Below are 72,089 nucleotides of genomic sequence, written 5' to 3'. Positions count from 1 at the left end.
CATCTGGAATTAAAATGGATTTTTGGGAGGTTAGCACTATCCAACATACCTACCACTTTGAAGGTGAAAAATATTTTTTATTGTGACACAAACAATAATTAAGACAAAAAAAAAAAAACAGAAATCATGAGTGGGCATTGTTTTTCAGCCCCTCAAAATCAGTACTTTGTAGAGCCATGTTCTGCTGCAATTACAGCTGCAAGTCTCTTGGCGAATGTCTCCGTTAGCTTAGCACATCTCACCACTGGGACTTTCGCCCATTCCTCAAGGCAAAATTGCTTTAATTTCTAAGTTCGATGGTGTACAGCAATCTTCAAGTCATGTCGCATATTCATAATTGGATTGAGGTCTGGGCTTTGAGTAGGCCATTCCAAGACATTTAAATGTCTGCTTTTAAATCACTCCAGTGTAGTTTTAGCAGTATGTTTAGGGTCATTGTCCTGCTGAAACCTTCATCCCAGTTTCAAATCTCTGACACACTGAAACAAGTTTTCCTCAAGGATTGACTTGCATTTAGTGCAGTCCATCTTTCCTTGAACTGTGACCAATTTTCCTGTCCCTGACGATGAAAAACATCCCCACAGCATGATGCTGCCACCACCATGCTTCACTTTGGGAATGGTGTTCTAGGGGTGATTGGAAGTGTTGGGTTTGCACCACACATGGCATTTCCCATGATGGCCAAAACCTTCAATTTTAGTCTCATTGGACCTTCTTCCATATGTTTGGGGGAGTCCACCATATTCTGTTGGGCAAACTCCAAATGTATTTTCTTCTTTTTTTCCTTCAAGCAATGTCTGTTTTCTGGCCACACTTCAATAAAGTCCAGCTCTGTGGAATGCACAGCTTAAGGTGGTCCTATGGACTCCCATCTCTGCTGTGGATCTTTGCAGCTCCCTCAGTGTTATCCTTGGTGTCTTTGTAGCATCTCTGATTAATGCATTGCCTGCCTAATTGGTGAGTTTTGCTGCATGGTCTTTTCTTGTCAAGTTTGTAGGGGTGCCATATTCTTTCAATTTTTTATAATGGATTTCATGGTCTTCTGTGGGATTTTCAATGTTTAGGATATTTTTTATAGCCCATCCTGATCTATACTTCTCCACAATGTTGCCTCTGTGTTGTTTGGAGTGCCCTTCATTCTTCATGTTGCTTGCTTAATGGTGTGGCAGAATCACGGGCCTTTCAGAACAGGTCTATTGATACATCTATTTAGACATTATGTGACACTGATTGCACAAAGTTGGACCCTAATCAACTAATTAAGTTAATTGGCTGGACCAGATCTTCTTTAGGGGTTTCTGTTCCGGTCATATATATTACCATATGCCTCAGAATGGATAACAATTTTTTGAAAGACCTCAGTCATCCTGCACAGTTATTTCTCTGCTCTGTACTCACGGCATAAGATTCAGAGACAAGTTTTTTTCCACACACTATGGGGTCACTCAGCTTGGCATGTGCATGACTATTTTTTATGTTCTAGCACATACATTAGTTATATAAATATATACTACTAGCTGTGTGTGGTCTACAGGACAAAAAACATCTCGAAGACGCCCTAGCAGTTTTACTCTAGTTGTGAACATGAAGAGGCGTCAGCTAACTCTTAAGAATTACCCAGTGCAGAGCACTTATGCTTGCTGCCCTACTGGCTTATCTTATGTCTTATGAGTCATATTAATCTAATACCTCTAGATAGACAATGTTTTAGTGAAAACTTCAAGCCTTGCCCTGCGTTGCTGTGGTGTTTCACTTGCTTGCTGTTCATTGTTGCACAGCAGCGTTTGCTGCACACAGGTCTTTAGTAGTGAGAAGTGAGGTGCGTGCCAGTGCCGAAAAAATTTAAAAGTGCATGCATGGGCCGTCTAGTGGAGTGTGAGCAGACTGGACTGCTCCATACACACACAGGTCTTTCGCTTATATAGGTCTAATTTGTCAGACAAATTTGTTGGTACCGTTCCACAAAAAAATTGTCTCTGTAATAGTGGAAACTGACAAAACTAATAGACACCCATCTTTGTTTCTTCCATAGTTAACAAAAATCAGACTTTGCTTTAGAGTTTTGATTCAGCAAAATATGTTAAATTATAACTAAAGTGAAAACAGCATGGACCTTTAGCCTGATATTTTGTTGCACAACCTTTAGAGGCAATCACTGCAAACAAGCAAGTCCTGGAGCTCTCTTCTTCTTCTCTCTTTTCTGTACCGGTCAACAAGCAGTTTCTTCCTGAGTGAACTGCTCCAGCTGTGTCAGGTTTGAAGGGTGCCTTCTCCAAACTGTGTATTGGACTATTCTGAAGAAGCCTTCGATGAGCACTGGAGACAAAGCTTTTTGACACTCTTCAGCACATTTCACTCCAGAATGATTTGATAGTCTTGAGATTTCATTGTTCCTTACACGGACTCCAGGCAGACCCATGCCAGAAGCAGCAAAGAAAGTTTCACATTAGGAAAGGTGTTTTTGCTTTCAAAGCTTCACTTTTTCACATGTGGACAAAGATCTGATGTGAATTGCCAAAAAGCTCTAGTTTTGTCTCATTTGTCTAAAGCACATTCTAGCAGAAGTATTTTTGCTTATCAAAATGGATTTTAGCAAACTCCAGTCTAGCTTGTTTATGTGGAGTCCTCCTTGATCTTTCTCCATTGAGCCCACTGTCACTTTAAATAAGAGAAGGATGGTGTGATCGGGCACTGATGGACCCTGACCATGGAGTTCAGGCTGTATTTCTTTGGAAGTTGTTATTTTAGCTTTTTGTCTACCATTCTCACTATCCTTTTGCCCATTCTGGAGTCGATTTTCTTCTTGCTGCCGCATCCTGGGAGGTTGACTACAGTCCCATGGACCTTAAACGTCTTAACAATATTTGCAACTGTTGTCACAGGAACATCAAGCTGTTTGGAGATGGTCTTACAGCCTTTGCTTTTAACATGTTTGACTTTAATTTTCTTTCTGATCTTCTCAGACAGCTCTCTCTTTTGCTTCCTTTGGTCCATGTACAGTGTGTGACACGCGATGATATCAAACAGCAGAGTGACTGCTTTTCTCCAATTTATCAGGTTGAATGACTGATTGCATGATTATAGACATGTTTGTCAACATTTATTTCCTTTAAAGCATAAAATTACTTAGTTCTGCAAAGAAATGTGGAACAATATTCATTGGTTAAGGTAGGTTACAAGATCAATTTTACCAGCAAGGTGAAAAACCTGGGGACAGAATGGATCAGGTTGTCTTCTTTAGAGTTCTGCCCGTGCCACATGCCAGTCCAGCACAGCCTGAGGAGCTCACAAGACTTAACACGTAACTCAAATCTGGGTGCATGATAGACAGATCCAACTTCTGAGATAAATTTGGAGGCAGATGAAAAGTTTACCATCATGACAGACTACATTTGAAGGTGTAGACTACCTGAAGACTGTATAAACTAGGAGTGAAGTAATACAGGGAATTTAGGATAGTCGGGATGTGCCAGCAATGCCAATGAGTATACGAAGGAGCATAACTCTACAGAAATGCAATTCAGGAATTGCTAGCTCACCTGGGAATAAGCAAGCACAGAAGTAAGAAAAAATTAAAAACTGAATGTCTTAATAGCAGTAAAAATAAATCAAACGAAATTAAATTATATATAATTGTACCTAGATTATAGAAATTACAGAAAGCTGGATATAAATGAAGGCTTTTTGCTACAAAAAAGCATGAAAGATTAAAAAGTGGAGTTTTAACATAGGGTCAGTGAAATGGTGCATGAGCCACATCTTAGCAAGTATATTTGGGTTAGAATAAAAAGTAGCAAGGTCACGTGTATGATGTTTGGAGTGTATGTTTATTTGCTCAATGCCCTTTATCCAGCTATTAATTAAAAAAGGAAAATGCATATTACAATTCTTTACATCTTTTGCAATTTTAGCACAGACAGGTTAAAAGATTTGTTCAGAGATACAGTAAATCAAAAGCAGGCACACACACCACACAACAAAATAGCTTGGGATCCTGGTTGGCAACCCCTCAGTCAGTGCAGTCCCACCCTCCAGAAATGACCATCTATCTGCTGGAGATGTGGGCATCCCCTTGGCCTGGTCCAGCCGCTTGTGTCCTCAACAATAAGGATCCTCTGAGCCTAATCGGCCTTGGGGAATCGCGCCACATGACCGTAGTGCTGTAACTGAAGCTCCCTAACAATGCAGGTAGTGTGACTCATTCAGGACTTCATGAGAAACCACTCATTCGACACAAACTCAAACCAGCAGTACCCAAGGATTGTCCAAAAAGACACAGTACTGATGAAGTCCAGACTTTATCTCAGGTCACTGGATAACATCCATGTCTCAAAACCATATAGCAAAGCAGGAAACACCAGGGGCCTCATGTATAAACGGTGCGTACGCACAGAAATGTTGCATAAGAACTTTTCCACATTCAGATCGCGATGTATAAAACTTACACTTGCCGTAAAACCACACACTTTTCCACGGTACCTCATACCTTGTTGTACGCAAGTTCTCCGCTCGGTTTTGCAGACTGGCAGCACCCAGCGTCAAAGCAATGCTACTGTTCTTGTGTGGTTACACCTTATTTTCCTGACGCGGCTTTATAAATACACTGAAACTAACCGCATATTGTTTATTAGTGTAATGCATCTGATTGTAATTAACTTGTAACAATATAATGGTCCAGGGAATAACCATAGTATTCCAAATACCATAACTGCTTTCGCGTTGTTACTCTCACTGCACCTTCTTTTTCTTCTTCTTCTTTCAGCTCCTCCCATTAGGAGTTGCCACAGCAGATCATCTTTTTCCATATTACTCTCACTGCACCACTCAGAGTATTTATATCACTGTATCTGAGTGTGAATCACAGCTGCAGCTGATCGGAAAGAGAATTATCGGTATACAGCTTCAAGTACACGCTGCCTCAGCCACTGCAAAACGTTTTAAAGCCTTTCCTGTACAGACCTCGCGGTTCAGGAACAGTTTCATCCCAAGAACTTTAAATGCACTCAATCAATTGCTCCTTGTAGAACGGTTTGTACTTATAAGTACAATCACCCCACTGTAAACTTACACTACAGTTATAATATCGCACAACCTGAGCCACTTTATAAAGCGCGTATTTACATATGATGACTATATCATTTTTTAGGTGAAATGCAGCAAAATATGTTTATTATATTATACAGATAAAACTTTAACTTCATTTAAATAATCTATATTCTTCACTGGGAGTGTCATGAAGGATGACAACGTAAACATGTACTACGAAGATATTTCAACGTTCCTTAAATGTTTTGAAGAATAGGCGCTAAGCTTATAGATGGCTTAACTTCTATTACAGAGCTGATTGTGTGGTGATTGGGTATTTGGGGAAGGAAAAGCAAGGACTGCAGTGGCGGCTACGCCAATATATATTGAATATAAAACAGAAAGAGAAAATAACAACACAGCTAAAAACGCAGCGACAAATTTCAGCAAAAGTTAAATGCTTGTGTCATGAGCAGGAGGCGGCTATGCAGTGTCTGCAATGGACGAGGCCATCCACCGTGCATAAGCTACCTTACTGACATTGGCGGGCGAAGGAGCCACCGATTCTTTCTCTGCCCAGTGCCACCACAAGCATAGAACCACCCCTGAGTACTGCTGCAATAAATTATTTCATCGAAGGTCGCACACAATCACTGCGCCGTGAAAGTCATGTTTAATAACGTGCTTTAACTCCTATCATCATGAAAATGACATCACATATACATCTCAGTATTTTAGTTATTCAGAGAGCTGTAATATCATGAATGTAATGGAAGAGAAGAGAGCCGGTTTAAGAAGCAAGTAGTGATTCACACACATAGAAGATCAAATACAAACCAAAGCATTTAATGTGCTACTTTAATTACGATGTGATTTGAGAAACTGGTTAATTAAATGATTTTAAGATGTTTATGATGTTTTACTTTAATGACAAAATAAACTACGTGATTAAAGTGGAAATGTTGAGATTGAAGTTGACATTTTGTGCTTTTTCCCCACTGCGTGCCTTTTTTTCTCTGTACTCTAATAAGCTTTCATATGACACTCAGACAGTGGGCTACAACTTGCCTTTTCACGGCGACTTTGATATGTGACTTATTTTTTATTTCCGGCACTGTGCGGTTTTGTGAACGTGAGCTTTCAAGTTTCTCCAACATGCTATGTCACTTGATCAACTTCATTTTGTTAATTATACCACGGTTTATTTGAACAAACAGTATGTTTTTCCTTTGCCTCCACTTGGTATTCGCTGAAATTCTTATATTTTCCCCCGTGCTTTTCCCATTGTCTTTTCACGGAAGGCTGAGCTTAACGGCGATTTATATTCATTTGCATATTCAAAGGGGCGTAATTCTGGGAGGGGTTGGGGTGTTACATAAAGCGCGTGCACGAGCGTTACTTTTCACGCTGATCGGGATTTATGTAGCGGAAGAACATGAAAGTTGGAGTACGCACAGATTCCTGCATCTGGATTTTTCTGTGCGTAAGCACATTTCGGCTTTTGTGCTTAGGCCATGTTATAGTGTGAGTTCTATGCACAGCGTTATACATGAGGCCCCAGGACTCTAAAGACTTGGACCTTCATCCTTTTGCAAAGATCTTGAGAGCACCACACACCCCTTTCCAGAATCCTCATGATGCCCCCATGTTCTCCCAATCTGTCTACTGACTTCACAGGAAGAGTTACCAGAGACATGAATGTCAAAACACCAAGGAGGAAAACATATTTAGACGTAAGATGATGACATGATTTTTTGTGATCAGTTATTTATTATATTATGTAAATAGCCATAGTACCTGATGAAGACAGATAATGTAATAAATTTAAAAATATTTAACACCTCTTTTCCTATGTGTGCCTTCAGCACTATATCTCTGTATCCTTTTGTATCTGAACCCCTCTTAAATAGCACTCCCTCTGTCATGTGCGTTCCCGTAAGGTCTGCTTCTCAGGCTCTGTCCTTATTGTCTATGTCTGCTTGTATACTTCTACACATCTTTGAAGGCAACTCTCCGTATGCTTCCCACACCTTCATTCTTCTTCGTGTGTCTAACTCACTCACACTTCCTCTTTCGATCACACTAAACTGACCACAAACTGAGAAAAAGGAATATGCATAGCCAAAATTGAGGAACAGGAGATTAGTATAATGAGATCGAAGGACACCTCCATAACATGTGGAGAAACTTACCAAAGGAATCTGAGGGACAGAAAATGGGCAATCATGATAGAAGTGGTTAAAATTATGAAGAAAGTAAGCAGGGTAGATGCTGGGTGTGTACTTCATCAAGATCATGGATAGGCAAGTGGGAGCTGATTAAGGCTGAATTGCTCACAAAGGTTAGGATATACTTCCCCATGCACATAACTGCAGACACAGATTAATTCACAATGCATATTGTTGTGGTGTTGAGGAAAACTGGAGAACACGGAAAAAAGTACATTAGTGATGTAAGGACTTTCAAACTAGGAATGTAACAGTGCACATGTGGGGTTTGTTCTTGGGTTCTCATAGTAATGCTTAGTTTTGCTTTGGTATTATAGCTGACAGGCCCTAAGGAGGCCTTACAATCTAATTCCACTATCATTGTGTCTGCTCGGCACTTTCTCATTTTACTATCACATTTTTGGACAATTACCTGGATAGTCTTTCTTATGCAGTTTTGTTGAGAAATGAGCTGACCCAAAGAAATGTGAACATGTACAAGTTCTTCTCAAAATTTGTGTTGTATCCTTTTTCTTTCCAGTAGGATTTTGGCATATCTACTTATCAGTAACATTTCAGACATGCACCCTACTGCTTATTTGTAAAACGGTAATGGAAATAATCTCTCAAAAAGATGGTATCAAAAATGATTTAATGTAATCAAAAAAATAAAAGTATCATAAAGTCTAAGTGTCATCCTTTAATCTGATTTCTGGACTTTGATTTATTTAGCATCAGTTCCAAAGATTACCCCGCTACACAGACAAATACTTCCATTTGCTTTCTGTAAAGATTACAGTGCCAGTTAACCAGTTTATTTGAGTAACCTTAAGATGCTCATTAAAAATTAGTATAAGACACATTTATGTAGGAAGGGAAAACTAAGAAACAATTTGTGAACACATCAAATGAACTTTTTCCTTTATAAGCGTAATATTGTCTGTTTTATAGAGAGCAAGCTTGCTGAATGCCAGATTATCCAGATGGCTGATGAAAATCATGATGATGATAAGAGTGAGATATACAGATATCAATGTGTTGGTTTTCAGCATTCTGAGACAGAAGACGTCATACATCAAGAAGATCATCGGCAAGTTCTCCTTGTACTTAAATCTGTGCTAACCACTAAGAGCAAATTAACAACCATAAAATCCTGTCCATATGTCCTTTAAAGCATTGAGAATTATCCAAATAACCAAGATAAAGTTGAAAAATTAGAGGAACAAAAGCAATGAATCTTACTGTGATTTCCAGGTTGCCCATAGCTGGCATACTCCTCTTGACCCCAGGACATTGACAGATGTAGACCAACCATGGACTTGGCAATGAGGACACATAACACAGCAAGCGTGGTGTAAAAGTGCTCAGTGCTTTTATTCAACAATTCAAACAGTGTCCAAAAACAAAGTACAGTGCAGTTTCCTTCATAAATAAATTAATAAATAATGCCAATAAAACAGTTAAAAATCCAGGATAAAACAGTCAATATCAGTCTCTTTAAAAACTGTCTCTGTCTCTGTGTTTCCATCTAAAACTGATATCTCCTCTGCCACCTATTTTCGGTCTCCTTAGGAAGATGAAATGTCCAACAGACGCAGTGAATACTTTTATCTGACCTGTGTCTGTGCTGCTATTCCTTGGCATCTGAGGGCACCTTGCGAGCCCTGTCCCCTTCTCCCACTGCCTACCTTTGGACTCTGCGGGAATCCCTCAGAGCAGTCAGTCACTCCTGCTACTCTGAATGGTCAACAGAAGTGACCCTACCCTGGAGCATCACTGCACTGATTGGGGCAACATTCCAGACAGCCTGCCTCCTCTCAATAGCAGCACTGACTCCGCCATAATCCTGTCTCTTTGTCTTTTCTTTTCCTTTCGTTTCCATTTTACTTCCATAGGTGCCTTGATTATGATGTCCAGAGCACTAATGAGGAAACTGGCTGGGCTGACTGCATGAGCATGTGAATGTGTGATCAGACAATTTTTCTGTCAACACTCTGAAGATGCTTGGCCACGCTACTGTGAGCACTTACACTCCCCCCAACAGAAAAACACCTGCACACTGCCACAGACCCCTAAATGTGCTTTACCACACTGACAATCAGCAATAGATAAACCATCCTCACGCAGACAGATCTCCACTGCACACTATTTTAAGATTTGGTTGTGGTTTTGCATAATGAAACTACAGATAAAAATGGGCAATGCCAACCTTTACGATTACAATGAGCAATTGCGAAAATGCAAGAACCAATCCTGAAAGTGGCACATGCTATTTATTTGTTTATAGTTGACTTTATTGACTGTAATAGTATGATATCTCTTTATGAAGGTCACTGTGTCATATACATAATAAAACATTGTCTGCTGCATTTGCTACAGTCCCTAGGAACATCAGATATTTCCAAGGAGATGTTTGATCCTTTAACTGAAAACAATTAAATGGTCTCAGGCCTCTCTCTGCAGAGTAGCTACATGACATCACAGTAGCAGTATAAAGGTGACAGACATATTTGAATCATGCACCAAATAGGAACAGCATTTTATAATCTGGTTTTTGAGCAGTGAAGGGGTTAAATCTATCAAAATAGGTGTCTTGTTACAACAAGACAATGCTCGGCCCAACATGCAATTGTTACAGCCATTGAGAACCTACATTTGGAGTGTCTTTCTCATCTGGTATACTTGTGAAACCTTGCCCCCAGTGATTACCATGTATTTGGACCTCTCAGAGAGGCGATGGGCAGAAAGGATTTCAAGTCAGATAAAGAGGTGCAGCAGATAGTGCATTAGTGACTGCGACCATTAGTGAGTGCAACCAAAAGACTTTTTATACTCTTTGTAAGTGCTGGAGGTCTAGTATCGAACATCTTTGAATTTATGTAGAAAAATGATACATTTATATGACACCTTTGCCTTATATAGACCAAAAAAGGGAACAAGGTCGCACCTGGACTAGGCGGCCCTAATGGGTGGATGGACATTGAAACCAGAGCAGATGGTTTCTTACCCGGATCTGGGTCAGTCAGGTCTGACTATGGATTTATTACCTTCCCTGGCCTTGATAAAAAAAATGAGGACAGGGAAGGACTGTCTCTGGGGGATGTTTAATTCCCTCAGGCATTAAATGGCAGCAGCCCTCCATATGTTCTTACAGGAACCAGCAGGGAATGCCAGGATTTGTAGTCTGGAAGCACAGCCCTGCTGGGATCCATGGGTGCTGCAAGGGGGCACTCCAGGGAGGTGTGCTCCCCAATTTATGGGACTTCCATATGACCTGGAAGTGCTTCTATCGGGCAGTAGCCCTGGCACCGGAAGTATTCCCAGGTCCTCAATAAAAGAGACTGCACTCCGTTATCCAGGTGAGTCGAAGCTGGCAGGGAAGAAGGAAGACAACACCTGACTGGAGGAGAGCAGGTGAGAAGAAGAGGAATTGTGTGGAAATTGTAAGGAAGATTACTTTAGTCAACTTTTGATGGTAATTGTGGTTAATAAACTATCCATTATTTGAACACGGGACTGTGTTCGTGTGATTGTGTTGGGGTTTGGGGCTTATTGACCCCATATATTTGATATAAAATAACAGAAATGAGTTTAACGTGTTATTGATATGTCTTTCTAGACATTTAGACTGTCACAAGATGGCGGTGGAAACCCTAAAGAAGAAGCCAAAGTTGTGCTTATATGTTTACGCACACTGGCAGAATATGTAAGATGTGTATCATCCTTTAAAGAAAAGATGACTGATAAGGGAAAAGACATTTCATTTACTTTTAATGAAATCCAAATTAAACTACAAAGCCTAATAGAATAGCACAACCATTAAACAAAACATAGTAATAAGGAAAATAATGAGATGGTCCCTGTTCAAAAGTTTGCATACTTAGTTCATACTACTGTTTATTATCCCCTTTGGTATCAACAATGACATGCAGTCTTTTGTGATATATGTACAGTAGATGAGGCTCTTTATTTTCTCAGGTGGTAGAGCTGCCCATCCTTCATGGCGTAAAGCTTCCAGGTCTTGTAAATCCTTGGATTTTCCTTGCATGAACTGCACGTATGAGATCTCCTCAAAGTGGCTCAATGAAATTGAGGTCAGGAGATTCTGATGGCCACTCCAGCACCTTCACTTTTCTCTGCTGTAGCAACTGGAGGGTCAACTTGGCCTTTTATTTTGGAGTCATTGTCTTGTCGGAAGATCCAAGTGTGTCCTATGCGCAGCTTCCAGACTGATGAATGCAAGTTATCCTTCAGTATTTTCTTGTATCATGCTGCATTCATCTTGGCAGTAATTTTCACTAAGTTACCTGTGACACTGTAGCTCACACACCCCTAGAACATCAGAGATCCACCTCCATGCTTCACAGCAGGGATGGAGTACTTTTCGCCATAATATTAATAATACAATTTATTCATATAGCGTCATTTGTGAATTTCCCCTTGGGATTAATGAAGTATATATCTATCTATCTATCTATGGGCTTTGTTGCAGCCTCCCTAAATACAACGTTTATGGTTGTGACCATAAAGTTCAATTTTGGTCTCATCATGCTAAAGGACTTTGATCCAGAAGTTTTGAGGCTTATCTACAGTACTGTAAGTGGTCTGTTTATGACATTACCACAGTAATGGCTTTTGTCTTGCAACTCGACCATGCAGCTCATTTTTGTTCAAGTACCTCCTTATTGTGCACATGAAACTTTAACACCACTTGTTTGCAGAGAAGCCTGTATCTCAGCTGAAGTGGCTTGAGGATTTTTCTTGGCATCTCGACAAATGATTCTGGCAGTTGTTGCTGATATCTCAGTTGGTCTACCTGACCGTGACCTCAAAGCAACAAAACTTCTAACATTCCATTTTTATCACAGTCTGAACACCACTGACAGGCATTTTCAGATCTCCGGATATCTTTTTATATCCTTTTCCTGATTTAAACAATTCAACAACCTTTTCTCTCAGGTTCTTTGACAGTTCTTTTGCTTTCCCCATGGCTTAGCATCCAGCAAAGTCAGTGCAGCTCATGAATTCAAAATGACACAGATTACAATCACAGAGGTTACAGGTGTGGACATCTCCCTTAATTATGCTTAATTTTCAACCTTTCTGTGCCAACTTGTGTCTATGTTATGAGCCCAAACATTCAAGGGTATGTAAACGTTGGATTTGGGTGATTTCAGCTGTCATTATGATTTAAAAAGGGAACCACACAATGGTGTGATAATAAATTGCCTTGCCTGAGCGCACTCCCTCAATAAAAGGAAATCTTTCTGCATAATTACTTATATTTTCTAGACAATGGCCATTATTTCAAAGATTCTGCCATGGGATGTAAACTTGTGAGCATGACTATATATGTATTTGCAAGTGTGTGTGATTTAATTCACATATTCACATAACCCAGCATTCCACAACTCTTGTTTCCACTCTTCTGCTCCAAAACTGTAATGTTAAGTGGCGGATAATTTGAGCTTGAGGCTGCTGTGAAAGAGAAGTAGGCTTACCATAGTTTGTTTATACTTCTGGCAGAACAAGTGCCTTCTTCTATGTGGCTCTTAGACAGTATTTTGTGGTCAGTGGTAGTAACTTTTTTATTTCACTGTGCTGCACATTTGCCATTAATGGTCTTGGATCCAACAGTCAACCAATTTAAGCCATTATTTAAATACAAGTGGTCTTTTTTAATAATTAAAAAAAAGTTATTTTTCCGCTCCTATAACTGTTTTTTACCTTTTGACAATAAAACTAGATTTTTCTTCTAAAAAGCAGTACATTTATATTATAGAAATTATTATATAGTGAAACAGAACAGCATTTGCGTGCTTAAGTAGTTTTTGTTTATAGGTGAGGACATTTTTTTGAATATCATTATGTCCGTGGGAATTGTATAACTGCCTGTGCTGCTCTTCTGTCTAAAAGAAATTGTACTTTACATGGGTGTACAGTTTAGGTGTCAATCGTCAATTTATGATTTTTGATTTCTTAGTTAATTGCGTCAAGAATGTATTGCCCTAAAGTATAAACAAAGTTAATGAAAATAATCTGTTAAATGTTCACCAGTAAGTGTATATCTTTCCTACTCCTGTTTTGATCAGTTAGTATATTTTCCCGATTGAGGTTAAAACATTGTTATGCTATGGTGTACTGACGTTGACCCTTCGAAGCCATAAATAACAAAGAAAACTAATAAATAATTTTTTATCATGCAATTAAACATTCAGTAAAAGATAGTAAACGCAAACTCAATTTCTAACCTATTTCCAGTTGAAAAGCAAAAATAATATATCAAAATGATTTCTGCAGCTGTTAGGACAGATATGTCTGTGGCATTTTTTATATGATTTCTCTAGAATGTCAGATATTAAATGCACAAATGAATGAGTGCATAGCAGTTTTTATTTAAGCAACCACAAAATGGCACATGAATAAAGTAAAATGAAAAAAAGTTCAAATTAAAGCATCAGTCTTTAATATTTGTAAAGAAAGCCGCAGAGAGGGTGTTCCCCACTGAACAGAGGCCAGTGGTGGTGGCTGGACTCTATACGTTGTTTGATCCTTGATCTGGATTCCCTGGAAAACCCAAACTCACTTTAGCGCTCAGATGCTCTGAGCTCTTGGAATGATTTCAGTCAACTCAGCATTGAAGCAAATCTGATTCATATCAGCTGTGTGTCAGAATACCACCAGGCCCACTGGAGAAGCTTTACATTTGTTTCAGCCACAGTTTAGTAATAGATGTTGTGTAACAGAAATATGATATGATGGTATTTATATAGATTTTTATTTGTTTAAAAAAAAACCTCCTGGAAATAGTAGCTTAAATGACATGAAAAAATAGTCAACATAGTATAATGTTATGCCAAAAGGGCTAGTAAAATCCATGCAAAGTATTTACAGATTGAAAACTGGATCATTTAAAAGACAAATATCTGAGTAAAACAAGTCATTTATCAACTAAGTGCTTTGAGCAGGTAGAATAATGAAGAATTATGTCCCAAACGCCATATTAGCGAGGCTTCTCCCCTAAAACCCAGTCCTTATGGAGTGTGCGTCACCCCATTGGTTGTACTGAACGTGGACAGGTAGCTTTACTCACCAAGAAAGTCATGGCTTAGAATCCATATACTTGTAGATTTCTGGCAAGAAGTCAAACAAAGTATTAGGACATGAAAACCATTGACAACTTAAAGGTAAAAGGAAAATAATTTCCTTAACCTAAAATACAATATGGCGGAAGGTAAAGGTATGACTAAAGCAGTGGCAGTAGCAAAAAGGGAGTTAGGGACATACCACTATGTATTAAATTAAAAAATAATGTACCAAACAGCCTAATAACAATATTAACACAGGCTGCTGTAGCAGCACACACACCATCCCCACCATGAACCATGGTGGTGGCAGCAAATAATTGCAGGAAAATGCAGGAAAACCCAGTGCTGCCTGCAAGAAACCTGTGCCATGGAATATGTGTTTCTAGCAAAGCAATGACCCCAAGCGTACAGCCAAAGCTAAAGGGGACTGTTAATGTTAATGTCCTGTAATGACCAAATCAGACTCCAGATCTCAATTCAACTGAGAATTTGTGCCCGGACTTGAAAAAGGCTGTTTACTCGTAATCCCCATGCAACCTGACACAGCTTAATCAGTTTTGAAAAGGAAAGTGAAGAAAAATGGCAGCTACAACAACAACATTTATTTATATTGCACATTTTCATGCAAATAATGTAGCTCAAGGGGCTTTACACGATGAAGAAGGAGAAAAATGGCAAAGTAAGAATTAAAACCAGAAAACACTAATTAACATAGATCAAAAGTAAGGTCCGATGGCCAGGGACGACAGAAGAAACAAAAAAAAAACTCCAGATGGTTGGAGAAAAAATAAAATCTGCAGGGGTTCCAGGCCATGAGACCGCCCAGCCCCCTCTAGGCATCCTGTGCAAAGCTGGTAGAGAACTGATCACACAGACTCAAAGGCTATACAATTTATTTTATTTTGTACTTTATATTTGTAAGTAGTTTAGATCTGTCTTCACTTTGATATTAAAGAGTCTGCTTTTTTGTTTATTAGTGTCAAAAAGCCAAATTTAACCCAATTTAATTTCGTAGAACTTCCAAGGCAGTGAATATCATTTATATTTGCTCTTTCGATCTATCTGTCAGGGTTCACATTCATGGTCCTTAATGTACTCTTGATCCGGATGCAGCCTGAGAGAGCTTGAACAGTTTTGCAAAGAAAAATGGGGAAAACGGCAGTACCCAGATGTAAAAAGCTGACACAGAGAGACCTGTGCACAGAGATTCAAGGCTGTCATGGTTGACAAAGGTGCATCAACTAAATACTGAAGGTAATGAACACTTTTAAGATCAGTTAATCGGGGTTTTAGATTGGTAATTAATCTAGACCATGTTGCACAGATCTGTTTTCATTTCGGCATTAAAGAGTCTATTGATCAGTGTCAAAAAAGCCAAATTAAATCCACTGTGATTTAATTAGAACTTGCGAACAATGTAGATGAGAACAGGCCATTCAACAAAACACAGCTTACCAGTCCTATTCACTTAATTCTTACAAAATAACATCAAGCCTATTTTTGAAGGTCCCTAAAGTCCTACGATTTATGTACCACACTATTTGGTAACTTATTCCATGTGTCTATAGTTCTGTGTAATAAAACCTTCATAAAGTTTGTGCGAAATATACCCTTAACAAGTGTGTTCCCTGTGTTCTTGTTGAACTCATTTAAAGTAACAGTCTGGATCCACTGTACTAATTAACTTAATAATTTTAAACAATTTAATCATTTCAGCACGTAATCTCATTTTGCTTAAATTGAAAAAGCTCAGCTCTTTTCAGCTTTCCTATTTAACTCATTCCCTGCAGCCCTGGAATGAGTCAAGTCACTCTTCTGTAGACTTTCTGTAGCACTGCTACATCTTTCTTGTAGCCTGCCAACCAAAACTGCACACAGTACTCCAGATGAGTCCTCACCAGTGTGTTATAAAACTTGAGCAGAATCTCCTTGGACTTGTAGTCTACACATCGTGCTGCATAACCTAACATTCTGTTGGACTTCTTAATGGCTTCTGAACAGTGTCCACCACAACTTGTAGATCTTTCTCTTAAGGTATACTTTTAATTTTTACAATATTTTTACTTCCTATATGTAACATATTTAGTTACATTAAATTTCAACTGCCACAAATCTGTCCAAGCTTGTATGCTGTCCAATTCCCTCTGTAATGGTTCAATGGATTCAAGATTATCTGCCGATCCACCTACTGTGGCTTGCTATCATCTGCAAACTTAACAAGCTTGTTAATTATATTCCTGTCCAAATCATTTATATATTAAAAATAGCAGTGGTTGTAGCCCTAACCCCTAAGGGACAGCACTCTTAACATCACCGAGTCCTGATAACATTCCTCGCACCATCACCCTCTGCTTCCTGTTTTTTAGCCAATTCAGCATCTATTTATACACTACACTCTGAACTCCCACTTCTTTTAGTTTGATGCCCAACCACTCATGTGGGACCTTATCAATGCTCTATAACAGGGGTAGGCAATGTCGGTCCTGGAGAGCTGCACTGGCTGCAGGTTTTTGTTCCAACCCAGATTCTTAATGAGAAGTCAATTATTGCTGATGAAGCATTTATTGCCTAAGTGATAGTTTGATGCTTCGTTTTAGTGGCCTCGCTTGTTAAGTTTCCCCTCCCTTAATTGCTTATTTCAATCCTAAACAGCTGCATCCAGTGTGTTAATGGCTCCTTATTAGCAATAAGATGTAAATGACAAAGCGGCCAGCAGTTCTCCATCTAGCTTGTTTCCATATGTGTTCATCATGCTCTTTTTGATTTGATTTAATAAAACACTGTTTTATCTTGGTAGAGTAATATATGTATTGCTCTACTTTCCCCTTTTGTATTATTAATATGTAGCCTTAGAATACCTAATCTCACAGACTTACCACTCTTTATAAGGTATTATTGTATATAACTTCTCCCCACCTTTCCTTCTATATCTATAACCTCAGGCAATTAGATGTAGTAAAAAGACAAGCAGGAGTTAAGTTATACATAAAATAATGTATTACTGATAATATTCATAAATAATAACAAAATGCAAAGTACATTTGAATATTGGCAACCATACAACCTGATAAAATGGTGATGTGTAATTCAGGTGGCACACAGACTTGTAGTTACTTAATGTCTCTAGTTAAGGCATTGTTGGTGCTCAGCTTTCAGCCACATGTCTGTTCAATATGGCTGCTGAGCTGTGCTCTTCATTGTGTTGTCTTCATCATCACAGGTTAGCAAGAGAGATGCTTCTTCATCATATGTGGGTCAGAGAGAGAGAATGTGGTTGAGCAAGTACATTTATAGATGTTCTCTCCAATTCCTAGAACCAATAGGACATCATGGTACTTAAAGGCCTCTGAGACAAGCCAATTCCAAACAGCCATATCTCAGACCAATGGGAGAAATAGTACATTTTAACACCTCAACCCCCCAAGAACATATGTTAAGCTAACTTGGCTTTGTGTGGGGGAAAACTGGCTTAAGACATCCCCCCAAATCCTGTCATAAAATTACAGTCGTAAAAGGGGAGGGGGGGAGAAAACATGAATACCTCTAAATTACATTGGTTTGCCTAAATTATAAATAAAGGCATACAAAACATTTATCAAGTTATATGTAAAATCTCACATCACAACAAACACTTAATAGAAAAATGTGACAGACTGAAAATGGTCAGTTTTAGGCTTCAAATCATTTGGATGATACCCTTGGAAAGGAAAAAATCTACAAAATAAGAACCTAACATTGTAGACTAACAATCCATAAAATTAAATAAGGTCTGAGGTTGGCAATCATTGGTTTCTAATGAAGCAATTGGGTTGGAACAAAAACCTGCAGCCACTGAGGCTCTCAAGGACCAACTTTGCCTACCCCGTTCTATAACAATAAAATGTAAAAACGTCCAAGGTTTGAACACTTTTTATAGTCACTGTATCATAAAGATATGTTAAAAATATGATATATGTTATATTGTGGAGAGCACTGCTGCCTCATTGATCCCACTTCCACTCGCATTGCATTTCCACCCTCCATGTTTTCCTGTTTTTCTTTCAAGTACTCGAGTGTTTCTCCTACATCCCAAAGAAGTGCTGAATGGCAATTCCAAATTAATTCTGTTTCAGTCAGAACACGTTCATGGGCCCTGCCATTGATAGAAGCCCCATCTAAGCTTGGTTTGTCTCTTGACCCTGAATCTGTCAGGATAAACGTCAGAGACCCTCATTTGGATTAAGCGGTTAAGTTTGAGAACTTTATGTTAAGGTGCAATTTACTAGCTTTGCCTGGCTGTATTAAGATAGCGGAAAATCTCCTGCACCAAAGTAAAAACAAACAAATTAAAAAAAAATCTTTATTTAGAACCTATATTTTAGTGTATTTCTAGATTGGTTAAGACAAGTGACAAGTGCTGCATTTAGAATCCAGTGTATTAATTAAATAGAATTAAAGAATACTGAACATTTGCATTTTTCCAGCTGGTACCCACGATAAGAATTAAAAATGTTAAATACATAGTTTCAAATATTTTTGTACAGAAAAAAAAGTATAAGTATAGCATGCAGAAAATTATAATATAATTTCAGTTAAGTTAGAAGATCCCAAAGATTGTTTTTAAAATAGTGTCTACAGACATTCAGGTTTGCTTCTTAAAACTGATAATAATAATTTAAAAAAATGAATGTACATACACACAGGCATAAACAGGATAATTATAATTTTGGTAGCCTCAATACTGAAGAACAATATAAAAAGATGTTGTGTTGTATGTTGCTGAGTTAAGACACAATGGAAATAGGCTTGTGCTCAACCACTTTAGGCCCCCAGTACAAAACAGCACTGGACCTCCTGCAGTTTTCTTACCAGATACACATTTTGTCGATGACACCACCATAACTCTGTGTATATCCATCCGCATCTGGCTAAAAGCAGAGTGAGCGTCCTTTTGTATAGGCCAAGCAGCTGTGTTAACACCATTCAGCTCCTTCTACTTAGACATACACTAAGGTCAATGAAGGTGGGCATCCCTTTAATTTCTTCAATTTCGGAATACCTAACAGGATGGCCACAAATGTGAGGCTAAAATCCTGTGTGTCAGAACATGTGGTCACAAATACAACCCCACACCCCTCACCAACCACCAAGGAGCTGTCTGAGAGCAATTCCTGTCCCTTCCAGCTTGAACTAATACAGCAAATTCAGAAAGTATTCAAACCACTTTACTTTCTGGGCGCTTTATTGTGTTGGCCCATCAATCTATACTCAGTAACATCAATGACACATTGATAACACGATTTCAGAAAGGTTTTCAAATTTATTAAAAATCAAGAACTGACATCTCTTCTTCATATAATTGTTGGGGCAGACAGCCGGGGCCCTTCCACGCTGGGACGCCTCCATGCATGGAGCACCGGGAGAGGCAAGTGCGTGGCCAGAGCATTACCTCCCCGGAACGATAGATGGCAGTCCCACTGGGTTGCACGGTGCCTCGAACTCCTGTAGGGCTTCATGGGAGTTGGAGTTTGGTACAGCCCAGTTGGGATCCGCGGGCACCTCCAGGGGGTGCTACAATTACTGCTGAGCCCAGGGGAGCAGCTCTTTCGCCATACCTGGAAGTGCTGCCAGAAACACATCATCAGTCAGCTAGAGTATTTCCGGGTTCCTTATATAAGGAGCCAGCAGACACTACTCCAGGAGCCAGAGTCGGGAGGAGGAGGATGAAACTTGCTGGAGGGAGAGTGGAGGAGAAAGAAAGAAAGAGAGAAAGAAAGAAGAAACAAAAGAATATAAAGTAAATTTTGTTGGTGCTCTTTGGAACTGTAGAAATAAAATCACGTGTGCTTTGGAACTTAGCGTCTGTTTGTGATGCAGGCTGGAATGTTCAGTGTTCAGATTAGGGAATCCATTCCGGGACATTTTTCATTCCCGCATTCACGGGAATGAAACTGCTGTAATTCCTGGGAAAATGGGAATGGCCAAGCTTGCATATATAGAGTGTAAAAGTGTAAAAATCGATCAAGAAATAACAGAGTTATAGTTGAATATAATTAAGGTGGCACCATTGCTACAGCTTGCACTTCATCAGACAACAGCTTTGAACAGCAACTTGAAATCGCAATGCGTCAGTCTATTGCATCCGCATTATCTGTGCCAGAATGATGACAAGAAACTGGTTGCATGAGTAAAAGCTGAAATGACGGTGTTTCAGAGCAACGGCAAGTGCGGGCGTTGTTTAGAACAATTGTATCAATATCTGATGATTGTGCCAACTACTTCAGTGGAGGTAGAGCGTGCTTTTTCAGCGGCTGGCGTACTTCTGCACGAAGGTGCGCTCTTGCCTGGATGACCGCATGCTGGACATGTTAATAATAATAATTCATTTCATTTATATAGCGCTTTTCTCAGTACTCAAAGCACTATCCACAGAGGGAGGAACCGGGAATCGAACCCACAATCTTCTCCACCCTACTTATTGCAAAGCAGCAGCACTACCACTGCACCACCAGTGAGGATGTTGTGTTGTGCTTTCTACACTCTTATTACCACAACTAAAGATACATGTACTTATATGACAGCATGAACTGCTTGTAGATAAGGTTAGTCTTTAATTTTGGCAACATATTGCAGTAGTTTTATTAAAAATAAGTGTCGGTCATTCTAAAACTGTTCATATTTGAGATGCCCGTGCACTGTGTCATCCCCGGGAGTCTGGGATTCCCGGGGAATGAAATGTGGGATTCCCAAATTCCCAGGAATGGATAAACCTGTCCAGGAATGGATTCCCTAGTTCAGATCATTAGTGTAGTACTTTGTAGAAGCCCCTTTGGCAACATTTACAGTTTTAAATCTTCTCAAATAAGTCCCTACAAGCTTTGCGCATGTGGATTTGGGTAGTTTATCTCATTGTTTATGGCAGATCCTCTCAAGCTCTATTAGATTAAATGGAAAGCATCTGTAAATTCCCATCTTCAAGCCTCTCCACAGAAGTTCTATGGCAGGGTCGACCAACTGAGATCCTAGTGGTCCACAGTGGTTACATTTTTTAATTTCTAACCATTTTCTTATTTAGTGACAACTTTTTGTTGCTAATTAACTTCATTTAATTGATTTGCTATTTAAAACACAAACACTTTAAATCAGGGATTAGCAACGTTGGTCCTGGAGGGCCGCAGTGGTTGCAGGTTTTTGTATAAACCAATTTGCTTCATGAGAGGTCATTTATTGCTGATGAAGCACTTATTGCTCAAGTGACATTTTTGCTCTTAATTTTCATTGGCTTGCTTGTTAAGATTTTGAACCCTTAATTGCTTATTTTAGTCTTACATTGTTGCATTCACAATTTTTAAATTGTACACCATTAGCAATAAAATGCAGATGACAAAGGAACCAGAGGCTCTCAATGCAGCTTATCTCCAAGTACACCATTATGTATTTATCATATACTATTTTGTTTAATAAAGTACTCAGGAAGAAATTGAAGAGAAAGTAAAGAACTGAAAATTACTCGTCTGTTTTAGGCTTCAAATCATTTGGATGAAACCAGTAGAAAGTAAAAAAACAAACAAACTACGCTTTAAGAATGACATGACACTGCAAAGTTACAACACTAACAGCTCATGATATTAAATAAAATCTGTTATTGGCTAGGATTGTTTTCCAATTATACAAACTGGTTGGAACAAAAACCTGCAGCCACTGCAGCCCTCCAGGACTGATGTTGATGTTGATCACCCTTGTTATATAGAGTTTAAGTTTGAGCTTTGGGTGGGCCACTCAAGGACAGTTAGTGACTTGTCCCAAAGCCGCTCCTGTGTTATCTTGGCTGCATGTATCGGGTCATTATCATGCTGAAAGGTAAATTGCTGTCTCAGACTGAGGTGGTGTACACTTTGGAGCAGGTTTTCTTCAAGGCTGCATTCATCATTCCCTCAATTCTGTCTAGTCTCCCTATCTCTGCCACTGAGAAGACCCATAGCATGATGCTGCCACCACCATGCTTCACCATAGGAATAGCATGAGGCAGGTGATGAAGCAGTACTTGGTCTTCGCTAGACATAGATCTAGGAGTTCTGCCCAAGACCTTTAATTTTTGATCATAGAATATTGTTCTCAAAGACCTTTGAACTGTCATATGACTTTTACTCAAGAGTGACTTCAATCTAGCCACTCTACCATAAACACCTGATTGATGGAGTGCTGCTGAGATAGTAGTCATCCTTCAGACAGGTTCTCCCATCTCAGCAGAGGACTTCTGAAACTGTTAAAGTGACCATTGGGTTCTAGGTCACCTCCATGCCCAAAGCCCTTTTTGCCCAGTTACTCAGATTAGCAGGATGGTCTACTCTCGGAAGAGGCCTGGTGGTTCCAAACTTCTTCTGTTTTACAACTGTAGAGGTCACTATACTCCTGGGAACATCCAAAGCTTTAGAAATGGTTTGGTATCCTTGCCCTGATCTATGACTCACCACGATTTCATCACAGAGATTTCCTTCAACTTCATGGCTTGGTTTTTCTCCTGACATCGAGTGTGAATTGTGTGCACCTTTCTAAACGATGTTGTCCGATTAATTTAATTTGCCAAAGGTGGACTCTAAACAAGTACTACACACATCTCAAGGATAATAAAAGCAAACAGGATTTACCTGACCACAATTTGGAGTGGCACAGCAAAGGGTCTGAATACTTAAATGAATGAGAGGTTTCAGTTTTTGATTCTTACCAAGTTTGCAAACCTTGGTCACCTTTGCCAAAGTTATTCATTTAAAATTAAATCTGCAGCACAATAAATTGTGTAGAAAGTGAAATGTGTGTGAATACTTCCTAAATTCACTGTATATGTCAAATGTGTCAAATACACTGAGGCATATTGGGCAGAGAAGTTCTCAAACAACTTTGCAGTCATATGTGGTAGACATAAGGAGGATTACAGAGGTGTGGTTTATACTTTTGTTCAGTGATGCTCATCTGCAGCTTGACATTAAAAAAGCCAGGGAGAGGATGATGGACTTCTGTAAGATTGCTCTGACTCTTGTTTTCCTCCAGGGAATTAACATTGTAGAGATTTATGCACAGAAATGCCTGAGGATATACCTTTGAAGAAATCAAGACAGGGCCACAAACAACATATGCTGTTCAAACAGAGACAGATATGACTGTTGTACCTAGTGGGGGCTCAAATCCATTTGTGTAGGTAGACCATTTCTGTGCTTTCACTGTCTCTAGCTGCATTCACACCTTTTTACATATTTATATTAGAGCAGTAGAAGTGAAGGTCCTCTGTAGGACACCCCTGGAGCATCGTCAACACAAGGATGCTCTATTGAGCACTACCATAGGTCTGTTCAAATTCAAGTTTTTATTTGTCTTTCCAGTCATACATAAAACACGGTGGGCTGAAATTGCATTACTCAAGACCAGAAAATGTGGAAAAAATACAAAAAAGTAAACCAAAACAATGCTAAATTCAGAAAGCTCAACCAATACTTATATAAAATAGTCAATTAAATATTACGGCTAAAAATAAATAATTATGTGTGTACAAACTGGCCTGTTATTTGCTCGTTACAGAGAGTTTAGCAGTGTTATTGCCTGTGGAAAAAGCTGTTGTACATTCTGGCTGTCCTTGATTTTATAGAGAGATATCTCCTAAAAGATGGCAAGAAATCAAACAGTTTATGAGAGGGGTGTGAGGAGTCTCTCACAATGCATTGCCCTGTAAAAATGCCCTCAATGGAGGAGAGAGAGATCCCAATAACCCTCCCAGCCAACCTCACCACACGTTGCAGCATTCCTGTCAAACACACAGACGTTTCCGGACCAGGATGTGATGCAGCTCGTCAGGGCACTCTCAACAGTGCCCCTGTAGAAGGTGGTGAGGATGGGAGGAGGTATTCTCACTTGCTTCAGCCTCTTAAGAAAGTGTGTTGTATTGAGTCTAGGAGAGATCCTCAGTGATGTAGACGATTTTTTGACCATCAGCCATCATTTTATTATAACCAAAAATATTTTTCTGTCGTTCTAATATGTTAATTTTTAACAGATTATAAGCACATTTATTTACTTATTTTGCCGCTTATATTTTAATATAGTTTTTGCTTTTTTATATGAATACTAATAAAATGTGTAGGTTGTTGTATGAAAAAAATATCTATTAGTCCATATTTTCATCCACAAGAGGTTTTACTGTTTTCCATTTGCAGAGAAGTAACAATAAACACTTTAGAGAAAGAATGACCGTACTAGCTGCTAGCTAGCTTGCTGTTGAACTTGTTCACAAGGTAATGCTGGCTGACAAAAGAGTAGGTAATTACCCTCCACAGAACAGCATGGACAACAGGGAACTAGAAGGAGTAAAAAAGAGCAGAAAAGAATAGCACAATAATGCAATCCACTAGTAAAAGAGAGAAAAAAAAAATGAAATCCATTCTAGCGAGATGTTGTTCGACTCATCCAGGGACGCTTGGGCTGATGTGAGAGATTACTAACAAGAGATGTCAGGAAGCAGGCATTAAAAGTAATTTTAGTAAAGACCGAGGCACACAGCAGATTATTTTAGTATTTAGGTAACAACGACACAAACCCCAACCCTAACCCTAACAACAGTAAGACCAAATTCTTGGAGAGGAACAACCAGTGAAGAACAACTACTTGCTTTAAACTGCAGTTAATGTATATTTAAGTTGATAAAAATAATAAAAGTATAACACAGTGTGAAAATTAAGTCATTACAATGTCAGATGAGCCTGATGTTTGGATTAACATTAGTTTACTTCTGAGTACGCCAGCATTTCAAGAAACGTCAGCCAATCTAGCATGTTAAAATAAGGGGATCTGAACTTGAGTAGGAGATAGCTGGTATGCACTCTGAGAACGAACTGTAGGAACATACTTAGAGCAGAGTCTTTTAACTATGTGTCACGGATTGTCTCCTTTTGCCTTACAGAAGGTTGCAAGTCACCATTGTGTTTAATGATTGCCCAAGGCAATCAGCAGTACATGTAGAGATGTTTGACTCTGATACTTCTGGCAGGCAGAATTTAAGGACCCCATCTGGTCACCTTAAAAATTTGCCTGTTGAGTTGTAATAGTTGGTACAATAGGGAAATCAGTTACTGGGGAGATAGTCACACCCTGGTTCTTATATATCAGTCTAAATTTACGTTATGTTTTGTTATTTTTGATGTTTTTGAGTTATGTGTTTTCTATAATATATATTTATTATGTACTGTTCTTTTAAATGCACATTGACTCCTTGTGTTTTGTGAATGGAGCCCTAAGGGACGGGGCCACCCTGACATCACTACTTCTGAGCTCTCACTTTGGCTATTTAAGGCGAAAGAAGTTGGAATTCTGTCAGTATTGTTGATGGTCTTTGAATTATTTCTGGTTTTGCTATTTTTCTTGTTCTTTCTATTTTAAGGATTATACAGTAGTTATGGATTGTATATTGGTACTTTTTGGTTTGTTTTTAATTCATTCATTGTTATTTATTTATATTATTTGTCTAATTATGTATTTTCAGCTTTGTTTATTGTGTAGTTTATATGTGCTTATATCTGTTCTGTGATTGTTCTTGTACTTTGTGGGTGCCTTCTCAAGAGGTGGGCCACCTGTCTATTACCATTCATTGAAAGTGCTTGGTGGGTTGGTCAGGTCATCCTTTTAGATATGTCTGGTCTTTGGATTTCCTAGGTTTTTTACATGTCTGTTTCTGCCTTACGGATTGTGTTTTCTGGTTTATCTATTGGGACTTGTTTGCATAGGATTGCCATTTTAGGCAATTCCCTTTTCTCTCCTTTTTTGTCTTTCAAGCATTTGGTTGTATTTTCTGTTTTTGTTAATAAATCTTCAATTTTGCGAAAATTTGCTGTGGATTTCTCTCTATCCACATTTGGAGTTTTTACAGTTCACCCCAGAAAGACACACATCCAGCTTTTAAGACTCTTTGCTGTTCCTTTTGAACTTAAACATCCAACCTTCGTTTTGAGGCCTAGTGATGCCTATAGCCTCCAATTTTCCTAGGGCTTGCCTTGGTGAGAGAGGTGTTTTGTGAGCTAATTTTGAAGGCTTTACAGTGTGCTATTTTCTAGACTCAGAAAATTCATAGCAGCTGGGGGTGGAGGCATGATTATTCCCTCTCTTTCAGGGCTTTTTCTACTTTATAGCGGGACATTTCCAGTTATTTTGCCAGCTCCGCTTGGTTGGGGACTGCTAAGCTGGAAACCTGAAGCTAGCAGTTGTGAGACTAGCTGGATGTAGGGTGAGCTTCCTTGGGAAGGCTGTTTAGGCTATTGGGCCTTTTAGTAGGCCTCACACCCTTTTTATTATGTTTGAGACTTCACATCATAACACTGGTTTGTACATTTGGCCTATGGAGTGACTACCAGCCAAAGCTTTGACTGACAAGCTTTGCATAACTAATTTAAAAGGTTTAAGGGAAGATCTATTAAGGTTGTCTTCCCTAATGTTATGGCTGTGACACCAGCTAGTTCAGCTAAAATTGAGAAGATAGAACAGTGCAATGTGTAACAATCTTCTGCTTGTGAAGATATTTCTAAAAGCACATTTCACGCAATTTTAAAAAACTGAAAGGCAGTTGAAACTATAATAGATGTTGTCAGTGGGTTAGTAAACAGCTAAGAAAGAAAATATTGAAGAAAAGACAGTTGAAGTAGATACATTGAATAATGTAGCAATAAAAGCAGGGATTATCGACTTATGGAAGTTGTGGGTAAAAGAGAAAATAAAAATGCCAAAAGACTGTCAAAGAGGGTTACATTGGCTAATACAAGCCATATTTGTTTCCCTGTTATAGCATGAAAACAATGGAAGATGAAAAGCTACCGAGAGTCAGATGCAAAACTACACATCAGAGCAGAAAGTAGGGCACCACCATGTTGCCCTTTTAGAATACAAGAATCAGGAGAGCAGTTCCGGAGATGTCACCTTTTTAAGCATCATAAGTGACTTAATGACACCAAAGAATCACTAGAGAAATTGGAGTCTAGTGTCCTTGTAGTAAAAGAAAGTCTCTCCCTGATCTCAGAAATTATTCCCAGACTTGCACAGAATAGTTTCTGGGAAGCAATGTCACAATGTCTCATTCTATAACATTCATAGAGCGTAGATTAGGGAGGACTCACTGATTGGATGGATGAGGTCAGAGCTTTTCGTTCCTAGGATTTCCAGGTTAGTTATATTGGATTAGTAGATACCCTAGAGAGGGCAGAATCCCTACTGTAAATTGTAGGAAGACCTTGTATTCTAACCAGGTTGGAAGCATGCTCTGATAGCCTGAGACCCAAGTGCAGTGGGCGAAAACCTCAGCACCACACTGGAACAGTGCCAATTCTGCCACTGACCACTGAACGTTGGAGGACTTGCTGTCAGGGCTGGATTCAGGTTAACATCATACCCAGGCTGAAGTAATTGAAGGTTAAGGGCCTTGCTCAAGGGCCCAAAGGAGAAGAGTCACCTCTGGCACTTACTGGATTTGAACCGGCAACCTTCCAACTGTCGCCGCTTGGATGGTGGTCTTAGTAGACTATCAAACAGATACAAGTCAAGAGAGGTTATGCTTAATCATATCAATTAAATTATGCACGTGAGGACAAATCCGGAATACTAAGTAGCATTTCAGTTTACATAATGCTAGAAGGTTACATCAAAGTCCTAAGGAGAACTATTAAACCTGTGAGGATTGACTGATGGAACTTAATCTTTTCATTTTAAGCAAACAGAGATTAAGAAGTGGCATGATCCAAGTGTTTTAAATTGTGTAAATATGGTGGGTTGCTGTTGCCATTGTTAAAACTGTTATTTGAGAATAACATTGTGGCACAGACAGTAGTGGGTTAAAAGGAAATTTTACTAACAGTCTGGCTCTATTTTTGATTTTTTGATGTGGGACCACAATTTTTACTTTTTCCATTCATCAATAAGCTTTTAGTAAATCTATATTTTTTAAAAATATTCCTCTACATGATTCTATCATTTTGGGCTTGTAGGTGTATTTCTTTGTGTCCCATGCATTAGGTGTAACCAAGGATAAACTAATCAATGGACCAAAGCCAAATTTTATTATTTTAAAACAATGGAACCCCAATTATTAAAAAATAAGGCCACAGAAACTTTACATTTTTTTAATGGAATCGTCAATAAAAGCTCACTTCAAAATAAAACTTGTAGAATATTAAAATCTCCATAAATTTCATTCATAGCATTTGACTATGTTTCCAGCTGAATCCAGTGTGGAACCTTTTTACAATTACAGTAAAGGAAGATTGTGCTGTCTATGGTGCAGTGAGGTTTAGAAACATGTCAAATGAAAACAGCAGAGAAGCCAAAATATCTACAAATTTCCATCATAGCAAAAAAAAACTGTTGAGAAGACCTAACAATGGTGCTCAGCGATACTCTACACAGCATCAGCCTACTGTCCTTAATGAACACTTACACCATGTTCATATTTCTATCCAGGGGCCTCATGCATAACGGTGTGCGTAGAATTCACACTATAACATGACATAAGCACAAAAGACGAAATTTGCTTAAGCACAAAAAATTCCAGATGCAGTTCTTCTGCTACATAAATCCCGGTCAGCGTGAAAAGTAATGCTTGTGTCCCGCCCCAACTCCTCCCAGAATTACGCCTCTTTGAATATGCAAATCAATATAAATAGCCATTAAGATCAGCCTTCTGTGAAAAGACAATGGGAAAAGCACTGGGGGAAATATAAGAATTTCAGCAAATACCAAGGGGAGGCAAAGGGAAAACATACTATTTGTTTAATTAAACTGTGGTATAAACAACAAAAAGAAGTCGATCGAGTGACATAGCGTGTCAGAGAAACTTGAAAGCTCAAGCTCACAAAGTCGCACAGTGCCCGAAATAAAAAAAGAAGTTATCACATATCAAAGTCGCTGTGAAAAGGCGAGTCGTAGCCCACCATCTGAGTGTCATATAAGAGCTTATTAGGGTACAGAGAAAAAAAAAAATAGGCACACGGTGGGAAAAAAGCACAAAATGTCAACTTTAATCTCAAAATTTCCACTTTAATCACGTAGTTTATTTTGTCATTAAAGTAGAACATCACAAACTTCATCTCAAAATTGTTTAATTTATTAATTTCTTAAACCCCATCGTAACTAAAGTAGCACATTAAATGCTATGTTTTGTATTTGATCTTCTATGTGCTCTACGTGTGTGTTAAGAAGCACAACGTGCTTCTTAAACCGGCTTTCTCTTCCACCGACAGGACACAGAATCCATTACATTCGTGATATTACAGCTCTCTGAATAATTAAAATACTGAGATGTATACTTAATATCATTTTCATGATGATAGGAGTTAAATCATGTTATTAAACATGGGAACACGGTGGCGCAGTGATTGTTCATGTCTTAGATGCTTGCTGCGTCATGCGCGACCTTCGATGAAATACTTTAGTACAGAAGTACGGTCTCTTTCAAACATACTAACCTTCAATTCCTGTCCTTACTTTTCTTTCTCCAAATACCCAATCGCCACACAATCAGCTCTGTAGTAGACGTTAAGCCATCTGTAAGCTTATAACGCCGGTTCTTAAAGACCTTTAAGGAACATTGAAATATCTTCGTAGTACGTGTTTAATTATTCTATCCATCTATCCTTCCAGTGTCACGCCAGTCACAGTAAGAATACAGCATGAGGCAGGAACAATCTGTGAACAGAGCACAAGCTAATAGCTAGCACTGCAGCACCATGTCCTGGTATGTTTAATTATTGACAATATAGATTATTTAAATGAAGTTAAAGTTTTATCTGTATTATATAATAAACCTATTTTGCTGCATTTCATCTTAAATACGCGCTTTATGAAGTGTCTCAGGTTGTGCAATATTGTAGCTGTAGCGCAAGTTTACAGTGAGGTAATTCTACTTATAAGTACAGACAGTTCTACAAAGAGCACTTGATTGAGTGCGTTTATAGTTCTTGTGATGAAACTCTTTCTGAACCATGAGGTCCATATAGGAAAGGCTTTGAAATGTTTGCCATGTGAACACAGTTCAATAGACAGCATAGCTGAGGCAGCGTGTGCTTGATGCTGTATACCGATAATTCTCTTTCTCAGCTTCTGTAGATCTTTGATTCCCCACTCAGCTACAGTGATATAAATCCTCTGAGTGGTGCAGTGGGAGTAATATGGAAAAAGATGATCCGCTGTGGCCTCCCCAAATGGGAGCAGCTGAAAGAAGAAGAAGGCGCAATGAAAGTAACTACGCTAAAGCAGCTATTGTATTTAGAATAGTTTGGCCATTCCCTGGACCATTATATTGTTACAAGTTAATTACAATCAGATGCATTAAACTAATAAACAATATGCAGTTAATTTCAGTGTATTTATAAAGCCGCATCAGGGATGTTGATCTAAAAAAGAAAGGATAACCACACAGGAACAGTAGCACTGCTTTGATGCTGGGTGCCGCCAATTCTGCAAAACCGAGCGCAGAACTTGCGTATGACAGGGTATGAGGTACCGTGGAAATGTACGTGGCTTTACACAAGTTTAGGTTTTATACATCGCGATTTGAACAAGAAAACGTTCTTACGCAACATTTCTGTTTGTACGCACCGTTTATACATGAGGCCCCAGGTCTTTTGTGCGCAAATCCATACAGGACACAATGACATATTTTGGGGTCTTTATTTTGATTAATGCTTCAGTGATAGTGCAGCAGTTATTAGGAGAAATATTCTAACAATTAAGTTAAAATATAAGAAAACACAAGATGTACAGTAAGCATACCCATGAAAGTTTTTTATCTTTCTTGTACATATTTGGATATATCAAGATTTGATCTTCATTTAAACATCTTTATATAAAGGTGATGTAATTGAAGTAAAAAAAAAAAAACAAGAAAATTTGACTTTGCAAAAATTTGTTCAATGAAACATTAAAAGATGTGTCATTTGCATCTGTGCATAAAGTACTGTAAGTACACCCTTCTCCCTAATAGCTGGTGTTACCCCCTCAATTAGGCATTTCCTAGAACTGTTTGCAGGTCTCTACACATTGACTGGGGAGATGTTTTCCCCACTCCTTCACTCAGAGTTTTGTCAGCAGTATTATATTTTGAGTCATCTTGCATGCACAGTCCGTTTCAAATCTTTCCTCAAAAACTCCAGTGGGATTTAGATCTGAACCAGAAACTAAATAGCAGCCAACCTCTCATTCACAAAAGATTCATAGAGTCACGAGAGAACACCTTGCTCCAAACTTATGAAATCAGAGTAAACTGAAAAAAAGTCAATTATAAATAAATACTGACTTGTGGTAAACATAAATCTCTATATATTTATCTAATTCATTTAAAATTATACTCAAAGGCTTTGCTTTAATGGAAATAACAAAGTCACACTATTCGCGAAGCATGCCATCTACCTAATAACTTCCTGTAATTCTGCTTCCACTTCCTTTCAACTCTTAACATGAATACTCATGAGGCAGTGGTAACATTTAACAACTTGGGCATTCTAGAACCCAGGTTTCTTTATTTGCAGCCTTTGCATGATGGATCTACTAGTATGTTTATGCTCATTGTGACGTTGCCAGGTCCACTTTTGATTGAGTTTCAAACCTATGACAGATGTTCTCACATTACCCTCAAGCACCCTATAATACCATGAAAAATTCATTTTGGATTCTGTTATGGTGAGCTGCCCAGGCTAACACTGACACATGAAAGCAGCCGCAAACCGTAACATTTCCACCACTGTGCTTTACCACTGGTATCAGATTCTTTAGTCAAATGTTGTCTTTGGCTTTCACCAAACATGTCAACTCTTACTGTGGTCAGATAGCTCTCTCTTTGCATCATCTGTCCAGAGTACATTGTTCCAGAAAAACCATTCTTTGCCTTAGGTGTTCATGGGCAAACTTTGTTCTCCAATGATGATCTTTCTGGCCAGTGAAGGTTTCCTCCTGACTTGTTCAGCCATTTTCTAATGGTAGACACATGCACTTTGACATCAACATTGGCAAGGACTGACTACAGGCTGCAAGAGGAAACTTCTTCCAGCATCTTGTATTCTACTCTCCAGATGAACCTGCCGGCGTAGCCTGACCTGGACAAGTTGATAGTTATTTGAAATTTGTTTAGATTTTTTAAAGGAATATTCCACCCATAAATTATATATATATACTCAGCAAAAAAAGAAACGTCCCTTTTTCAGGACTGTGTATTTCAACAATAATGTTTTAAAAATCCAAATAACTTTACAGATCTTCATTGTAAAGGGTTTAAACAATGTTTTCCATGCATGTTCAATTAACCATAATCAATTAATTAACATGCACCTGTGGAATGGTCGTTAAGACCTTAACAGCTTACAGAAAGTAGGCATTTAAGGTCACAGTTCTAAAAACGCAGGACACAAAAGAGACTTGTCTACCGACTGTGAAAAACACCCAAAGAAAGATGCCCAGGGTCCCTGCTCATCTGTGTGAACGTGCATTAGGCATGCTGCAGGGAGGCATGAGGACTGCTGATGTGGCTAGGGTAATAAATTGCCATGTCCACACTGTGAGATGCCTAAGACAGCGTTACAGGGAGACAGGAAGGACAGCTGATCATCCTAACATTGGAAGACCACGTGTAACAACACCTCCACAGGATCGGTACATCCGAATATCACACCTGCGTGACAGGTACAGGATGGCCACAACAACTGCCCGAGTCACACCAGGAACACACAATCCCTCCATCAGTGCTCAGACTGTCCGCAATAGGCTGAGAGAGGCTGGACTGAGGGCTTGTAGGCCTGTTGTAAGGCAGGTCCTTACCAGACATCACCAGCAACAACGCTGCCTATGGGCACAAACCCACCTTCGCTGGACCAGACAGGAGTGGCAAAAAGTGTTCTTCACTGATGAGTCACAGTTTTGTCTCACCAGGGCACCAGGGGTGATGGACGGATTCGTGTTTATCGTCGAAGGAATTGAGCACGTCTGGGACCTGTTGGATCGCAGGGTGAGGGCTAGGGCCATTCCCCCCAGAAATGTCCAGGAACTTGCAGGTGCCTTGGTGGAAGAGTGGGGTAACATCTCACAGCAAGAACTGACAAATCTGGTCCAGTCCATGAGGAGGAGATGCACTGCAGTACTTCAAGCAGCTGGTGGCCACACCAGATACTGACTGGTACTTTTGAATTTGAGCCTCCCTTCATTCAGGGACACATTGTGAAACATTTTTAGTTTATGTCTTATGGTGTTGACTCTATTAGTGTTCATACAAATATTTACACATTAAGTTTACTGAAAGTAAAAACAGTTGAAAGTCAGAGGACGTTTCTTTTTTTGCTGAGTATATATTTTTAAATATTACCTACGCCATATACATTGTGATGATGATGATTTTGAGCCTCATATTTTTAAGGAAAACAGCTAATGCAATTTATTGTTCAATAAAAGTGGATGGTGGCCAACGCTGGAAACAGCAAATAATACCAAAATATCTGTGAATGTCATGTTTCCTTGTGTCTCATAATCCACATAAAGTCATCCTTTTGAATACTCAAAATGTTAATTATTGATTGTGAGCTCCTTAACAAAACAATAAGCAATTAAAAACAGGGAATGCAAGGAAGCAATCAACTATCAAAAATATTAAAAGCTTGTCATCACAAATTAAGTTTCCAATTGGCTTCTAATTAAGAAACCTCAACCACTGCGGCCCTCCTTTTTTATTGATTGCTTGGATTTCATAATCAGATTTAAAGAACATCTTCCATTTGTTGAACACTTAAATCCATTTCATTGAACCCACACTTAAAGCAACCGTTTGTTCATTTTTAAGCTCTAAAGAATGTTCATTATAATTGCAGTATGAGTCACATGATATTTTTAACATTTTGATTACTTTTATATCCCTTTCTCCTCCATGCATTTTACTACAATGTTTAAAATGTTTCTTCAAACTCTTGCTGTTTCATTTTCTTACAGTATTTCAGTAAGCTCAGTTTTTTCATCAGGCTCCATTCTTCAGCCATTACGATGGCTTTCTGCACAGCGGATGGTGTAAGTAGGCCATTTCTATAAGCATTCAGAAAGGAACAGACAATCAGAGTAAACACAACATTGTTCATAAGGAAAATACAATGATGGAATGGCATTAATGGAATTAAGGTTCAGAATGTATTTTGTGGTCACTCCTGCCAAGTACCATTCTGGTTCCCTTTATTGCTTCAAATGGCATGAGCAGATTTAAAAACAGATGCGTCAAGCATTATTTACATAGCTGTTTTCAGGTAATATAATTGAAGACACCTACAGAAATTAACATGAATCAATGCCTATTATTATTCAGCTTAACTATTTTATATTATGTTCGAGAAATGTCTTTTATTAAGTTACAAGCCCATTAGCTTGTGGGAATATAACAAGCATGTCCAAACAGTCCCTGTTGCAGTAGCTCACGCAATGTTGTCTTGCAAGCATTTATTACCTTGGGACCACATTATAAAAAGAAGTAATAAAAACACTGCAGAAAATATTGTGTGGGTGTGGACTTGGCAATAGATAGAGTAATTTATAATATACAATAGCTGATATGTCACTAAAGTCAATTTAAGAGTATTCATCACAACACATTTTATATTTTCTTTGAAGCTCACAAAAGGCTGTTGTTTGTTTTGAAGCGTGCTTTAGGTATAAACACGAGACTTAAAGAAAAAGGAGAGCCCTAAAACGCCTTCGCATCCAGGCTTAAAAAAGAAAATTTCATTAACATCTGCGACCTTGACCAGAAGAATAGATATAGAAGATGAAATGATAAAGCCCTACAGTTTTCTGCTTGTCATTCCCGAGTATTCATTGTCATAACCCACCCTCAATTTAAATTTAGTTTTATAGTGGTGCGGTGGTTAGCAATTCTGCTTCTTACTTCCAGAGACTCAAATTGAATCTGAGACCTGATAAATACCTGTGTACTTTCTCCACACTCCTGCCTGGGTTTTCTGGAGGTCCATACACCAAAGGCATTAGAGTATTTGGCAAATTAGGTGCTAGCAATAGAGTTTGAGTGTGTGCCTTTGGATAAACTGCCATCTCACCTAGGACTAGCTCCGAAACTACATCCGGTGCCGTCAGAATACTTGTAATACACACACACGTCTATGAATGTAGTTTGGAGTTCTTTTTGTTGTATATATAAACTTGCAATACATCTGTTTTATATTTTGAATTGAACATAAAAAGTTACATTTTATTACCATTCATTTCCATTATTGATAGATAGATAGATAGATAGATAGATAGATAGATAAATATATATATCTATCTATTATATAAAAAAAGTTTGGGTCAAGACGTGATCATCTCGGAGAGAAACTTTGAAGTTCCACGAGACTTCTTGCACATCACGCCGTGCTTACAAACAATTTTTCGGAGACACTTTAACGTCCCACGAGACAAGGAAGTGAGACAAAAGGACAGCTGTTGCACAGGCTTTTAAATGACGTGCAGCACGACAAGCAGATCACATAGCTTGGTAGCAGCAGCTGATCCATCCGCATCTCCTTAGCGTGCGTTCAGCCCCCCCTTCACATCGCAAGTGGCAGAGATGTGAAGTGGCGAGCATGTAGTGCACCCCGAGTGGTGAGGGTGGTGAGCGAAGCGAGTAGGGGGCAAAGCCCTCTAGTGTATATACTTTGTACTGTATATATATATATATATATATATATATATATATATATATATATATATATATATATATATAGTATGATCTGAACACAAACCAAAATGAATAAAAAGGAAGAAGAACTTAAAATGAAAGAAAAGGAAACTTCTGACTTGGCTGTCATAGTCACAGTGAGGCATTATGCAGGTGTATTGCTGTTGGTATAAAGGAGCCCACTTAATGTTTATTCCTACAGTTTTGCTTAATAATTCATTGGCCGACAGTCCTCAGTGTTTGTGTGTCAGAGAGGGGATGTGCAGCATAGCTCATAATGGCACTCAGTTTTGTTATAATTCTCTTCTTCGCTATGACCGCCAGTGGGTCCAGAGTTGGTCCCATGACTGAGCCTGCAATTTTAATTACCTTGTTAATTTGGTGAGCCTCTGTTGAAGTGATGTTACCAGTTCACATCATCTTAGTGTAGAAAATTGTGCAGGCCATCACAGAGTTGTAGAAAATGTCAATGATGTCAGTTTTCCACATTAAAGGAATGTCATCTCCTAAGGAAGAATAGCCTGCAATGCCCTTTCTTATACAGTTCCTCTTTATTACAAGACCATTCATGCCTGTCATTGTCACCCCAAGTACTTGTAGGAGTGTATCACCTCTACAGCCACTCCATGAATTGTGACTGGACACAGGGGAGGCAAAAGTAAAAAATTGATTTTGCTGATATTAACAACATTTATTTATATAGTATGTTTTCATATAAACAATGTAGCTCAAAGTGCTTTACAAAATGAAATAAAAGGATGTTATTATAAAACAAACAAACAAACAAGATCAGGTAATAATATTATGCAGTATATAACAAAGAAAAAGGTAAGACCGAGTGGCCAGGAGGACAGAAAAGTCAGTTAGGCTGGAGAAAAAAAAAACAAAATCTGCAGGGGTTCCAAGGCCAAAAGACCAACCAGTCTCCCACTGGGCATTCTACCTAACATAAATGTTCTAAATCAGTTCTTGTGGTTTTCAGGCTTCACATGGAAGAAATTGATGATGAAAATCATGTAGACATCTGGGGCACTCGCCATTCAATCCATAAACACAGGGGGCAGCATAGTACCTCGATCAAGCGGTGGTGGTGGCGCAGATGGCCACCACAGAAGAACCGGAAAGACAGCAGAGCATAGTACAGATAAGTAGTGAATTGCAGGGCCCAGAGGAAAATGATAATTCAATGTCCATATAGACTAAGAGGGATACAGGAATGGATTCTGGAATGCAGTTTCCCTCTATATGGCTACAAACAAGTTTTATGGCTGACTGCCAGTTTAAAATACAAGTGTTAGATGAACCATTAATCTGTGCTGCAGATAATTCAAACAAAACAAGATTTAAAAAGTTTTTCCATAAATCAAAAGATAATAAACTAAAAGACTTCCAGCAGAAGGCTAAGGCCAATTTAGCAGCAATTGTGCCTAAAGAGAATATCCTTTGATAGAAAGTAAAAAGACAGCAGGAAAGTCCAAAAGAAGGAATAATTGAGGCAATAAAGGTATTTTATAAGACAGAACGGATGAAAGAAACTTTGAAACGTTACCTGAGAACCAGAACTGTGGGACACTCCCAGAACATGTAACGAGGTACCTAGGGACTTCCTGGAACAGAGCGATCTCAAAGGGTCAGCTGATAAACCCAAAGCAAAATGTCTGCAGGGCGTTAGATATAAACGATGTACACATTTAAATTGAGTATGGTGCTAATTGGGGTTCTTAGATGTTAAAGTAATATTCTTAAAGATCATATTCCAATCAAGAATAGTAATAATTAAGAATAAAATTAACAGGTAATTGTTTAAGAGTGGCTTTCCACAAGGTTGTATATAATATAGAAACATGCTTTGTTAAAGGAGACAGAGATTGAATGAAGGGTAGCAACTTGATCGTGTGCTACTTATGCTGCTCCAGATACATATGCTTCGGTTATAACAGATCTATATTTCATTTATTCTTTCAGTGGTCTTTAAGCAATAATATGTCACAATGTGAACATGTCTGAAAATACAAATATTTTAATGTTGTAGTGTTCAAAACTTTGTAATTTAAAAAATATCAGCTTATCAAATATGCTATTATTTCTGGGTATTCTAAAGTATTAAATGCTACTAAATAAATAAAGAATTATTCTACAGCATATTCCAGATGGGTAGAAAGATGGCGCAGTGATTTTTCTCTGCTGTCGCCTGAATCAGTGAACTGAGTTTGAGTTTCATGGCTGGGCAAAACCAGTTTGGAGTTTGCAGGCTCACACCATGTCTGTGTGGATTTTTTCACAAGTATGTATATGTGTCTGCTCCCCCTTTATTTGTCCCTAGTGGGAATTTGTCTTTTTACAGAAAATATATAATAAATATTTAACTAGGTACATGGATGGACGGATACTCCTATTTTCCTCTAACTTCCCCAAAGGCATGTTGTTTTAATTCACTCAACGTTAATATCCTTGAGGTTGCACAGTGATGGACTGGCACTTCATCTAAGCTTGGTTACTGCATTTTGACTGGCTCCATGTTCCCATGACCCTGCATTGGATTAACTAGGTTTGAGAATATAATGTTACTAGCAAAATACCCGCGCTTCACAGCGGAGAAGTAGTGTGTTAAAGAAGTAATGAAAAAGAAAAGGAAACATTTTGAAAATAACGTAACATGATTGTCAATGTAATTGTTTTGTCACTGTTGTGAGTGATGAGGTGATGAGTGTTGCTGTCATAAATATATATATATATATATATATATATATATATATATATATATATATATACGCACACAAACATATATATATATATACATATCTATACATATACAGTACACTGTAAAAGACTCAATATGAGGCAGCAAAAAGGTTTGGGGTTTTCCGGCCCCGTATATTGTCTGCAATCCACAATTCAAAAAAAGGTCAGGTCAAAAGTATAAACAAAGACTTGGGCAGAAAGACTTCCGGGTCAGGGGGAATAAAAGGACTTTGGGAACTCCCAGACAACGAGCTGAGCTGGGCGGTAGGAGGGCAACGCGTCTGGGAGTGGAGGATTGTTGATTTATTATTGTTATTGTGGTTCATGAATATAGTGGAGTGGAGGGTGCTTGGTGCACATTATTATATTAAATATAATTATTGTGGCAATTCTACCAGGTGTTTGGCGTGGTACCTGAGGGTTCAAGGGAGCACTACTGCCCCCTACTGCGACACTGGCGTAGTCAGCAGGATTCTCTGGCCGTCTGTTGGCAGGGGACCTGCATTTAAAACAAATTTTGTGTACGCAGACGACCCTAAGAAGGTCCGCTCGAACGTCCGACGGTAGAAACGCTACCCTCTACAAAGAGCGCTGCATTAGAAAGCTTGTCTAGACCTCGGTACACCAAGGGGAAAAAATCTGGGAGGAAGAATGTGGATCGCCCAAAGGAACAGCCCCAGATGATGCCGCGAGTACGTGGACATACCTGACGGGAAGTGAGGAAGACCGGGCAATGATTGAAGCCGAAAGGGCACGTGCGTTACGGCAGCGGGATGGCTGCCGGACATCGGACACAAAAGACTACCTATATGAACAGGAAAACCGTAGTCAAGGTTCAGAGGAAGGTGCCGAAGAACGCCCGCTGCGCCGGGGATTTATTATTCTTATTTTTCAGAGGCTAGTCCATCTAGGTATCGAAAACAGGGGATCCCATTCGACAACGAGAGTCATGTGACCTATCCCGGAGCAGGCTGGGATCACCTGAAGGATGACGGTCGATCATATGACCATGAAGGTCGCCTTCTATTCGTCGAAACTGGGCACGTGATTTCCCCAGACAGATTATGGGAAGGAGAAGGTCGGCAGCAGTACGGAGGTGAGGTCAGTGTTCCCTCGATGGAATCGAGCTCCCTGAAGGGGAAGGGGGAGGCAGGCGAAGCAGCGCCAGCTGTATTTAAAAGTAATGAGGGACGGGACGTGACTGAACGATCCGCAGACAAAATAGAAAAGGCGGATCGCAGTCGGCCAGTCGCACCACCCCGGCCCTCTAAAAGAAACTCCATATCCCAAGAGCCTTTGCAAGACCCAGCCGAGCACGTGCCAGGAGCGGACGTGCTTATTGGCTCCCGGCTGGTAGGAAAGGAAAAAGTGGAAGTAAAATTACCTATGGCTGAATTAAATGATAAAATAGAATTGCGGGATCTCGAGAAATTGCTCGAGCCCATATGTGCTTTATTACAGACATTAATAAACATTAAAAATCAAGGGGAAGAGTTGGGAGCGACGGCCGAAGCACCGCTAAAAAGGATATGGGATTATCTACAGCGTTTTGGTCGGGAGGCTCCAGTCATGATCGATGCGGGAATACAGGCGAGTCCAGCCCGTATCGTACAGTATAAAGGGACACAGTGCGAACCGGCACCGCGGTTAATAAGTAGCGGGTGTCAAAGCACAGTGTGCCCGACAAGAGAGTGGGGCGTGATGACAGACGGGGCGTGGGAAGCACCGATCGTACCGGTACAGCTGAACAGTGCTGTTACCTGGAGTGATGCGGCGCTGATGACACCGCCCTCCAAAAAAACACAAATCAATGGGCGTACAGACAGCAAAGGGGCTCTCTCTTTATGGTAGAGAGTCCCCAGCTGTATCCAAGCCCCAGAGTAAACAGGAGATCCCCAAAGTAAAGCGCGGGTCTCCTGACAAGATGGGGAAAAGAATCGAGAGCTGCGAGGCAGCTGTAAAACCCTCCTTAGCGGGGGAAAGGGTGGAGCTGACAGAATTCCCGAGATGTTTCAGGTCTCGGGAAGAGAGACAACCAGGAGGACGTCGGCGGTGCTACAACTGTCGGCAACCAGGACACGTGTGGCGAGATTGTTCCCGGAGGACAGGGGAGCGGTGGGATAGAAGATACACTGTTCCCCAAGGTTCGCCGGGAGGTTTAAACAATACGGCCAAGGTCCGGATGACGCGTCTTCCAGGAGGAGGACGTCCCTCGCGGGGATCGACGCTCCGCCCCAGTTGTCGTCGCTAAGGGGGGGGAAATGTGGTGGATTGCCGGCATTTTACTCCGCCCTCACCCCCTGGCCGCTAGGAGGAGCTCTCCCGAGAGCATATACGGGCCCAATTCCAGCAGGGCCTCATGGACTATGTAGTTTTTATACACAGCCCTGCTGGATACCTTGGGGGCCACTGGGAGTCGCTGTCGGGAGGCCAATAGACTCATTTGGACATCATGACCTGGAAGTTCGTCACAGGAAGAGCGACGGGCTTCCGGGGTGAAGAAAAGTACTGTTTGCCCTGACCCGGAAGGAATAAGGACTTGTGGAACTGTTGGGCAGAAAGACTTCTGGGTCAGGGGGAATAAAAGGACTCTGGGAACTCCCAGACAACGAGCTGAGCTGGGTGGTAGGAGAGCAACGCGTCTGGGAGTGGAGGATTGTTGATTTATTATTGTTATTGTGGTTCATGAATATAGTGAAATGGAGGGTGCTTGGTGCACATTATTATAATAAATATAATTATTGTGGCAATTTTACCAGGTGTTTGGTGTGGTACCTGAGGGTTCAAGGGAGCACTACTGCCCCCTACTGCGACAATATATATATTATATATATATATATATATATATATATATATATTTATACATACACTCTTTAGAATGCGAGCAATTTGCTGGGGGTGGCAGAATCCATCAAAGAAATAAAAATCTTAATTTATTTATCCATTCCTAAATAATATTATTCCTGAATAAATCAACTCAAACCTTAAATAAAATAAAAATAATATTTTGCTCTCCATAAAAATATATCCTGTCTAAATTATACAAGTTAGAAATAAAGTAAACGTTAAAAGAACAAACATTCAAATTTATTTACTCTTATGTAATTTTATATAAAAAATAAACTTAAATTTTAAATATCCCAAAAGATTTTGCTCTCCATAAAAATATATCCTGTCAAAATTATACAAATTCAAATATGAACATGCTGCATAACAAAACCTGGAAATATAAATAAAATGTGTTCTTTTCAGCAATAACAAATCAAATCATTCAGTTGTCTTTGCTCATATGTCATTTAATCAGAACTGGACGCCTGGCATCTTTTTTTGGCAACAAGTTCGTTTATGTTTGGTGTGAGGTTCTGTGTTGTGGAGATTCTCAGGATGGGTTGCAGGTGCTCATCAGTGAGGCGACTCCTGTGTGCTGTTGTGTTAGTCTTTATCACTGAGAAGAGCTTCTCACACAGATATGTGCTACCAAACATGCACAAATTTCGAGCCGCATGTAGACGGAGCTGGAGCATTTCTGCAGGAATGGAGTGAATAAACTGTGCGGGCCATGCAGTATCGTACTTTGCCTTCAGTGTGCCATTACACTGCAGCTCAATCACCTCCATTTGAATGTGCACAGGTGCAGTTTCCACATCGACGGCAAATGGGTTGCGAAACAACTCAAAATTCTTTTTTTGTTCTTCAAAGTCACCAAAGCGCCGTGAGAACTCAGTGCGCAGTGCGCTCAGTTTATCAGCAAAGTGCGTATTTTGGAACACCGTTGTGCCGACTTGGTTCAACATTACTTGGCAACAGGGAAAGTGGGGCAAGTTGCACTGGTGCATTTGTGTCTCCCATAAAAGCAGCTTAACTTGAAATCACTTTGTGATTGTGCACGGGTAAAAACGTCTGCTGAAGTGTCAGATTCTTCTTTAACTCTTCTGCTTTCTGTATCTTCTGCATTGCATTCAGGTCTTTCAGGTTAAACTGATGTTTTGTCTCATTGTGCCGTCTTAGATTTAGAGAAAAGCCAAGCAAAATGACACCTTTTATTGGCTAACTAAGAAGATTACAATAAGCAAGCTTTGAGGCAACTCAGGCCCCTTCTTCAGGCAAGATGTAATACAGAAACTGAAGTTCCCTGAGTTTATATCCACACACTAGGACAAGAAACAACAATGGTAAATTTTTGAATGAAAACTCTTAAATGTAAAAATTAATAGGTTCATTCAGGCTAAGATTAATTTAACAGGAGATAGAAGAACAATGTATGGTCAAGATCTTTAGATAAGATAACTGTCCAATAAAGTCCTTTGAAGTTTGATTAATCTTAGCCTGAATGAACCTATTAATTTTTACATTTAAGAGTTTTCATTCAAAATTTACCATTGTTGTTTCTTGTCCTAGTGTGTGGATATAAACTCAGGGAACTTCAGTTTCTGTATTACATCTTGCCTGAAGAAGGGGCCTGAGTTGCCTCGAAAGCTTGCATATTGTAATCTTCTTAGTTAGCCAATAAAAGGTGTCATTTTGCTTGGCTTTTCTCTACATTCATAATGGCTAACACGGTACAACAACCTAGTACTACAGACATACATGCCGTCTTAGATTAAATTCTGTAATTACAGCCACATTAGCTCCACAAATGAGACACAAGATTTTACCGGCAATGTCAGTAAACATATACTCAGCCTCCCATCGGTTTTTAAAGGCTCTATTTTCAGAATCAACTTTTCTCTTCGGCATCGTGTGGGCTAGCTTCGCAATAACTTGCAGCATCATAAGCTAGACTTGATTAATGCGGTAAGTGTTTAGCAAGGCAGCTGAAGCGCTGCATGATGGGATCTGTAATTTATTGTGTTACCAGCGCTTCATATCCCCGGGCCATTAATATCAATAATACAGTATATAAAATGTGGCCCGCGGCCCTTGAGTTTGACACATATGGACTAAATAGAACTTGAAAAGATATATTTTTTCGAATGTGATCGCGCAATTCAGATCGAGTTGACGCACACTACAGTACATCAAACCCGCGTGCTATTGTGGTTTTGCCTGCGTGCCTCAATAAGTCACCCTCCCCTCGCTCTTACTTTTTTACCGTTCATCTAATGATTACACCGAGTATGGCTTTACCAAAACAATCATTGATAGCGAATAAAGTATCCATTATTCGAGTATGTAGATCGGGGTATATATATACACATATATATATATATATATATATATATATATATATATATACCCGCGTATTGCAGCGGAGAAGTAGTGTGTTAAAGAAGTTATGAAAAAGAAAAGGGAACATTTTAAAAATAACGTAACATGATTGTCAATATACAGTAATTGTTTTGTGAGTGTTATGAGTGTTGCTGTCATCAAGGATTTGATTATCATTATTTCTTTCAATCAGGTTCGTATTTGTTGGATGTGTTGTGTTCAAGTTACATTCCGTGTTTGTCAATCGTTGTAAAGATAAGAGGTTTCATTCATTGATTCGTTTCTTACTGCATCAATAAACAGCTCGTCTTCTTCTTTATCTGAGACCTGACACACTGCATGCACAGTTTTTTTTTTTTACACTGTCTTCCTTTAGCGGGACATTGACTTTTTCCACTGTGTGCTTTGTTTCCACAGTAGCTGCACTTATGAATATGCTTGTATGTATCAGACGCTTCATATTTTTTTGCTGTCTTTTCAATTGTGTAATTCGGTTGTTGTTCAGCGCTCTTTGGAACTGTTGCTTTTTGTCTGTGCACTGCATCAGTTCATGTGAGCCGCTCGGTGTACATGCATCGAAGTTTCCCAGCTGTGCTGGTGCCATGTTGTGCTATGTCCGTGGCTGTATTTAATGTTACCTTAGTCCTGGCACTTAAAACTTTCTCTCGCAGTTTCGCTGAGTTTGTGCCAAACACCACTCTGGCCATCTCATCTTCCTCTGCATAAGCACAGTCCTTCACCCATGAATATTTAGCGGCAGTGTTTCTATTGGATTGCCGCTGATGGACGGCCTTATATGGGCAGGCACTAAATTACAAACGCCAGCGACAGCCTGTCTATGAACTTAATTTAAAGTTTAGGTTTACACCGTGCTTTGTTTCCATAGTAGCAGAACTCATGAATATGGTTGTATATGTCACTCGCTCGCTTCTTATTGTTTCGCTGCCTTCTCAATTATATAATGCATGTTTTCTTCAGCGCTTTTTGGAGCTCTTCCTGGTTTTCTATGTACTGCGTGATTACGTGGGAGGCGTGATGATGTCACATGAAACTCCGCCCCCCACGGCTTTCGAGCTTAACTCCATTACAGTAAATGGAGAAAAACAGCTTCCAGTTATGACCATTACGCGTAGAATTTCGAAATGAAACCTGCCCAACTTTTATAAGGAAACTGTAAGGAATGAACCTGCCAAATTTCAGCCTTCTACCTACACGGGAAGTTGGAGAATTAGTGATGAGTGAGTGAGTGAGTGAGTGAGTCAGTGAAGGCTTTGCCTTTTATTAGTATAGATATAATTCTAAGGATAGCCATAAAACCTCTGAATGAATTTGTAAAGTGCTTCAATCTTTCTGTAATTTTTTTGTACTCAGAATAGTTAACAATGGAATAATAAGATAATTGGATTAATTATTATTTTTTAGGAATTCGTAAATAAGAAGCTGTGAATCTGTGAAGCTTTGGAATCTTTAAGTAATATTAAGACATTGGAGTATTATTAGAATATACCATTCATCTGTGTTACGATTAGTGTAAATTAAAATGTTTTAACTATGTTATATAAATAACCTAACTTGTAAAAGGCGCAGTTCTGTTAAGATTAATCTGTCTTTTATATTGCACTGAACAAGAGTACACAACAGCTTCTTCACCCTGGTGTTAATAAATAATGTCCATCTTTTGATTAATTTTCAATGGTGACTCATGATTATGACTGAAAATGTTCCTTAACATTACACAGAAATTATTGCAGCAAGATCTAAAAAAATAAATATTTGTATAAATAAATGTGTATTCCATTTTTCCAGTGGTTCATAATTTCAATTGTTGTGACAGCATTTTATCAATACAGGAATAATGAGAAAAAAATAGGTGTATGCATTGGAGTGGTCTGGATCCATTGTGAGACAAAATAACATCACAACATTGATTTTTAGATGCTTTAGTAAAAAGACATAAAGAGATGATAAATCTTTGGCTCACCATGAAGGCTAACCCCATATGTTCAAATAAATGTGAAGTATAGCACATTGGAAAATAAAACATCATGACAACACACGCCTTCAAGATAGACTGACTAAAATGGCACTGCTGCTGGTGATAAAGGTTCTCGGCAGGAAGAGGAGGGTCCAGGCAGACAGAAACCGGAAGTGACATCAGAGGTGTCATGGTTGTCAATTTTCTGCTCTGCACAGAGAAGAAAAGAAAAGGCATTAGTTGGCAGTGCACTCGTGTGACAAAATGTATTAGATATTATATTGGGACCACACCAAAATATACAACCTTCCATTTATATCTCACTGTTAAACATTGATCTGGAGCAAGATAATTACATAAAAAAACTTTTTGCAAAACATCTAAAATATTCTGAAAAGATACAGTATTCTTTCTCACATTTATTGCATTAATTTGATGATTTTTCCCTAGAAAATATTCAATTCATTTCATGAAATAAGCAACTAGTAGCAGCATGTGCCATTGCCCGGGTAAGTAATTTTATTGAAGAACGATCTAACTTCTATAAATCTTTCTTAAAGTGAACCTTCCCCAAGACAAATAACAAAGAGTGGCTTTTCAAAATCAAAAGATGTATTGCCTAAAACAGTTATGCATCACAGAACATTTTTGAATATATTATTTAAGTTCTCACAGAAATTTACAAAAGAGTCTTAGGGTAGACAATGTCCTTTGCTCTTCATCCTGGTAAACAAACAAACAGGTTGTTTGGATTTTCCATTGTAGGCTATACAACATGTGAAAAAAATGGATTTTTCAATTTAATTCCAGCAGCGTACATAGATTGATCTTGGGCCTTATTGATTGACATTGCAAAAGGCAGACTAATAGGGAATATAAGCCATTCAAAATCAAATGGCAAGTCTGTGGGAATGAGTGTAATTCTCGGTATGAAGACATCTCCCCCTCTTGAACTGTCAGAACAGTTGCACTAATTATATTTGGTAAGAGTTTCTTGATGCACAGTCAACTTCAGCTTTGGTAAATCCAAATTTTGAAGAAGCATGATGGGTACCCCTATTTTTATTTGCAAATTGTGAATTGGTATTTCCAATAAATTCAGAAACCATACTAGACAGTTAGTACATACATAGCCTGAGTCAGATCTGTTACTGTATTAATGGATTTGACTTTTGAGATCCCCAGGTGTCTTGCTTGGGATCCACAGCTGTTTTCAGAACAATCCAGGTGATTTACTGTCACATAACTAGACATACAGTACATATTTGTAGTTGGGGTCAACTTCGACACTTGTTTTAAAGGTGTGATAGATACTCTGAAGCGATTATTAAGCTCATCAGCTGGTGTTGCCTTTGGGATAAATGGAAAATTTTGTCAAAAGTAACCAGCCAGAACAATGACTGTTTTTCACATGAAATCCTCTTTTGCGACATAGGTTTTGAAGAGTTTTGTCCAGAGCCTACAGTGACCTTCAGTTTGCCATCAAGCACCCATCTCAATTGATCACACTGCACTACTGAAGCACTTTGGCTTGTCCTGATCCGTTTTGGAATATTCCTTAAAATGTTGGGTTTCAAAGAGTCTATTGACTCTTCCTGACAAAGTCAGATATTTGTGTAAAACTTTGTTTGAAAATATACCACAGGTGTGGAATTATATAAAGAACAAAAACACTCACCCACACATTCACATTGAGCTTTATACAGTATATTAAATTACATATACATCACATATTTTTAAACAAATGTCTTTTGCAATGTCTAAGGAGTCTAAAAACTGTCATATCAGAAGGAAAACTCCAAAAAACAAAGAGAGAGTATTTAGACTCCACGCAAACAATAGCCTTGGGCAGGAACAGAACATTGGATTTTGAAACTGTGCTACCCCATTCACAACATTAAGCCACTCGATAAAACAAAATAATTCCTCTGTGGGCATATGCACATACAAGTTTCAAATGAAAAGTGTCCTGGTCAAATTGGCTTCCCTGATGTCACAAAGGTAACAGTGCTGATTAGTTCATTTTCCTTGATGTTTTTTTATTATCCCTTGCTTATTTCTTGCAGATCTGTTTCTGATTTTCCTTTTTTTCTTAATTCTCTCCAGGCCCTTACCTTCAGCTACTACTATTAGTTGAATTAATTGCAATTGATTGAGCCCTAGCCCTCAGGGGTGCTAGGGTCAGTTGGGACACATTTAATTGGGAGCCCTACATAAGATAACCTCCTATATAAGCCATTGCCATAAACCCTTGCCTAAGAGACAAAAATGGGCAAACATAGAATCTTTAAAATTAAAAGATTTATCTTACAAAATTTCTCTGTAACAAAATAAAGCTCCAAGGAGCACAAGAGGCAAAAGTGTTGCCTTAAAAGGCAAAGACATTCCAATCATGAACCAAATACAGAAGAGTATAATATCAGAAAGCCAGCAAATCCAAAGAATAAGCAACAGCAATAATATATATATATTATATATATTATATATAACACCATGCTTATATTGAGTTAAAAAGTGTACTAAAAAGTAAATAATAAGTCTCTCATACATCACTCATAAAATAAAAACGTCGGCGCTTTTGCTAAAATTTTAAGAAGAGTTTTTTGAATGTTGATTGATGAAAAGTGCCGACGCTTTTATTCTACGAGTGATGTACAGTGGAACCTCGGGTCACGAACGTTTCAGACCACGTACAAATCGGGTTCTGACCAAAAAGTTCGCCAAACTTTTGCATCTGTTCATGACCACACACTCGGGTGACAAACAAGCCAGTTTCCCTTCCAGTTCGTATGCGCTGATGATTTCCGCACATGTTCTGTGCATTCCCTGTGCAGCGAGTGAGAGAGAGCGCAAGAAGGCAGTTAAAGAAGGCAGTTTAAAGACAAGCCTGGTGCATTCTTTAAGAGACTGCTTCGAGCATTTTTTTAATCTCGTATTTAATAAAGACTTTTTTCTATTGGATTTTAACCTCCATTTCACTTCTGTTTTTATGGGATCATTTATTTATTAAAGGATTCTGAAAGCACTGCACTTTATTTAAATTGGACTTTGTTTTTGATTGTTGTTTTGTAGATTTTAATAAAAGCACTTGGCACTTTTTGCACCATCCGATTGCACCATTGTAGTGCCTCACTGTCGTGCTCATCGGTAACATTACTGACGGTGACGAGTTTAACCCGCAAACGAGATGGGAGCACAAAGCAAACCCGCATCGTCACAGACTTTACCTCAAAACTGTAATCGCCTCTCTACCCAGTTCCTCCTCACTTCCTTCATGCCAGAACTCGACTCATGCAAGGTTAGTTTTCTTGGTTGTTTATGCTTAATTTTTGTATAAATTACGGATTTTTCAAATGTTCATTTTTTTCCTTGTGCTTAAAACTCATTAAAAAAGTGTTTTACAGAGAGCGGTTCGTAAGGCTAGAGCGTGAACTCTTGCAATGTTAGTTTTCTCAGTTCAAGGTTTTCTCAGTGTTATTCAATGTTTTTACATTTAGTTTACAATTACACTGTGCATTCTATGGTATAATTAACTATTGTGCTTAAAAATCTTTAAAAAATATATATTTACATACAGCTCTTACGGTCCGGAACGGATTAATTGTATTTATATACAATCCAATGGGGGACATTACTTCGGGTCACGACCAAATCAGGTTGCCACCAGAGTTTTGGAACGAATTACGGTCGTGACCCGAGGTGCCACTGTATGTGGAATACATATGGAAGTGAGTAAGTGTGCAAAATTTCAAGTCATTTGGACAATAGGAAGTGGGTTAAATATTAATTACAAGATTTGTACCAGACAACAAACAGGTGAAGTTAAAATAAGCGTGGTAATAATAATAATAATAATAATAAAAGGAGACACTCACCAACCACCAAGCACATCCAAGTGTACTGCAGAGGGACCACAATTCCAATAATCCTTTGTAAGGCTGGGACCAGTCCCTCAATGGAGACTGACAGGTGGGCCTGCCTCTTGTGGAACTACTCACAAAACATACGGAACAACACAGAAAATTGATCCACACATTGAAACCAAACAATTAACAAAAGTGATAAAAACACATAATTATATAAAGAATACATTTAAATAACAATAAAAGCATGAACAATAAAATTTAAAGAACTAACAATGAATGAAAAAGACAAAGAAGGAATTTAAATTTAGGCTGGGGCGGGGGAACCCTGGCTTACACATAATAGCAAAGGGACGAGGTCTCAATGAAAAGCACACAGAGGAGACCTCACCCAGGAAAAGGACATCTTAAGGCCTGACTGGACCTAAAATATGGAGAAAAATTTTATAGTACCCAATAAAACAGCAAATAGACTCAAAGACTTAGTGTCTCACCACACAGAGAAACATATACCTCCCACAAGGAGTCTTTATAGAATGAAGATTTTATTATCAAAGAGCAAAATACAGCATAATATTCAAAAGACTGAAAACGAATTGCCAAAAATGGCAGTCCTTAGTAACCAAGTCACAATATGTTAACTAAAAGATTGGAATGCTTAAACAGAGCAAAAAATAAATAAATCAAAAGGCCAAAAAATCCAAAGAACAAGAAAAAAAAATCAATAGGAATAGAACTCACCAACATTCAAGAGCACACAATGTACAGTGAAGAGCTGCATTTCCCATCAGCCATCAACAGAGAATGACAGGTGGCCCTGCCTCTTGGTGAACCACCCACAAAACACCAGAAACAAAACAGAACATACTTTAAAATGTTAAAGAAATTAAATAGTAATCAAAATAGAAAAAAATATATGATTATACAAATAATAAGCATAAATAAGAATCTAAACATGAACAACAATATTTCAAGTATAAAACATGAACACAAAAGACAAAAAACACAAGCCAGGGGAGGAACCTGGCTGAAATGTAACAAGCAGTTTTCTACTATGTTCTTCTGCTCAGTGAGTTTTATGGACTTCCGTCCATTCAGTGTTTTGGATTCTTTACTTTGGAATTTAGAATTTTGCTATTTAGAATTTTTGAATTGGTGAAATTTAGTGTTTTTGAGGTATTGGTTTTCTGTTTAGTTTGTTATTGCTGTTTTTTAAATTTTGATCTTTGAATTTCACATTGTTTGATTTTTATTTTTTGAAATTACTGTTTGTATTTTAGCATATTATGTAAACGCTATGTATAGCTCAAGGCTTTACTTAGGCAAGGTGTTTTGGTTTTCCCTATTTTTGAGTGAATTGTAACATTCTGCTGATCGTAGACCACATATCGTTATAGATATTTCAGCTATATATGCGGTAAATAAAACTATCCAAAGACAACACAAACTATCCTCCGATCACAATATCAATTGCTGGGCTGAAATTCCTTCTAAAAAGGAACTCTGAATAGCCAAGCACCCTAAGCTATTGAACATTAAATGTTATCCCATTGGCCAGTCAATCATTCTCAAAGGAAAGTTCCCACTTTCTGCTGGGAAGCTGAAATGTAAGCTTAAGCTGTCATCATGAATGCTGTTGAGTCCACTTTATACCATTCATGGTTTTGCTCCTTCAGCTCTTGGGACCGCAGCCATTTCAGCTACCCTGTACTTTTTTCTCAGATGATGAAGCAGTCAGCTGGCCTTGTCCTGTAGCCAAGCAGTTCTGCCAAATTAGTTCAAACACAAAATCAATCATCTTTGCTGAATTAATGACTGGCAATGAAATCAAAGTGTTCTGCTAGAAGTGCACTGCCTCTTCATTAATTGCGATCAGTCAGGCACTGTATATCATGTACACAGATGCAGAGGCCAGACCTATCATCTTTTAATTATTACTCACTTTCAACATTTCTATATCAAATACTGTTTTTAGGCTTTGTTAAATCTGTCAATTTCAAATTACACTTAAATCCTAGCATTGCAGTGATCATTGTGTTATATTTCTGATGCAAACATGTTAGAGAAGATAAAGGACTCTATAGTGTATGCATGTCCTGACGCTCACAAACCAGCTACTATATTTAAATTCACAAAAGGCTTTTTGATATCTGGAACACCCACAAGCAACAAAATACTTGTATCCATGTTATTTTTCTTTGGTTAAAGCCCTGGCCTTTAATGAACTTCAAAAAAAGGTCTGTTAAGCCATTGGACAATTCAGAAAGGGTAGGTGGGATGTTAACCAGGCTGTTCTCAATAAAGATGGAGAGAATTTGACCTCAACTTGGGATTTTATTTGAGAGGTGGAAGGAGAATTCTAAGGAAGCCCTGATTGTGTCCTCTTCTATGGGAACGGTGTTTTGGCTAACACATGTTTTCAGTTCTGCCTGTGTCTAGGGGCACAGAGTGGTACTCTGCATTTTTAAAATAAATGTGCGACAACAGGGTCTTATATATTTATAGCACTATGGTTTATGATGTAGTTTTGTTTTCAGTGAAAATTACTCGTGGTATATAGAAAGAAACATTTATGAAAATATAATTACATTATTCAGCAAGATTTCTATTTGGGCAGCGAATGTTTGTGTATTTAAAAAGCATGTTTTGTGCACATTCTCCCAGCTTATATTGTTGTCTTTCTCCTCATCAAACACAGACAGATTTCATAACATACATTGATAAATTAAAAATCTTATGTGGGTTAGAGAAACCCCAGCTGAAAACTTATACTAATATGAAGGTTAGGACCTGCTCAGGCATTTTTGCTGCCCTAGGCAAAGCTGTAAATTGTAACCCCATCCCACCACATATAACCGTTTCTATGAATGTAGGATTATTGCTGTTTTACTTGTTTATATAGTACTAGCTGTGCCATCTAAGACAAGTTGAAATCTAAGTAACAAACATAGACATCAGAATTATTGTTTGCAATGCACCATCTATTGGATTGTATTTTGTAATGCATGTAGTAATTAAATGTATTGCATTTTTTATTCCAACAGATGGCACATCACAAGCATTTGTAATAATAAAGTGTATTAATATAAATATTTATACAGTTCCATATGTTGGAATGACAAAAACAATGAATATGTCCCTGTTATATGCCATTTGGTATGGGATTCATAAAAGCATGTTAAAGTTTGTGATCTGTGCTACCTTCTTCTTCTTTTGGCTGCTCCCGTTAGGGGTTGCCACAATGGATCATCTTCTTCCATATCTTTCTGTCCTTTGCATCTTGTTCTGTCACACCCATCACCTGCATGTCCTTTCTCACCACATCCATAAACCTTCTCTTGGGCCTTCCTCTTTTTCTCTTCCCTGGCAGCTCTATCCTTAACATCTTTCTCCCAATATACCCAGCATCTCTCCTCTGCACATGTCCAAACCAACACAATCTCACCTCTCTGACTTTGTCTCCCAACCATGCAACATAAGCTGACCTTCTAATGTTCTCATTTCTAATCCTGTCCATCCTCGTCACACCCAATGCAATGTGAATGAGGCTTTATAGAGTATTCCTTCTTTTCCACCCTGCTCCATAGAACAAATGTCCGAACTAGGAAGGATTGTGGTGTCATTCAACAACAAAACACACATCCAGAGAAGACTTTAAAACCTCAGAAAGACTCTTTTTAGTGAGCTTTGTGTTTCTTAATACCCACTCATACCAAAGGCTGCATTCATTGTTCGGAGTAGATTATCAGATGTCTCTAGCTGTCACTAGTTTGTGGAATACAAGCAAGAAAGAGTTTCAATGCGCTGTACTATGAACATGTACCAATAAACTGAAACCAGGAGACCTTGAACCTGAATTTAAGCAATGTAAACAAAAGTCCTGTCTGATAATTTTGTGTAATAATTGTATCTCAAATTTGACAATCACTGTAGCTGTAAAGCCACCTTAACCTGCACATCTTTTGGATTTTAGAGATAAAACACACTACACAAAGGAAAAAACACACAGACATGAAGCTAACAAGCAAGCTACACACAGAAAGACAATTTCTAACCTGTGCTGCCCTGTTTTCCATCAATCGCGTCAAATCAATTTTTATTACTTTGAACCACTTTGCTGTTAACATTCTTTAAGCTTGTCTGAACATTGTTTTCTCTTTTTCTTCTTCTATCGGCTGCTCCTGTTAGGGGTTGCCACAGCGGACCATCTTTTTCCATCTCTTCCTGTCCTCTGCATCTTGCTCCATTACACCCAATACCTTCATGTCCTCGCTCACCACATCCATAAACCTTCTCTTAGGCCTTCCTCTTTTCCTCTTCCTTGCAGCTCTATCAAGAAAAGCTACTGGGGCTCCTTTCTACCAGTGGCAATACAACTGCATTAGTCTTCACAGTGATTGTGACCGCGCCTTTTATAGGATGTTTTCTTTAATTTTTGTAATACAGTTTTGTATTTTTTGTTATTTATTGTACTTCTGCAAAAAGCCAAATTTCCCTTTTGGGAAAAATAAAATAATATCTATTAATGATGGTCTTTTGGTGTGAAATGGACCAGCACCAACACTATTTTGACTGTCATGGTGTGTAGGAAGGCCTAAGGGTTAGTAGGATTTATTTTTTCTGTTCACTTTGTCTTTTTTGTTATTCCTCGTGTTATCTTCCTACATGTGCACTCTTTTTATATATTTTGTCCATTTAAGCATTCATTCTAAGTTTGGTAACAGCTCAAAAGCTCCCTAGTCCTCCATACTGTTTTATCTAAAAATTGTCTGTGGTGTAAATTCCATCTTTAATTGACAGATGAGAAGAGGATTATATCATGAACTATCTAGAAGTATGATTGACCACATGTATGTTTTTCATTACTTCATGGAAAGTTGTTATTTTTTTTGCATGCTAAATTGAAGACCACTGTACCCTGGATTGCTTAATTTTGTGGAATCACCTGCCTTTTCTGTGGTAAAGATTGTTTAGTGCTCCACATTTGTTTAAGTTTCAAATAACATTTAACCCTGATGTTCAAACCACAGCATCTGCTGTATGCCACACAATTGTAAACGTAGAAGAGCAACTGTGAGTTGTGTCACCACCTTTTGTTTCTTGAACTCTTTAACCATGTGATGCTGAACGTTTTTCAGTTATGAATACTGTACTGAAAGCTAAAAATCCCCAAAGGGCTACTCTGAACCATACTGCTAAAAAGTGCTGTCTCCATACATGTAATTCATTTGAATGAATGGGATTTCCATCATCTATACATTCTCTTACCTGCGTGACCTTTTTCAAGGTTTTGGAGGGCTGATGTCTCAAAGACAAAAGCTGAATTAACTTCTTTATAAGCAGAAGAGAGCAAGACAACATGTGAGCGGAAGGTCCTGGACGGTGGGTCTGATAGCTTGTTATTTGGCTATTTAGGTCACAGCACAAATCAAGTAGCCTCTGTAGAGTTACATTTTTGTCTCGAAAAAACATGTAAAAAAGCATTGCATTTTTTGGCTTGAAAAATGAAATATTTATTGAATCTCATCTTTCTACTGTAATACATACAAAGTCAGAAGTGTAGAAAGTATAATAAATGGTACAAATAGTAGCAATCTTTATATATATAATACGCTACTGTGGCTGTCCAAGGTTATTCCTCTTATTATTTTTTTTTATTTTATTGTAGAATCAACCATCGGCAGTGGCCAGCAGGGTAAACTGTGCGGCGGCACATGAGCACAGGTACCGTTCTCATCCCTACCACCTTTGCCGTCACTTCCACTAACTCTTCATATCTTAAATCATTCTTGAGGCAGATTGAAGACTTAAGTGCCAGTTCAAGTGAAAACTTAAAGAAAAGTAATTGCAACACAAACACTGACTTAATAAATTTTAACGTGAAAAGATCCTGACTAAAGAAAAGAAGAAGCGGGCTGCTAGAGTGGAGAAAAGAAGAGCTACTCAGGAAGTAGCAAGCGCATCAACCTCTGAGCAAACGAATGCTAAATGTACAGAGTAAGAGGATGAAAATTAGGAATGCTCAAGTCAAGTTTATTCACTGCATGTTATCGTACAGTGCACCGTTACTGGTAATGTATAATAATAACAATAATAATAAAAAAATGCTAATACTATATATACTGCCAAAATGTGTCATTTGTGTGGTGCGTCTTGAAGCACGGTGAATTACATAATCCAACATCACATTCAATCAATCAATCAACATTTATTTATATAGCACATATTCATACAAAAAAATGTAGCTCAAAGTGCTTTACAAAATGAATAGAAAAATAGAAGACACAATAAAAGATAAACATAAGTCAACATTAATTAACATAGAATAAGAGTAAGGTCCGATGGCCAGGGTGGACAGAAAAAACAAAAAAAACTCCAAAGACTGGAGAAAAAAATAAAATCTGTAGGGGTTCCAGACCAAGAGACCACCCAGTCCCCTCTGGGCAATCTACCTAACATAAGTCAAACAGTCCTCTTTGTATTTACGGTTTTCATGGAAGGACCTGATGATGATGGTCACGTAGACTTCTGGCTTTCAGTCCATCAATGTTGGTGCATCATGATGCTTTGAGTAGGTGGTGGTGGCGCAGGCCGCCACCACAAAGAAACCGGAAAAAGAAACAGAAGAGAGAGTAGGGGTCATTTCAGGACAATAGTAGTGTGATTCCGTGCAGATTTGCTTTGCAGACTGATTAGTATTTGTACAGCACACTGCACATGTATGATTGACGTGAGTATCATGTTTCATTTCACTGTCCTTTTCAGTTTCGCTGCCTGAAGATAGATTCATTTCGTCGTGACTGCTCGTGTCAAGAGTGTGAAAAATCAGGCTAGAAGAAGATGTGTTTACACAGTTGAATGGTAACACTCGGGCCTGTTGCTTACACAGGAGATGGCTATTTCAATGCTCAGCACTGATGCTATTGGCACTTTTACAGCCCGAGTAATCCTGAGGTGTAACGTTTACACGAGATGCATCAATACAGTTTCCTGAGTAATGCTTGAGACTAATGCTTTTAGCACTGTTTTTACAGCCAGAGTGGCACTCAGGTCTAACACTAAGGAGGTTAGAGACATATCACACTTACCTGTCAGTATTGTTCTCACTCCCTTCATTCAAGAGATTGTTGCAGTGTTTCTATATTTAAAACTGTGATGTCTAGCTCCAGTCCTGGAGGACCCACAGTGGCTGCATCAGTGACAAATTTTGCTGTTAATTGACTTCTTTTCCTTTCATTTTATTTGCCTTGTTTTATTAAGACAAAGGGCTCTGAATTGCTTCTTTTTTCCTAAAATGGCAACAAAACAAAAACGAGTTGTGAAGTAAGCCAACAGATGACCAGTTAAGTTGGGGCCTCAGACTCCAACTAATTTCATTCCAACCAGTTTCTTAATTAGAAGGCAATCCTTGTTGTTAATTAAACTTGCTATTTAATTCCATGGCTTGTTGGTGCTCTCATTCTGTCATAGCAGACATTTCCAAAACTGTTAATATTCCTTTTTTCTAAGAACTGTTTTGATGAGCAGAGCAGACAAACTTTACTGAGGCCTTTCCTTCTTTTCAGATGTTTGATGATGGACACAGGATAGCTGGTCCTGTGTTGGCTCGTTTTGTACCTCATTATTGTTTGGCTTTTAATTCAGGAAGAAATAAACAATTAAGGGGTCTGAGTCTTAAATGTCAATTAAAATTAAGACAAAATAAGTTAATTAGCAGTAAAAACTGGTCACTAATTAAGAAAAGCTTTAGAATAAAAACCTGCTGCCATTGCAGCTCTTCCTTATCAGAGTTGGAAACAACTGATTTATAATATTAATTACATTGCACTTATCCAGGCATCCATTTCTGAAAAACATGTTACAATCAGAAATGTCCTGTCTAAAACTAACAAATGTCAACATATAAGTTTATCAAATATAAACAGCACGGAAATAAATTATATCAAATTACAGATAAATGTAGCTGGATTTGACCATTTCAATTAATTGAATTGATAAACAATATAAAAAACTGATAATGATAAAGGAATAAAGAAATCAGAATTGTAGCAGCCATCTAATGTTAAAAATCTTAACATGGTAAGAGGTTCGTGAATCATCATTTTACTAATCCCAGTAAACAGTTACTACGGTGCTACGGTGCCTGACAGCTCTTGAACCCGGAACCGTGGATAGTCATAACTGAGATGAGCCAGTACAAAAGAGGACACACACAATCAAGATATAGATGTAAAGTGCTCAGTGCTTTTATTTTAAACAAACAGATTTTTAAACAGTGCCATGTTTGTTCAATAAATGAATAATCCTACAAACACCAGTGATGTGCAGAGGTTAAAATCCATTAATAAATAACAATAAATAATCATTTAAAATGAGGTTAAAAATCCATAGGCAGAATTCTTTCCTTTCCTAAAAAGCAATCTCAAGCCTCAGTGCCACCACTCTGAAAATGATTTCCACCAACAGACACAGTCAACCTTTAAAATCCAGCTTGTAATATCACAAGATCAAACTGGATTTATCAATGGTCGACACTTATCTTCCAATCTTTGACGCCTGTTTAATGTAATATACTCACCAACAAAGTCAAACACCCCAGAAATATTATTATCATTGGATGCAGAAAAAGCATTTGACATGATTGAATGGAAATACTTTTTCACTACATTAGAGAAATTTGGGTTTGGCCCGAACATTTATGCATGGATCAAACTAGTGTATACCAATCCAAAAGCTTCAGTTTGTATTAACAACATTTGTTCAGACTACTTTAAACTAGAATGTGTTACCAGACAAGGATGCCCCTTGTCACCACTGCTATTTGCAATCGCTATTGAACCACTTGCAGTTCACTGTTGAAATGCATATCAGATAAAGAGGATTATCAGAGAAGGACTGGAACAGAAAATTTCACTATATGTGGACGATATGGCACTGTATATATCAGCCTGCAGTCTTAACAGCACTTACAGAATTTCAAAAGATCTCTGGTCTCAGAATTAATTTGAATAAAAGTGTGCTCTTTCCAGTGAATTCTCAAGCATACAATATTAGATTGGACTCCTTCCCTTTTATCATTGCAGATCAGTTTAAATACAATGGGGTTAACATCACAAGTAAACACAAAGCTCTTTATCAACAAAATTTCGCCGTCTGTATGAAAAAAATTAAGCAAGACTTGCATAGATGGTCAATCCTTCATCTCACTCTAGCTGGAAGAATTAACGTCATCAAGATGAATATTCTTAAGCTTCTTTTTTATTTCAAAACATTCCAATATACATCAATAAACCATTTTTAGGAAATTAGATTCAACAATAACTTCATTTATTTGGAATTTAAAACATCCACGTATCCAAAGAGCGACCCTACAAAGACCTAAAGCAGAAGGTGGCATGGCTCTACATAACTTTCAGTTTTATTACTGGGAAACAAGCATACAATCTATAAAAACCTGGACACAAATAGATGAACATACACAGGCTTGGTCCGCAATAGAAGTAAAATCCTGCAATACTTGTTTATTTTCCCTGCTTTGTGCCCCAATAAATGCAAGTTATCGGCAATATACTAATAACCCAATTGTGCTTCACTCACTCAGAATATGGAACCAATGTAGAAAGCACTTTAACATGGAGAAGCTTTTTTCTGTTGCACCTCTGCAAGAGAACCACCTCTTTCAACCCTCACAAATATATGCAGTTTTTAATATCTGGAAAAGATTTTGGATTAAATTGCTTAGAGATCTTTATATAGACAACATCTTTGCATTCTATGAACAATTACATTCCAAATTTAACTTTCCAGCTACACATTTCTTTCACTATCTTCAAATTAGGAACTTTGTTAAACAGAACCTTCCCAATTTTCCTCATCTTACACCCTCGTCCATGCTAGAAAAAATATTGCTCAATTTCAAGGACTTAGGCACCATCTCTGCAATATATAAAATTATTTTACAGTCCCTACCTTTCAAAGATCCAAGAGGAAAATGAGAAAAAGATCTCTTAATCAATATATCAGAAAAGGAGTGGAAAGTATAAAATGCAGAGAATTCACTCGAGCTCCATATGCGCAAAGCATAGAATTATTCAACTCAAAATTATATACCGAGCACATCTGTCTCGCCTAAAACTGTCCAAAATGTTTCCAGGGCAAGATCCAACTTGTGAACGTTGCAACCCAGCCTTACTGGGTCACATGTTTTGGGCAAGCACGAAATTAACATCATTTTGGATCAAAATTTTTAATTACCTTTCAGATAGCCTCGGTGTCACAATCCCTCCTAACCCATTAACAGCTGTGTTTGGTGTTCTTCCAGATGGGTTTAAAGTGGAGAAGGACAAACAAACTGTGATTGCATTCACTACACTCTTGGAACACAGACTTGTTTTGCTAAATTGGAAGAACCCTAACTCTCCTCTTTTAAGTCAGTGGGAAACCGATGTTTTATACTATTTGAAATTGGAAAAAATCAAATATTCAGTTAGAGGATCTGTACAGATTTTTTCAAAACCTGGCAGGATCTAATCAATAATATTTTAGAATAAGCTCTTAAAGCACAGAGGAAGCAATTATGTTCTCATTTCTTTTTCTTCTCCATTCATCTCTATTGGTCTATTAAATTCCTCAATTTAGGTATGTTTACAAGCTTTAAGTTTTACCCTGTTGGCCATGCTCTCTCTCTCGGGGGTGGGGGTCGACTTGTTTTTCAATCTCAATCCTATTTTTTGTAAAAATTGATCGATTTGTATGGAATGATTACAATAAAATTATTAAAAACATTTTTAAAAATCCAGCTTGTGTCCCTCACTGCCTTCCTTCAGTGTCCCAGGGACCTTGCAAGTCCTGCTGTGTCTCCTATCTGCAGCCATCACACAGCCTTAAGGCAGGAACCCTCTTGGAGTGACAGGTTGCTCCTACTCCATGGGGTGCTCAGCTGGAGTGAACTGTACCACTCAAGCATTAACCAGCTTCCTGTCTTCCACTGCACTGGCTCCACCATGATTGTACCATTATTTTCACTTTGCATTCTAATTTCCATGCTTCTTTCTTTTCTTCTCTTGATCTCTGTTGTACTCTTGATCTTTCTTATTATACTTCCGTGGGCGTAGCATTTTAATTAGCTGTGTCAAAGCGGAACAGCTTTTATCAATTGGCTCACCGTCCACATCTCACACCCTGCATCTGACTAACTACAAAACCATGCATGCACCCATTAAACTTTTTTATTTTAAAACTCTCAATGCCACAGAGCACTCTCATAACATATACCGTTACATAATACAACAGTCACGATGCATGAGAAAGAGTCAATATATGCCAGAGCTTTACTCATTTTCTGAACCAATGCTTTCCAATTTAGGGAGACAGGGCCTGTCCTAAGAACACTGAGCACAAATAAGAAACCAACACTGGGCAGGCTGCTAATCTATCACTGGACACACTCCCTCCTACAGGTCCAACTTATAGTCGCTATCAGGTAACCTGCATCTCTCTGATTTGTGGTCGGAAGGAGAAGGTCAGAGAGAAAACTTGCACATACGTGCAGAGAATGTTAAGACTCCACAAGGACAGACCAGTCTGCTGAAGCAGTGAAAAAGTAGTACTAACTACTGTCCCAACATATTAACCTAATTTAAATTGAAAATTATCTTGAAAAGTTTACATAGACTAATAGAAAATGTGCACTATAAAGGCACACACCTGTCTATATGTGGATATAAGGATAAACCGATTAACCAGAAAGATTTGTATTTTGTTATTCTTAAGCCCCTATGTGTTCATGGGGCACTGTTTTGAATGCTCACCTGTCTTGGATGATAAAACCCTTTTCTTTTGTCACTTCTGTTCTTTTCTGGTGGACATTTGGGTTTGGGGACAAACTATAAGCACCCTCTATAGTCCATAATATCTCTCTATTATAAAAAAAATCACGTTAAGATCACGGAAGACAAATAAAAGACCTGCGAGACGAAAGAGAATGGCCCCGGAGCGTCTCGCAGGAATATAGAAAATGACATTCTTGCAAGACACGCCCTACTTACAAACAATATCAGAGCACGGGCAGCAAAAAAAATCAGTAGTGTAAAGACACACAGCACACACAGATACAGGGGTCTCAGTGCATATAAAGCGTATAAAGGACAGTAAATGAAACGTTGATGACTAAAAGATTGCATTAGCGTAAACAAAAGGAAATTAATCATCAGGACCAGGTGTAATTGAAAAAAAGCAGGACAAAGCGAGGTCAGAAATGAAAGGCAAAGAGCAGAAAACAAAGTCTTTTCGCATTCGCATCATTCAATGCACAAAACGTAGATTTACACAATAATGGACCACACGCTACGAGAATCTGTGGTCCCGCAATAGGTAAAGCAACGACAAGTTTAATTTCAAAGAAAACACAATTCAGTCAGGTGTATATTTATGATCACGGAGAAACAATCACAACACGAGCAGCTGAGACACGAAGTGGCAAAAAGAACAGCGGCTGTACAGGCTTTAAAATGATCAAAGGGCAGTGCAACAGCAGCTGCTCCTCCTTCACAACGCGAGCAGGGGCCGGAAATAAAGGACAATTATTGTTTTTCAATGTCAGGCAAGACAAGGCAGTGAGGCATCATTTAAAACAAGTCCACAGACATCTAACCTAGCAGCTGTTGGATTGCATTTGTCAGACAAGCATCATGTGCTCCCAGCTCTTAAAACAACGACATACGACAAGCAGAAAAGGCAGCTCGCAAGCAGCAAAAAGACAGCAGATGATCCGACGGCAACTCCTTAGTGTGCGTTCAGCCACGACCCCCTTCACAACACAGCGTTATATGTCTGGCGAGAAAGAGATGTAACCACGCACGGGGCTGGAAATAAAGGACAAGTATTGTTTTTACAAAAATTTTTACAGTACAAGGGAAAATGATGCATATGTAACAATTCCCATGAAAATAACAATCTCTTTAAATTGTATATCCGGTAAATCAAACACGGGGGTGGGCGAGCGAAGCGAGCAGGGGGCGGAGCCCTCTAGTATATACCTGTATATAGTTTCAAGGTGAAACTATGATAAAGTGGTTATTTCTTTATATCTTTGGAATTGTGGGTTTGATTTCCTAGCTCCACTTCTGCCTGAGTAGAGTTTCCATGTTCTCCCTGTCTTTGTGTGGGTATGTTTCCAGACTTTTCCAGAATTATGAATGCTTATAGGGAATTGAGGAACTTCAGACTAAAGTATGGTGCTCTGCAGCTAAGTGATCTTTAGATTTGGGAATAATAAAGTTCATCTTGGCCTTGACCTTGAACTTGTGATAAGTGCATTTTACAAGATTGAATGGTATGGGTAGAGCACCATATCTGGCAAAGACATGATCACACTGCTCACAGTACAGTAGGAAGTACATTACAAAGATCAGAAGGTCATAATAGATTCTAGAGCTTCCTAATAAGTACTGCAAGAATTATATATGCAGTATCTTGACCCCTATGGAAGCATGGAATTATGGTCGGTATCAGTGCTACCTTCAAGTCCCATCTTCTTTGCACAAACCCGAAGGTGGACATTGTCTGTAGAGTTTTCACATTTTCCTTTGAGTTTCCTTGTGTTAGATTAATCTGTGATTCTAAATTAGGCTTGTGGAAATGAATGTGCTCTCTAAGGACCTAGGGTCCTTCTCCTGCAATTTAGTAAAGTAGGTTTAAATTAATGCACTTTTGTCCCCTATAAGTGCATAAGACTACCTTGAAAGTAAAATTAAAATGATTGATTTCCTGAAAACAGGAATTTCATTTTGTGTAAGTGTTAGTATGAATTTTCTATAGGAATAGTTGAATTTACAGAAATGCTTGCCATAAGGGGAGTTCATCTCATCTACACCACCTATGTTAATTACACAACAATCAGTCAACCAGAGTGTAGAGTAGCAAGCAAGATGTTGGATTAGCATTACAAGTTGGGTGCAGTTTAAATTTGAGAGATGCTTAAACTTCCTATCAATTTGGATCTCATATCACAAAAACAGAATTTTAGTTTTAGATGAAAACCATACAACAGGGGGCAGATTGTTTTTGCAGGCTTGAGATCTTATGGTCAAAAACTATAATAGATAATAATATATTCATAATATATTTATTTAAATCCAATAATCATTAGAATAAAACAAACCAGGTATTAATATAACAATAGGTGTTGTCAAACATGTGCGATTAGGAGGCAGTCAGAAAGCCTAAATGTGAGTGAAACATCGCGAGATGAAGGGTTGTCACGTGGTAATCCTGGAATCTCTTCTCTCCACAGAAAAGCCGAGGAAAATTAATCACCAACAATTCCAGCTTCCAAAATGGCCGACACAACATCACTTCTGGTCACATGAACTGACATCACTTCCGACGCTTCAAAAAGACATCACTTCCAGTTTTCATCAAATGACGTTGTTTCCGCTTTCTGTTGCCACGTCACTTCCTGCCAACCATTTCTTATTCCCATAATACATTTCTGTATATAAACGCTATTTTAAATGATAAACTTGGTCAATTGTTACCTCTTTGGTCACATTTTAATAATTTATTTTGCTACTTTGTCCACAGTACAATATACAGGGACAGTCCCCAACACTTTGTTTTGTGTGAGACGTTTATTATTTGGGAAAATCTCCACAGTGTCTTTATTATAAATATGTTCGGATTCAGCGGGTTAGAAAATGGATGGATGGATGAATGTAGCAGAGTTAAAGATGTTAAGATTTGCATTGGGTGTGACGAGGATGGACAGGATTAGAAATGACTACATTAGAAGGTCAGCTCAAGTTGGATGGTTGGGAGACAAAGTCAGAGAGGCAAGATTACGATGGTTTGGACATGTGCAGAGGAGAGATGCTGGGTATATTGGGAGAAGGATGCTAAGGATAGAGCTGACAGGGAAGAGAAAAAGAGGAAGGCCCAAGAGAAGGTTTATGGATGTGGTGAGAGAGGGCACGCAGGCGATGGGGGTAACAGAACAAGATGCAGAGGACAGAAAGAGATGGAAAAAGATAGTCCGCTGTGGCAACACCTAACGGGAGCAGCTGATAGAAGAAGAAAAAGAAAAAACAATGTTCAGACAAGCTTAAAGAATGTTAACAGCAAAGTGGTTCAAAGTAATAAAAACTGATTTGACGCGATTGATGGAAAACAGGGCAGCACAGGTTAGAAATTGTCTTTCTGTGTGTAGCTTGCTTGTTAGCCTCATGTCTGTGTGTTTTTTCCTTTGTGCAGTGTGTTTTATCTCTAACATCCAAAAGATGTGCAGGTTAAGGTGGCTTTACATCTACAGTGATTGTCGAATTTGAGATACAATTATTACACAAAATTATCAGACAGGACTTTTGTTTACATTGCTTAAATTCAGGTTCAAGGTCTCCTGGTTTCAGTTTATTGATACATGTTCATAGTACAGCGCATTGAAACTCTTTCTTGCTCGTATTCCACAAACTAGTGACAGCTAGAGACATCTGATAATCTACTCTGAACAATGAATGCAGCCTTTGGTATGAGAGGCTTTTAAAAAACACAAAGCTCACTAAAAAGAGTCTTTCTGAGGTTTTAAAGTCTTTTTTGGATGTGTGTTTTGTTGTTGAATGACACCACAATCCTTTCTAGTTCGGACATTTGTTCTATGAAATAGGGTGGAAAAGAAGGAATACTCTATAAAGCCTCATTCACACTTCTGTGTTTACCTGGGTTCTTTGCTGCAGCTTCATAATTCATGTAATCTGCCACCCTCCTGTCAAATCAATTCTATTTATACTCTTTCTCACATGACTTTGAGGAGTATAGTGCCTTTTATACAAATGTGACTTGTTGCATATTTCCCACGTGAAGACACACTATAACATACCATTAAGTGAATTACTTTGTTTTCTTCACTACATGGGGAACTAAACTCTAAGAAATGGCAGGTTTTGCTTCAAATACAATTTCACGCAAGTTGTTTCGCTCATCACTATTTATGACCTGAGGGTGAAAACTGACAATTAATCTAGTGGTGAAAAAGCTATAAGCCCTGTACCACTTGTTGCAATGAAGGACAGATGGATCAATGAGTGGACAGCTAGACAAAGGCCTTGAACAAAGCTTTTTGTCTTTGATCTCTGAGATGGCCATCCAGCTTAAAGATGGATACCCGAATCAGAACTGTGCTGTACACCAGTAACATTCTGAACCAAATTCACCATCCCCGCAGTGCTAAGCAGGTGCCAAACCTGAATATAATGCATTTGGCAAGGTACTTGCAGAAGAAGATGAGCATGGATGGTGGCATCAAGGCTCTCCACGCGCACCTTAGGAAGTAAAGGCACTGCTGAGCTTGTTTTCACAATAGCTCAGATGTGTTTATATAAAATATTAAAGCACAGTCATTACTGTCCATGTGTTGAATTATTGTGGTGAACACTTAACACATACTACAAATTAAAATGTTTTAAGTATCACTTTAAAATATTAACCATATTTTCTTTCATTGTAATATTCAGTCTTGTTTGTCTTTGTAATATACAAATATTAATTAAATATGATCTACTCGTGTTGCCATAGCAGGAAATGCTAAGACTTATTAATGGCAAAACAGTGAATCAAACGTATTCTTTAGAATAATATTACAGTGATTAAACTAAAGTACATAATAGCATGTTTATTTTTAGAAAGCATAATGTTCTGTTATGATTGATCTTGAATTAATCAGAGTAAAATATGGACTCCACCTTCCAAATAATACTTTAATGGCATCTGAAGACCAGGGTTAAGCTGAAGAGGTGTGGGGATCACACTGCGCTTTGGTCTGACTTTATTCTAGGCAATAACATTACCAGGCTTACACCTTATTTATATTCACAATGTTTGCTGTTCATCGGTACCATGTAATTTTTATAAAATCTCTTTGTACTCCTATTAAATTCACTGCTTTGATCATGCAAAATTCAAATTACAGGGATGATGTTGTAAAGCAGCTGCACATTGCTTAATGTTGCTCAGTATGCGCTGCACCAACACTGACAGCACTCTAATCTGATGGCCATTTGTCATAATATTACTACTAATAATAAATATTACTTTATTTTACAATTGATCTCTAGCCAAAAAAAACCAGAACAAACTTTGACTTAACTGTCTCACCCGTTAAGGAACCCAGTTGTTAAGAAACTTCTGAGGACTCAGATGTGTTTGCTGAACATAATTGTAAGGGAAATTTCCTTATACCGTACTAGTGAAGCACGCAGACCTACAGTCCTAAAATAAAATGCACAGCAAAACAAGTTCAAGATTAGGAGCTGCTGATACTTGTTATGTTTTCTAATTAGTTACTTCTGTCAGTTTCTTTACAAGTCAGAATATATTTTATTACTTCTGGTCTAGATTAACTTGTCTATTCTGGCAGCACATTGTTATGTTTTGAACATGATAAAATACAGTGTGACATTGATCACATTGCTGATGTAACTTTGTCAAGTAGTGGTCTTAAAAGAAACATTGATGTCAGGATGTAAAAACAATGATTTCATTTCGTAGGTTAATATTCCTTAAAAGGTATATTTTATTTATGAGTTTATTATGTTTACCGCTAAGTTAATGTTTGCTCTTTGAATTACTGTCTTCATGCTATGTACGCTGAGCTTGAGAGGGCTGCGATTTTAATTATTCTGAATGTTTCTTCAGCTCTCCTTACATTTTGGATTTTTTGAAGAGTTTTGATTATGTAAGAGTTTTTTCTTTTGGATTTGATTACTATTTTAGCTATGGATTTTGTTCGTTTTGAGTTCTATGCTTGTGAAACATTTCATATTTTTCCTTTCCTTCTCCATTTTCATTTTCTTTTCTGATTTAAACATTTTAATATTGTTTATATAAAACACAATTGTTATTATTTAGAAACAGTACTAATTTAGAAATTTGTTTATGTCGATGAATCTGTACTGTACTAGGCTGACCCGCCTTTTAAGGCGACCGACTTTTAAGTTGACCACTTCTTAAGGCAATTCAATATGTAGATCAATTTGATATTTTATACAAGCTCATTAATTTGGTTATATTGCATTTGAGTGGTATTACTTTAATACTCGTAGTTTCTGTTATTTTTGTGGTGAAATTTAAACTTTTTTTCTATATTGAGGTTGCCCTTTTGAACCCCCCTGATATTTACTACGCGGTGAGGCATTTGTACTCCATCAACAATAATTATTTCCAGAGACATAATTTTGTCTATTTTTCCAGCACATCGCGCAGAAAAGCAAGGGAACGATGGGAGCACCAGAACTCTGCTCACATAATGTCGCTTCGTACCGCAAGCTGCAAGCAGTAAGTCTGTGATAAGCGGAATACCACTACGCTTTCCACTCACAGGACGTAAGGACAATCCCGACCACTTTTATGTAGTAAGAAAGAAGAAGAAGCTATCGCACAGTCTGGAGTAGAAAATCATCTTTTACTTGGAAAAACGAAATTACAAATCCCATCGTGCATTGCAAAATGGACGGGGCGTGTGTGAAACTCTGCGCCTGCATAGCACTCACGGGACGGAAGGACAGTCCCGACCGCTTTTATATAGAAGGATTACCCCTGCATGCATCTGCACCACTATCAACAGATAGCCACAAAATATTGAATGAATGATTAATGCATACATAACATGGAAAGCATAGCTTCATTTATAGTTTTTTTGTTTTTTTTCTGCTTTCTTTAACACAGTATTAGCGAAACAATCTTGTAGTAATGTCTGTACAAATAACAGAATAAATATGTAGTCTGTATAAGTCGGGCTCAAAGGTTGTAAAGTGTGACTGCTTTAGTACTATCTAATCTTGAAACAACAAGACCTGTTTATGGAGTTTAATACTTATGTGTGGATGGACATTTGATCATAATTGTGGATATCGCACGCTATAAAAAAAAAATGGGATAAACAGCACTCAACAAATAATATAGTATATAATGCTGAAGAAACCCTTAAAACTTTGAAATATACTTTCTATACTATGCCAGGTATTTAAGTATTTTTGGCAAAAATACAAATCCTTTAGAATTTCTGAGAGATGAACTAAAAGTAAGAATAATGCCCCAGTTGTGAAATTAGTCAGAATAAAAAGTTACAGCTGTACAGGAGTAATCTTGGGAACCACTATAGGCTATTACAGGCTTTTATACTTTACATTTAGAAAACACTTTGCTTTCTAATCTCTCCATTCTAAAATGATTTCTCGACTACTCTGTCCAATTACGTATTTAATAAAATAGGCTGATTTCTTCAGAAAACTTTGTCTGCACCTTGGTGTGTTCCTACCTGAGTAACTGTAAGCTAAATTAATGTGTTAACACATACGTGCACATGGGAGGCAGCAGAAGGGCTCAAAAGAAGGTAATTCCCGACCTGACCAGTGGGTGGCAAAGTGCACTGATCCTTTCTCTATTTTCCCCACAGACCAAATGCAGGAAATTGTACCTTGGCCCTATGACATCACTTCCGGTCCCAGCCCTGAAGATATCACTTCCGGTTCCACCCCAGTAGACGTCACTTCCAGTTCCACCCGAGAAGAGGTAATTTCCGGTTCCACCCCAGAAGATGTCACTTCCAGTTCCACCCGAGAAGTGGTAATTTCCAGTTCCACCCCAGAAGACGTCACTTCCTCCTTGCCGAGTTTAAAACTGACCTCTTTGCACCATAATCTCAGTTCTGTTATCGACTCTTGTCTGTAAAGACCTTTATTCAACAAACCTTTTTAGCCACTATACAAACTCTACGGGAGGCTGACCCAAACCCTCTTAAAATGTCAAGGCTTTTTATTCTCACAGTGTGTAAATATAGCAAAAATAGAGCATATTATTTATTGAGGTCATTAATTATTTTTACTGCTTGCTATAACAAGCAAAAAAGACCTAGGCCGGGGAATTGACCAAGAACCCAGTTACAAGGTTTGTTCCAAAATACTGATAATAAGTCCTGACAATATTGAAGTGCTTGGTGTAGATCCAGCCATCATCTTAACCCTGATATAAACATGATGTCACTTCCCTTAATAATGTGTTCACAGTTCATTACTAACAAAGAACACAGCTTTTCAACAATGTGTGGTGATAGAATTTCTTGTGAAGGAGTAATTCCCTAAGGCTGAAATTCAGTGTGCACATTTGGAGGCTTACAGATTCAGAGGATGGGTAAACCACTTCAAAGGTGGGAGCGCACATGTCATCAATCAGCCCTGTAATGTTCACCAGTGAACTGCTCCTACTGAGAGCAACAAAGAAAAACCGATGACCTCAATGGAGAACCAGTACATGATAGGCAGAGAAATGGAAGCGAAAATTGAATTGCGGGGATGCTGTTTACATATGGCTGAAATTAGTTTTACCTCAATCGGATATTAAGACTTTTAGAATGGTTGCAGTACTAGGGTGTTGTATCGTGTTAGCCATTATGAATGTAGTGAGAAGTCAAGCAAAATGACACCTTTTAATGGCTAACTAAAAAGATTACAATATGCAAGCTTTCGAGGCAGCTCAGGCCTCTTCTTCAGGCAAGATGTAATGCAACAGAATTAGAAATAGAAATTATGTAAGTTTGAGTTATTGATGTGTCATTTTCTCATTATATTACCTTGAATTGGATTAGGTGAAGCTTGAGAATCTTGTTGTTATCTTTATGGAAGTTTAAAATTAATATCCTTGGTTTTTTTAGTAGAACCTTTGTACACCCATGGCTTATATGACAAAGCAATCACTGCAGTGATGTTACCTCTGCAAGATTATGGCAATATGCAAGACTATCTTTTGAAAGGAGGCCTGTGAAACAGAGATCTGTGACTACCGGCAAAGGAGTCTCAAGTTTGATGTAAAAAAATCATAGAATATAGATACAATGAAGCATGATAATTTAGAATCACCTCAGTTACCTCAGTGGGATATGCCTGACATGGTCCTGAACCCAAATGGTGTAAAGAAGGCAAACTTTGTAAAAGAAAAGGATTTTATTACACAAAAGGTACAGCCTTTTTGAGATGCCAGTGTAAAATAATAAGGGGAGGATAATAAACTTAAAGTCTGATTTTGCCTAACTAATCAAAGGTTTCAAGCCCTGTTTCCTTGGTTGGGTGGGCTGTCCCTTCTAGCTCGCCCTTTACAAGTTTCTCCTTACTTTTACCTCTCCTCACCCCAGCAGTGGATTATATGTCCCCTGCTCTCCTCCCAACTCTTTACCCCAGTCTTTCAAGTCCCAGCCAGGATCTATTCCCACGGCATGTCATTAAATTACTTCTAGGGTTAGGAATAGCCTTACTCCTTGGGGGCTCATTGGGCCGTCATCCTCGAGCTCTACAACAACAACAACAATATTTATTGATATAGCACATTTTCATACACAAAATGTAGCTCAAAGTGCTTCACATAATGAAGAATAGAAAAATAAAAGACATAGTAAGAAATTAAAATGAGACAACACTAATTAACATAGAATAAGAGTAAGGTCCAATGGCCAGGGAGGACAGAAAAAACAAAAAAAAAACTCCAGAAGACTGAAGAAAAAAATAAAATCTCCTGGGATTCCAGACCATGAGACCACCCAGTCCCCTCTGGGCATTCTACCTCACATAAATGAAACAGACCTCTTTGTATTTTAGGGTTCTCACGGAAGGACTTGATGATGATGGTCATCCAGACTTCTGGCTTTTAGTCCATCAATGTTGGAGCATCATGATGCTTTGAGTAGATGGTGGTGGCGCAGGCCAGCTGCACCAGGAGCCTTTGCAATTCTGAATCCCAGATTTCCCTAGCAAGAACAACTCCAAGACATTGCCCATTGTGGAGATTAAGATGCTTCCTATTGGCTTGAGAAATTCTTACACCATTTTATGCTATCCCTTAATGTCTCCCATTCATGTATACGCCATAAGAAGTAATTATCACCAGAGTACCATTTAGCAATCATGTCACTACCAGTGCAGTTACGTCCTGACTCATGCCTTGCAATACTGCATTTAGCTTACAGGTGTGATTCCTCTCATGAGTGTTACATTTCCAAAACCTCTAATTTCATTTTACATATATTTTATGATTTATGTTTTATTTTGTTATGATTTCAAATTATTTTTCATCATTATTATTATTGTAAGAGCCAATCTTAGAAAGTTAATATTTGATATTAAATTCATATACTGTAGTGTTTGCTTAATTTCTATTGAATATCAGTTTCTTATAGCTACCTAGATTATGGTATAGCCTTTAACTCCCTGTAAGTTAACATGAGATAGAACTTTCTTAGCTATATCT

This window comes from Polypterus senegalus, chromosome 6, assembly GCF_016835505.1.
Source record: "Polypterus senegalus isolate Bchr_013 chromosome 6, ASM1683550v1, whole genome shotgun sequence".
Taxonomy (NCBI): Eukaryota; Metazoa; Chordata; class Cladistia; order Polypteriformes; family Polypteridae; genus Polypterus; species Polypterus senegalus.
This window is presented reverse-complemented; position numbering follows the sequence as displayed.